General features: G+C 38.7%; 2 protein-coding genes across 3 annotated transcripts in view; one reads left to right on the top strand and one right to left on the bottom strand.

Moving 5' to 3' along the window:
- Window positions 1-1422: 1422 nt before the first annotated feature.
- Window positions 1423-40088, top strand: LOC114654140 (thioredoxin-related transmembrane protein 1-like). 2 transcript variants are annotated; one of them, XM_051929984.1, is made up of 8 exons: window positions 1423-1678; window positions 18361-18476; window positions 30544-30589; window positions 30687-30815; window positions 31687-31732; window positions 32442-32543; window positions 39464-39563; window positions 39706-40088. In XM_051929984.1, the coding sequence occupies exons 1-8, from the start codon at window positions 1626-1628 to the stop codon at window positions 39747-39749; spliced, it is 636 nt and encodes a 211-aa protein (XP_051785944.1). In that variant the 5' UTR covers window positions 1423-1625; the 3' UTR covers window positions 39750-40088. The 2 variants fall into 2 exon arrangements, with proteins under 2 accessions (XP_051785944.1, XP_051785943.1); XM_051929983.1 differs by having other exon boundaries at window positions 1423-1650.
- Window positions 40089-54215: 14127 nt separating this feature from the next.
- The window catches only part of srfbp1 (serum response factor binding protein 1), a 148987-nt gene continuing 131113 nt past the window's right edge, over window positions 54216-72089 (bottom strand). The window contains exons 5-8 of the mRNA XM_028805254.2: window positions 66221-66302; window positions 60999-61737; window positions 60644-60684; window positions 54216-55050 (exon numbers count right to left, since the gene is read on the bottom strand). Coding sequence (XP_028661087.1) covers window positions 54854-55050; window positions 60644-60684; window positions 60999-61737; window positions 66221-66302 — 1059 coding nt within the window. The 3' untranslated portion in view covers window positions 54216-54853. The remainder of the gene's footprint in view (window positions 55051-60643; window positions 60685-60998; window positions 61738-66220; window positions 66303-72089) is intronic.

The following is a 72089-nucleotide window of genomic DNA, read 5'->3' on the forward strand; positions in this document are numbered from 1 at the left end:
CATCTTCTGATGGCTACTTCTTTGGGCATCTTAGTACCAACTAAGCATTATTTAAATGCCACAGCCTACCTGAGTATTGTTGCTGACTATGCCCATCCCTTTATGACTACAATGTACCCATCTTCTGATGGCTACTTCCAGCAGGATAACACGCCATATCGCAAAGCTCAAATCACCTCAAACTGGTTTCTTCAACATGACAATGAGTTCACTGTACTCAAATGGCCTCCAGAGTCACCAAATGTCAATCTAATAGAGCACCTTTGGGATATAGTGGAGATATAGTGAGATTTGCCTCATGGATGTACAACTGACAAATCTGAAGCAACTGCGTGATACTATAATGTCAATATGGACCAAAATCCCCGAGGAATGTTTCCAGCACTTTGTTGAATGTATGCCACAAGGAATTACAGTAGTTGGTTACCAATCCGGTACTAGCAAGGTGTACCTAATATATATGCAATGATTGAGAAATTATAGTAATTATGGATTTGCTTAACAATTGCTATTACATAGTTTAATGAGTTCTATTAATTTAAAAATGTGTTCATCTTGAAATATAAATGTATACAAATCCAATAATCTACAGTAAATAATCCATTCCATCCATCCATTTTCCAACCCGCTGAATCCGAACACAGGGTCACTGGTGTCTGCCGGAGCCAATTCTAGACAACACAGGGCACAAGGCAGGAAACAATCCCGGGCAAGGTGCCAACCCACCGCAGGACACAGAAAATAATCCATCCATCCATCCATCCATTGTCCAACCCGCTGAATCCAAACACAGGGTCACGGGGGTCTGCTGGAGCCAATCCCAGCCAACACAGGGCACAAGGCAGGAACCAATCCCGGGCAGGGTGCCAACCCACCGCAACGGAAAATAATATGGCTTGTAAATGCATTTGATGTGGCTCTTTTATTAAGTTTATTTTATTCATAAAAACGTCGTATTAAAATTAATAAAAATATTCGCCAGGTATTCAATTTCAGTCTGAGTTTTTCTGAAAAATGAAATGAAATGAAATTTATTAATCTGACTCACTCTAAACCCAAGTGAGAGAAAATGTAGTTGTTTGAGTGAACGCAGACAACTAATTAACGTTAATATTTATGCTCTGCTTACCGTTTTATTTCAGATCTTTGTCGCACCTCTCTTTCTCTGTCTGTCTATCCTATCCGTATTTTACACTGCCCGATTATGTTCCATATATATGAATAAATAAAATGGTAAGTAGTTAATGTTGATTGACGAAGTCCTTTTTAGCGTGAGTAGTTTGTGAACTGTCAGCTATGGTTCTTTTTTTACCCTGTGTTGTTTGTAGCTGTATATTTTAATATTTAATTAAGGCTGAAAAGCTTAAACGATGACGTCAATGTCCCGCCCACTAAGGTCACTTTATAATCGTTCGACTTACTGTATTTGCACTACCGTTAGATAGATCTCAGAGTAATGAGTTTTCGAGTAAAGTTAAACGTTCTGTTGTTGTGTTGTAACTTTGTCTACATGCGTTTAGGTTTTTCTTTCATTATTAACATGGACCTGTGGTCTCCGCAGGAGGTGCAACATGAGGATGAAAACTACGTTGAGACGATGACGGAGACAAACTGGAGAGACCTGGATGGCGGAGAGTGGATGGTCGCCTTGTGAGTTCCTGGGTTGGGATGCATCAAGGTGCGCCATATGAATTGAAAGAATTTAAAGCAACGTAAGGGCGCAGAATTCTTTAAGTGGCGTTCCTAAGGTACGCGCGAACATCATTGGGGCAGGCGAACGGACGGATAACGACTTCGTGTTTGTCTCTAGAAAGTGAACCAGCATTGACGTGTACAATGCGTGGTAAGGCGTGTTTAGGTCTATACAGCATCCGTGTATTGATAATAATTCATTTTTAAAGCTAACGTCAATCAATTTTTTTTGTTTTGAATAGCCTTTAGTTCGTTATTTCTTAACTGGAAGAGATGACGTCTAGTCGATGCTGTTTTTTAAACCCTTAATTTGAAATGAATAGCTGGGTTCGCGTGTAACGTAATAACTATTTATTTATATAGCACATTTTCATACAAACAATGTAGCTCAAAGTGCTTTATATGAATTATAATTTTTAAAAAACTTTCAAAAGCCAGGATTTTTTAAATCCCCATTCAAGATTTTCGCATTACCTGATAGACCAGCACCTTGGTCCAGCGCGGGGGCTCGTAGCATTGTCCATATACAAATATAAGTTGTCCTCTGCTTGTCTATATTTTTATTCAAATAGTAATAGCGTATGTATGCATAGATGTGTATTTACAAATATATAGACATTTTTTTTAAATTTGTAAACCTCCATAAGGCTCCGTGTGACTAACATAAAGTAAAATGAAATAAGCAAAAGTGGATTGGCATAAGGGAATACTGTACAACAAAGCTGAGGTTCAGGAATTGGGTCCATGGTCCTTGGGATTAAAAGTCACCAGGCTTTTCAACCTTTACTAGGCTCTTCTACAGTTGACTGTGGTTTTTATTTTTCATAATTTTATGAAATCAGACAATAGTCAAATGCTGAGCATATACCCGACAATGTTCTTTGACCGAATGTTCAGCCATGGGATCAAACTGGGTCAAAATAATGGTGCTTCCAAGTTTAGTGGCGGAGTGGTGGCTCTGAGGCTAGGGATCTGCGCTGGCAATCGGAAGGTTGCCGGTCTGAATCCTGTAAAACACCAAAAGTGACTCTACTCCGTTGGGCCCAAGAGCAAGGCCCTTAACCTGCAATTGCTCCATCTTGGGTATGCCATTATTCTGCATCCAGCCCTGCATGTAGGCCCTCCAACCTACTTGGGGGTTGGTGGCAGAATTGGCACTCCAGCCACCATTAAAAAACCTCACACAGAACTAGTGTGGTGCTGAGGTGCCATCCGTTGCAAGGCTACATTCGGTTCCTAATCTGTGTTTGTCGTGTGATGGGTATGGCAATGTGTTGTATCGTGTGTTCTCCTAACCTCTCTCAGAGAGTACAAAACACTGACAAGTGAAAACTGGACTGGCCAGGAATGTTTGGACTGGATGATTTGTTTCTGCTAACATGAACCACGGTCATACTTAATGCTTTTCAGATTTAGGAGGGAAAAACCAGACACAGACCTGAAGAGAATATGCAGATTTAATCCCAGACTGATGATTTACAGTTGGTCTGGTAAATTTATGGACGTGTTCATGAATGTATCCTGTAATGGACTGGTAGCCCACAGTTAATAAAGTGCATCTGTGCCTTGGTAGAATTCACTAATGTAATCCTAATTCATAAACTATCTTGTTAGAACCGGCCAAACCCAAGATGTGTTTTAGGTCCATATATTCAATAGGTGCAGTATCTGTACTCCTAGAAGAGTTTTTCATACTTTACTTTTTTATGCATTCTATAATTTTGATGCAAACGTCAAAACTATTAAATAACACTTGTGCATAACAAAGCAGCCTCCCTTTTCCTTGATGATTGCTTTGCACAGTGTTGGCATTCTCTCAGCCTTCTTCATGAGGTAGACACCTGGCATACCGAGTACTTATTGGCTGCTTTTGTCTCTTTGAGTAGGACAATTCACCTCAAACTGTCTCTTTTTAGTTTGGGTTGGGTGACTATGGAAAATGGTCACTCTCTCCTTTGCTCAATAGCTCTTACACAGCCTAGAATGAGGGTAAAGTGTTTCTTTAATTCTAAATAAATTAGTGATAGTTTTGCAAGGAAGCCATCCCCTGCATCATCACACTGCCTCCTTCATGCTCCTCAGTGGCAGTCACACTTTCAGACATTATCAGATGCAGAGAAATTGCATGGATAAAGACATTGTATTTGGATCCAAAATTCTCATATTTGTACTTGTTTCTTGGCCCAGGCAAGTCTCTTCTTATATATCTTTCAGTAGTGTGTTCTTTTCAGCAGTTCCACCATAAATGCCTGATTCATGCAGTCTTCTCCGAACAGTTGACATTGAGATGTGTCAGCTACTTGAATTCAAGGCTGTAATCTGAAGTGCAGTAAATTTGCAATTTCTAAAACAAGCGACTCTAACAGTCCTATCCTCTGCAGCAGATAATGACTCTTGGCCCGCCTGTCTTGTGGTGGCCCTTGTGAGAGACGGTTGCATCATAATACTTGATGGTTTTTGCAACTGCGCTAGAAGAAACTCTTAAGGCTTTCTGGGACTGACTGATGTTATTTCTTAAAGTGATGATGGATTGTTTTCCCTTTATTAAGCTGGCTTGTTCTTGACCTGCTATATGCTACTACATACAGAAATAATAGCTTTCTAACAAACAGGACTATTTTTACCCATGCTACCTTGTTACAACACAACTAATTGGCTCAAATGCATTGAGGAAAGAAATTCTACAAATTAAAGTGTATATAGTAATTAAGATTATAAAATGATTGAGGTTTAAGTGTCCAGTTGTAATTTTCACAAAAGTTGTATATGAGTACAGTTTGTTTGTGAATTTCAAAACCTATTTGTGATTGGTGTTTTCTAAACAAATTAATGCATAAGCATCAAATTCACTGTTTTATATTTGTGTTAGCGGGCGGCACGGTAGCGCAGTGGTAGTGATGCTGCCTCGCAGTAAGGAGACCTGGGTTCGCTTCCCGGGTCCTCCCTGCGTGGCGTTTGCATGTTCTCCCTATGTCTGTGTGGGTTTCCTCCCACAGTCCAAAGACATGCAGGTTAGGTGCATTGGCGATCCTAAATTGTCCCTACTGTGTGTGTGTGTGCACCCTGGCGTGGGCTGGCGGGTTTGTTTCCTGCCTTGCGCCCTGTGTTGGCTGGGATTGGTTCCAGAAGACCCCCGTGACCCTGTAGTTAGGATATAGTGGGTTGGATAATGGATGGATATTTGTTTTAGCAGCAAATATTTAAGCATGAGCTTTTTAGATAGCAGTGTCTAAGATTATGAAAATAGGCAGTCAATCATGTGTCATGAGTAACCTTGTCTGTCACAGTATACTTGGCAGGAATGCATCAAAGCAATTTTTTGACAGCCAGTTCCAACCCAAGTACTTAATGAATACTGTATGCCGTTACCAAATACTGAATGAGTAATTTTATTAAAAAAAAAAGAATTGTGCTTCATTTTCAACAACAACTTTAAAAGGACGATACAGTTTTTTTCAAATATATGTCTTGGTGAATAAGAATTTAAAAAATTTTAAGAAAGATAAGCATTATGTTTAAATACTATTATTAAAATTAACTGATCCTTGTAAATATTTTTTAATATTTAGTGAACAGTAGATCCATACTCTTAAACTGAAATTTCATAAAAAAAAGAAAATGCAGCTTAATTATAATTCTTGCCAACTGACATAAATATCAAGCTTCCAAATGCTAAAGGTAATTGTCTTTTTTAACATTTCAGCTCTGTCATGGATCGGGATCTTTCATTTCTTGCATATTACCCACACTAAAAAGTTGTTAACTATCCATAATGGTACATGATGCAGAGAGAAGGTTTTGGCCTAAAGTAACCAAGAAGATAACTGGTTTATTGTATATTACTTAACCAGTAGTGAAGAGCGTCTCTGATCTTGAAAGATTAGGTTAAGAGAGGTTTTTGTAAACTAGAAAGTCAAGTTCTCTTGTGAAATTCTTACTGATGGGCCCCCTCAGAAAGGAACAAGAATACAATACCAACAAAAGACACACACACCAACTTACTGTATGTACCACCTTTTTTTTTTTTTTTGATGGCGTTAAGCATGATGTGTTTATGACTTGATCACTGTTGATTAAAAGATGTGTGTGAAAAACTACAGATTTAATGATACTTGACAACACAGACTTTCGCAAAACATGAATCTCTCTGCCTACTCAATCTGTCATAGTAAAAGAGAAGGTGTTAGACATTGTATCCTACTTTATCCGCTCATCCATCTGTCAGAAACTGTTGGAGTTAACCTAATAGAATTTTTTGTCATAAAATAGCATCAGTTGCTGGTTCAATTAAGAGTAAAATAAAAAAAACCTGTTCCATTAGCAGTAGTATGTGGTTAATAATTTACAATGTTCATGATGTACTTTGCATAGATAATTCTTCTCAAGTGCATAGTTTCATCATTCTTTTCATTGTGTTATGGGGATTCACAGAACAGTATGCCTAGAGTGGAAGTAAGATTTCAAATAATGGATCCCATAGCAGTAGGACTGGGTGCAAGGCTGGTACTGTTGAAACAGATAAGGCAGCACGGACACCCTCAGCCCCAAAGAAGGCACTCAGAGTCTCACGACAGGCAGCAGCATCAAGCTTTATTGTGTGGCACACATACACACTCAATTCAGATGACTTTAAGCCCCTAGTGGTGGGCAAACCTTATATTTATTACAGTTCTTATCAAAATGTTTACCTACTGTAACTCAGTACATTTGACACTCCTACCTGACTCCAATTTCCCGTTACCTTGGTTCTAGTTCTAATTAGTTCTACCAATGTTTCCTAGTTTAATGAACATAGCACTTTATCTTATCCATTATGGCCACCTGGCCGGCCTTCTACTCTCCTTGAACCCATCCAATTCCTACACCATTATCTCTAGTCCTCGGCTGACGCTCGACACCTTGAGAAGAGGGGGGCTTGCTTATTAGTCCCTCTCTTCACACTTGACCTCGACTCATGAAATATTGGTAGTTTTCTAGCTTGTTAAGAAATAATAAAAACAGGCGCAAGCCTTTTTATGATTTAACCCTTGCTATACTAATGTGCATTAAGACATATGTATAATGGTTGTTCTCATACATACTTTATGATTCTCTCTGAGTATATGTAAATCATCAATTTTAAGAATATGCTTTTAATATACTTTTCTATAATACCAATTCTAAATGTGCTAATAGTCCAAAACAATGTATGCTAAAGTATATACCCACATTGGGCTAGTATGCATTTACCAGTTAACATAATGCTTGGGTTTGGGATGTGGGAGAAAACTATGGATACTAACGTGTGAACTTCTTTTTCAACATTTGTGAATATATTTTGTATTTGGTTAGTGTTTTGATAGTTAAATGATTCAAAATGTGATAATTGACTTTAAAACAATAACCATTCATATGAATATTTTTTTTGTAGTTTACCATTCTCCTCAGGTTTGCTTAGGTTACTGTAAGCTGGCATCATAATAGATTGGTGCACAAACCATTTAGTTAAGGCTTCTAGTTCTGTGATACTAGGGCATGTGATGGATGAACATAATTTTAATATTTACAACTTGAAAACCAATACCTGTCTTTCAGTGGCCTTGTGGTTTGTGTGTGTGTATGTTTTGTTTTTGCTTATTTGTTTTTTTCTTTTCTTAATTTTAGGAATGGGTTCTCATTATGACATGGAAATTGATTACATATGACACTTACTCACATTTAAAATGAACACTAATAAAATAATTTTTACTCTGTTGTAGAAAGGTTTATTGATTCAAGTTTTTAAAAAAAGAAAAACTGAACTATTAAAATGACCTTGGTTGAGAATCTGTGCTAAAATTATGTAATTAAAATCCTTGGCAAAACTTTGCTGAACATTTACTTTCATCAGTCCTAATGATGTTTGATGGTCAGGTTTGCAATGTTTCACTTCTACTATAGTAAAGTTGCTTATTGACTCATAATTTACTTAATTCATAGCATTAAAACTGGATTTTTAGTAATACCACCACTAGTGCTGGGCGGTATGACCAAAATTCTATATCACAGTATTTTTCAAAATTATATCAGTTTCACGATATTCAATGGTATTTTTTTCCCATGCATGAGTGGATATTAACCACATTTTCCACTGCAATTACTGTGGTAGACTGGCTAAGAATAACCTATTCCACTGTCATGAGAATTGTACATTGTACAAAAAAACATTTTAATGTGTGCACAAGTATTAATACAGGTTTACATGGCCCCATAAAGTGATAGTTTTCAAGGGGGTGACACTAATGAAGAGAAGGATTCACATTGGATGACAGTTGCAGTCAAAATATAGAACCTTTTAATTGAACAAATTTTGCAAACAACCTAAACTATAATTTTGACAACATATTTTCAACCATCCAAAGAGGCATTTAGACTTAGTAATATATCCAGAGGTGCTTGTCAAAAGTTGTATTGTACTGAACATGTCTTGGAAAAGGAATAAATGGTGAATATTTTTTGTAAACCAACTACACTTTCTGTTAATGTTAACAATCTCTGTCCACTGACACGTTAGCTATATGGATTGTAATGGCGTTGGTTATCTCAATCCACTGCTTGCTTTTTTTGCCGTAGGCAGAACCTCTAGCATATGGGTCTACAAGTGACGTCTGACTCGAGTGTCCCTCTAGCTTTTTCAGTTTTACCTCCAGGGCGTGGAGGGTGCCAATCTTAGTTCCATACATTCATGGTACTCCAAAGCATGTTAGTGGCTAAGGTGGTGCAGCAAATTGCTTGTTTTGCCGCCTCCGGCAACAACTTTAGCTCAACAGCATTTGCAATAAATAGTTGTTTGGTCCACATCCGACCTTTTAAAACCAAAGTGTCTCCAGACAACAGACACGGCTCCTTTATTCAGCAAAAGTTCTTCTGTGTCATCATGTTCAACTTTATCGTCTGCTACAGCTTCAGTTTCGGAATATTCTCTGTCCATTTTCACCGCTCAATACCTCCACTAACATGTGTACTCCGTTGCATGCGTGTTTACTGGTGTAGCAGTGAAAAAGGTCCCCCCTTAAACAGTTTTCCATTGCGCCACATTCCAAACATTGTTTAGGCTATTTAAACTGGTGTTGCGGTATAAGAAAAATCCATATTATAACAAAAATAAAAAACGGTTTTCGGTATGAACTGGTATACCTCCCAGCACTAACCACTACTAGCCGTTTAAATAAACTGCATTTGAACCCCGGCCTGGTTGCTACCTATGTGGACTTTATACATTCTCTCTCTGTCCATAAGGGTTTTTCTCTGATTACTATGGCTTTTTACCACATTCTAAAGGTGTGGGTGCTGGATTACTTGGTAACTTTAATTTGGACTAGTATTTGCAAGTGTGTCCTGCATCCTGCTCAGAACTGGGTCCTGCCTTTCATCCATTTATGTTGGAATAGGTTCTTGCTACCCTGACTCTGAATGTGGATGACTTTTTGTATAGTCTTTTATTTTCTGATCTCCAGTGACAACCGTGTATTTTATTAGCTGTTAGTCTAGAAATCACTAACCTTTCAAATGTGCTGCCATGTCTAGTTAGTACTTCCATTTTTTCTGTTTGATCAGATCTCTAAAGTGGCTTTTGGTGCTGCTTAGGTGGAGCTTTATCTGGTGATGGGACTGTTGCTTTAGTCCTCCTATTAAGCATGCAACATATGGTAGTTTCAGTGCATGCTGAGACTTGATGTAGAAAACCTGCCAACTACGTAGCAATGCTCATGTTTGAAAAATTGTCTGGGCCTATGGCCAGATATTCTGTTCAGTGGCTTTATTCTTCAATAAGTTGGCAATTTTATTCCCCATTTGGTATTTGTACATGGTTTTTGTTGAAAATCATGTTTCCATTCATTTGAAATGTCATTGTTAATGTTTGAAGTTACAGTCTTTGAGGTAAGGGTTTTGCCTGCAGCTGTATTTGAGCATTGCCCTTTTAGACTGATGTGGGAGTCTTGGTGTCTGAAATCTCTTAGCTTCAACAATGCATGCTGAGCAAAAATCATAAAATCAATGTATTTCAAGCTCCTAATATACCTCCACAGAGGTGTGAAAGCTTCTTTTCTGTTCCAGCAGTCATTCTGACCAGTACACTTAAAGTGGTGAATCTGTTGCTGTACCTGTCACCATTCATAACTATATGACTTGAGCTTCAATTTTTTGAAAGTCAAGAAGGACATCTGTCTCTGTCTTTGTGAGTTTTTTTTTATATAACCTAGAGTCCCTTTGCTGATATGCTTTTGACAGTGACATGTGGATGACTTTCACATTCGTATCCAATGACTTAGATGGGTTATTACATCTATATTAATAGTGTTTGCCATCCTGGTGGCAAAAAGCTAAAGAAATAAATTTGTAGAAACCAAAGCAACAGTAAACACTTGGTGAACACTTGATACTACTGTCAGGCTTGGGTATCATGTAGGGAACAATAATGCAATACCAACAAATACTTACATACAAACTTTTTTTGGTATGAATAGCATTTAAATTTTTTTTTTGCTTTCAGAAAGTTCACAATATGATACAGTACTGTCAAATTTCGATATGTTTTCAATATAGTAATGTTGGGCCAACTTGCTAAAGTAAGAATCTATAGTACATGCAATGCATTGACATCTAAGGGGATGTAGTCCACTGCTATGTATGAGGTAGGGCTCAGCGATATTGACCCCGAATGCTATATTTGACATCTCTTAATATGTTCCCAAACACATTAAAGTGAAATGATAATGTAATATATTATGTAATATAATATGTATTATAGGGGGGCGGCATGGTGGCACAGTGGGTAGTGCTGCTACCTTGCAGTTAGGAGACCTGGGTTCACTTCCCAGGTCCTCCCTGCGTGGAGTTTGCATGTTCCTCCCGTGTCTGTGTGGGTTTCCTCTGGGTACTCCAGTTTCCTCCCACAGTCCAAAGACATGCAGGTTAGATGCATTGGCAATTCTAAATTGTCCCTAATGTGTGCTTGGTGAGTCTGTGTGTGTGCGTGCCCTGTGGTGGGCTGGCGCCCTGCCCAGGGTTTGTTTCCTGCCTTGCGCCCTGTGTTAGCTGGGATTGGCTCCAGCAGACCCCCCGTGGATATAGGATATAGAGGTTAGATAATGAATGGATGGATGTATTATAGGTACATTTTTTTTAAATTAACATTCAAATTAAAATTGTGATTGTCATTTTTTTATAGTTGAATTTTATTAAGCTTAAAATCATATTACAATAAGGACAACATAATTCAATCAAGATGCATAAATGCAGTCAGTATAGCATTCCAGAAAATAAAAATGATCACTTAATACCCCATTACTTGTCAGAGAGCTATGTGTATTAAAAATAGGAAAACAAATATTTTGAGATTGTTGCTCAAGACTATAAACAGAAAATGGGGAAAAGCATAAAATTACAAAATTTAAATTGCAAAAGTTCAAGCATTTTTTCTAAATATGACATTGAAATAAACATGTCATAAAAAAGTGTAAATAGATGATGAGTTTTGCCACCGATGCAAACTTAATGGAATGCTGTTACCAAACCTCCATACTCCATGGCTATTTTTTGTGATTTTTTGAAGACATCCTCTGCATTGTAAAGAGCCTTGCAATGAGTTTTAAATGCAGGAAGTCTCAAATATTTGAACAAAGTATAGGTAAAATAATGCCTCCCATAAGGGAAAAGAAAAGACCAACCCTTGCCTTTATACTCACACAAACTTCATAGATCCATTACTTGGCTAATGGTTTGTTCTGTTTTGTAAGATTAATTAGTTTGATCAAGGGAAAAGTGTAAAATTGCCAAGTATAAATTGATTAAATGTTGTCACACGTGTGCCAGGGGACAACATTTCGTGCTCAGAGAAGGTAAGCGATGCCACTTTAGAACAAATGAGGGCACTGCCGCTAACAGTTTGTTCTCTGTCCACTGCAGTTATAAGAAGACCTCCTAGGACATCACCTAGAGCCACCCACATTGCCAGAAGAAGGCTATGCTCCTTCCGCCCAGGATGATATTTAAACGGGCAGTTCCTGAAAGTGGTCTTTCATTTTGGACCTGGATCTCATCAGCGACAGAGCTTCCACTGAAGTGCCATACCCATGGGCTAATTGAAGCCAATATAACCTGAGTGTAGAGGGCTCTGTTTTTGTTTGTTTTATTTGTTTCTGATTAAACGGAGTTGCCCGATTGGCACCCCAACATTTCACTGGAATCCTTGGTCTGTTTCCACCCACTGAAAGAGAATATATTTTTTCAAGGGAGAGCAAAATAGATTTTTCAGAGTACACCTTTATTTTCTTTTTTATATTTAATACATCCTTCCATTATCCAACCCGCTGAATCCGAACACAGGGTCACGGGGGTCAGCTGGAGCCAATCCCAGCCAACACAGGGCACAAGGCAGGAACCAATCCCGGGCAGGGTGCCAACCCACCGCAGAACACACACAAACACACCCACACACCAAGCACACACTAGGGCCAATGTAGAATCGCCAACCCACCTAACCTGCATGTCTTTGGACTGTGGGAGGAAACCGGAACGCCCGGAGGAAACCCACGCAGACACAGGGAGAACATGCAAACTCCACGCAGGGAGGACCGGGGAAGCAAACCCAGGTCTCCCAACTGTGAGGCAGCAGCGCTACCCACTGCACCACCGTGCCGCCATATTTAATACATGTAACTGCTAATTCACTTCATTGAAGTAGTTTTTGAACTTACCACCCCCATCTCCTTGTGACCAACTACCTTTTGGTGTCATGCAAAAGAGGTGTCTCATTACCACTTTTAAGACAGAAGTAGGTATATCTTTATCTTTGGCTTATAGAGATTTTGCTTTCTTAGAAACAAATATTTACTTAACAGTTTTATATAAAAATGCAACAAAACAAAGTTTCATTTCTTCTGTATTTCAATCATGATGCTCATTGTCTTTTTATAAGTGTAGAGAGAGAGATTAATGATAGGAAAAGTAGGAAGCTCTTGAAAGATTCTGTCTTTGATGGCAGGTGACGAGAGACTGGAAGACATGCAGCAGGGATGCAAACAAAGAACAACAGAGTAAGGCAGTGGAGAGTGATACTTGTGATGGCATCAAATTCTGAGTGTTCTGGGCAGGGAATTGTAGATGTGCAGAGCTCAGATAAGGAGAAGGAAACTGAAAGAAAAAGTAGCAGACCACTGTAACAGCTGTACAGATTGAAACTGCACAAGTCACGTCACCAGAAACAGTTTCTTATACAGTACTGTATACACAAAAAGTGGATAAAAAACACAGAAGGTGACCACATATGTTCATATCGCTAGACTGAGAAAGACTTGATCACTGCAGAATGTCCTATAAATATTAAAAGTAAAAAGTAGTATTAAAAATAGGGTTTAAAGGATTCAGGGAAGATGTTTCAATATAAATTTGGACAGTTACAATTATTTATGGTTCGATTTATATATAAATATATGCTGAGTCTCTAAAGATCCTTGGAATGTGATAGTGTTTGTTGAATGTCCCATGTATACAAGGGTTAATGAATGGAGTATACTTTTAGCTTAAGAATGGAAGAGTACTTTAAAACGTGGATTAACATGGGCATTTGCATCTTGCTCGTTCCCTTTTGAAAAGAGATTTCTAATGACTCAAAGTTTAATATTGTCTGCTGGGTGTGATTTATTACCACACTTCATAATCAAGAACACTATGGTAGTTGTCTGTGCTTTAGGGAAGGAATAGCTAATTACTTTAGGTTTTCTGCTGCTTTGTTGTTTTATATGCTTAGCAAAGGGTCTTTTTTTTCTTCTTCAAATAGTTTTGATATCTTTGCATTTGGATATTACATTTATTTGAATATTGCAATTAAAGTGTACATGAAGCAATAATACAAGGAAAATTTAAGCTCTTGTTTGTTCCTAAATTCAAACAGACCTCCACATATAGTATATTCAAACACTGATTGCCAAGGAATGTGGTCAGCGTATATTTGTCTACTTGCAACTTTCAAAGGGTATGGAGTGTAGAAGTGGTGATGCCAAGGAGCTTAATTTTATGCTTATAGTAGCTTTCTGATAAGTCATTTATAATGGTGTATGCAGTTTTTCAAGTCACTGAAACAGAGTGACACCAGTGTGGTCATATGCAATATTAATTGGAGCAGAAGTCATGTGGTTTAGGACTTGGAACATCATTCAGTTTTGTATTCATGTTGTGTGTCTATTGAAGTAAACTCAACGTTTTGAGCTCCTTATTCTCATTCTGCATTGATATTCATGTGAAATCATAAATAAGTCTTTTTACAGAAAGAGTATATTGTAAGCATATTCAAATTGTACAGTATGTATTGTTTAAAATTTTTTAGCTCATTTAAGGAGTTAAGCATAACCCATGATTGGGTGAGAATTTGCATTTTCAATTGATTTAGTCACCAAGGCAAAATCTGTGAAGCCCTCTGTCATGAATAGTTAAAAACCATGTTTCATTTATCCATGAACAGTTTAGTGTAATTTCAACAGTCTGTCCCAAGATGAATAATAAGCTATTAAGGAGAAGTGAAGTTAGTGATGTGGTGATACAGTATGAATGTAATTCACATTTTTTTTTAATTTTACTGATTTTATTGTAGTCATTCCATACAAATAGATCAATTTTTACAAAAAATAGGATTGAAAACAAATCAACCCCCACCCCTGAGAAAGAGAGCATGGCCAATGGAGTAAAACTTAAAGCTAGTAAAAATAAATAAATTGATGAGTTTAATAGACGAATAAAAATAAATGGAGAAGAAAAAGAAATAAGAAGAGAATCTGCTTCCTCAGTGCTTTAAGAGCTTAATCTAAAATATTATTGATTAAATCCTGCCAGATTTTGAAAAAGTTCTGCACAGATCCTCTAAGTGAGAATTAGATTTTTTCCAATTTCAAATAATATAAAACATCAGTTACCCACTGACTTAAAAGAGGACAGTTAGGATTCTTCCAGTTCAGCAAAATAAGTCTGCATGCCAATAGTGTAGTAAAGGCAATTACAGTTTGTTTGTCCTTCTCCACTTCAAGCCCATTTGGAAGAACACCAAACACAGCTGTTAAAGGGTTAGAAGGGATTGTGACACCAAGGCTGTCTGAAAGGCACTTAAAAATTTTTGTCCAGAATAATGTTAATTTGGTGCAGGCCCAAAATATCTGACCCAGTAAGGCTGGAACTTGATTGCAGCGTTCGCAGGTTGGATCTTGCCCTGGAAACATTTTGGACAGTTTTAAGCAAGACAGATGAATAATTGTATGCTTTGCGCATATGGAGCTCGGATGAATTCTCTGCATTGCTCCCTTCCACTCCTTTTCTGATATGTTGAGTGAGAGATCCTTTTCCCATTGTCCTCTTGGATCTTTGAAAGGGAGGGACTGTAAAATAATTTTATATATTGCAGAGATGGTGTCTGAGTCGTCGAAACTGAGCAATATTTTTTCCAGCATAGAGGAAGGTGGGAGATGAGGAAAACTGGGCAGGTTCTGTTTAACAAAGTTTCTAATTTGAAGATAGTGAAAGAAATGTGTTGCTGGAAAGTTACATTTGGAATGTAATTGTTCATAGGATGCAAAGATGTTGTCTATATAAAGATCTCTAAGTAATTTAATCTCAAATGTTTTCTAGATATTAAAAACTGCATATGTTTGCAAGGGTTGAAAAAGGTGGTTCTCATGCAGAGATGCCACAGATAAAAGATTCTCCATCTTAAAATGCTTTCTACATTGGTTCCATATTCTGAGTGAGTGAAGCACAATTAGGTTATTAGTATATAGGCGATAACTTGCATTAATAGGGGCACAAAGCAGGGAATATAAAGAAGTACTGCAGGATTTTATTTCTATTCCGCACCAAGCCTGTGTATGTTAATCTATTTGTGTCCAGATTTTTATAGATTGTATGTTTGCTGCCCAGTAATACAATTGAAAGTTGGGTAGAGCCATGCCACCTTCTGCCTTAGGTCTGTGTAGGGTCGCTCTTTGAATACGTGGATGTTTCAAGTTCCAAATAAATGAGGTTATGGTTGAATCTAATTGCTTAAAAAATTATTTATTGATTTATATTGGAATGTTTTGAAATAAAAACAGAAGCTTAGGAAGGATATTCATCTTAACAATATTAATTCTTCCAGCTAGAGTGAGATGAATGGTTGACCATCTATGTAAGTCTTGCTTAATTTTTTCCATACAGACGGCGAAATTTTGTTGATAAAGAGCTTTATGTTTACTTGTGATGTTTACCCCTAGGTATTTAAACTGATCTGCAATGATAAAAGGGAAGGTGTCCAATCTAATATTGTATGCTTGTGAATTCACTGGAAAGAGAACGTTTTTATTCAAATTAATTCTGAGACCAGAGATCACACATTTAAAGTGATCCTGTTGAGCAACAAGAAAACTTGTGTAGAATGCCCAAACAAACAACAAATACCACACCAAAATTTGCCACAGATAGTTCTTGCAGCTGATATCCATGTTTATATCTTTAACCATAAGAATTAGGTAGTACTGATATTCCCATCTTATATTTACAAAAGACCACCAGGATGCCTACCTGGATTTTGTGGAAAAACACAGAGTGTTTCATTTTGAACACAAAAAAAATATCAAATGCACTGACAATCTAAAATTATCTCAATAATAACTGAACATCCACACACAGTAGTTAAGCATAGGAGCATCCTGGTTGGGAACCGCTTTTCTGATTACAGACCTGGATAAATCTGAAGGAGATTGTTGGCTCTGTGAGTTGAAGTTGAGTTGAAAATATCTGTCAGCATAGCTGTGTGTGACAATCCGGGTTGTCTCCAGCCACCAAAACGTCCTTGAGCCCAGAACTGTTGATATTATAACGGAGATGAACCATGGCAAATGAGGACACAGACAGTTACAGCAAGAGTATATATAGTGCAAAAGTGCTAGAGCTTTTATTTACACACAGTCCAAGTGCTTTTCTAAAAATGTATTAAGTAATCCATAAAAACAGTGGGGCGGCACGGTGGCGCAGTGGGTAGTGCTGCTACCTTGCAGTTAGGAGACCCAGGTTCACTTCCCTGGTCCTCCCTGCGTGGAGTTTGCATGTTCTCCCCGTGTCTGCGTGGGTTTTCTCCGGGTACTCTGGTTTCCTCCCACAGTCCAAAGACATGCAGGTTAGGTGTATTGGCAATCCTGAATTGTCCCTAGTGTGTGGGTGTGTGTGTGTGCGTGCCCTGCAGTGGGCTGGCACCCTGCCTGCGGTTTGTTTCCTGCCTTGTGCCCTGTGTTGGCTGGGATTGGCTCCAGCAGACCCCCGTGACCCTGTAGTTAGGATATAGTGGGTTGGATAATGGATGGATGGATAAAAACAGTGTAATTAGTGGAGGTTAAAATTTAAGAAATAATGCAATAAATACTTACTTAAACAAGGTTAAAACACAAAGGATCAGTTCAGTAAAGGCCAAAGCTTACCTTGGTGTTTCCTTTCTAAACTTAATGGTGAGTTGAGGAGACGTCTTCCATCAGGTGCAGCCAATCATTTCACGGGCTTGCACCCCAGCCACTTCATTCAGTCACTGTTTGGGAGCCCCAAGCCTGACTTGTGTCACTAACTGCCTTCCTTTGGCACCTGCAGGGACCCCACGAGTCCTGCTCTGTCCCCTGTCCGCCACCATTGCACAGTCGTAAGGCAGGAGCCCTCTCACAGCGATGCATAATCTCTCCTACTCTATAATTGCTCAGTTTGAGCGACCCTGCTCCTCGTTCCTCTCCAATGTGCTCCTCTTGTGGCCTTACTTATAAGCAGACCAACCAGAGAATTTAATATTTTCGAATGATCAAGTAAAAGTCCAGGTCTTAAACCAGTAGATTTGTGCTGTTCATGCAGTACAGCAAAGAAGTTTAGAGTCTAGCAGAGAGAAATTCCTCCCTGAAGCAGAGGGAACAAAATAATTATTAAAGATGGCTACTGAGTATATGGGTACTTTGCAAGAAGACTTGGTTTAAGGTCACTCAACATGGTCAAGGATAACTCTCTGTCTGTTCAGTAAGTATACTAGAAATGGTGCTTGAGGTGTATTTTAAATTTAAATATCTACTTGATCCAAAATTAATACAAATAGGTTACATTTTGTCTTTTTGCATGTGTGTCCTTGTTTTTGAACAGAAATTCTAATATGTGGGGTATAGCTGTACTTTACTAAATTTGTTACATTGTTAGATGCTAAGTTTTTAAAAAAGATCCACTGGAATGACCAATTTTCTTTCTATTTTCATACTTGTCAGATATTGCCTGTTATACCAGTTTGTAATGCAGAAACTGAGCAGTTAATGTGGCTTTGCTTGTGACTGTTCTAAAGACCATCCTCCTTCCCGATCTGAATGAGTGCTTTAGGAACACAGTAGTGAAGTAATGACATGAAATTTTAATGTTTTATTGAATGTGTTTTATAGAGTAGTAAAATTTTGTAATGAATTTAGACTGAATGGATTTTGTTAGTGTAATATAAAACATGCAAAAGACTAGTGCATTTTGAGAAGCCTAAATAACTTAATTTTTGTGGTACCTAACAGCATAAAACACTTTAAAAATCTTTTATTTTCTTCTAATTTGTTAGGATATCACATTTCAAGGCAAGGTAGTCTGTAAGTTTATGTAATTTGATCTTTTTCTATTCTCTTTTAGCTGTGAGCCAGACTGCCTCCGTTGCCAGTATTTAAAGAAAGAATGGGAACAGTTTGCCAAGAATGTAAAGCCTGTGAATATAAATGTTGCGCAGGTGCATGTATTGGAACAGCCAGGTATAAGTGCAAGTGTGGACAAATGTCCTATGACTCTTTGTTTGAGAATATTAAAGTTGTATGCAATTTTAATGATGGCACATATTCCAGTTTTCTACCCGCATTTAAAAGATATGTCTGTTAGTGTATTTGGCAGTATAAAATTTGGCTACTCATAAGCGCAAGTGTAAGTGCAAATGAATGCATGAGGGAGCCCAGGGGTGGTCCTTGCCTAGTGCCTTATGTTTGCAGAATTGTTTGTGCCCCTAACAACCCTAAGTATGATTAAGAGAGTATGAGATGAAATGAGTCTGTGACTACAATTTATAGTTTGAAAGTCATGGATGATGCAAATGCCAACTTCAGTGAATTTCAAAATGTTGAAAGGCTATCAGAAATTCAACAGTTCCCCCCACTTCACCTTTTGGGAGCTTAAACAATTTTACAAAAGGGAATGAGAGAAGATGTATTGTACAATTGTGAAAACGTGTTGAGATGCAAAGGTTCATGGGAAAAACTTATGACTGAAGTTTTGGCCAAATGTCTATTTACCAGATATTGAATTGTAAAAGACCTGAATTCTAAAGGGACCAGGAAACCAGTAGTAATTTGAATTTTATTTGAACTGAAGAAAATCTGTAATATTCTATTTTTCTTCTTGTTGATCTTTGGTAAGAAATTGTTCCTAAATGCACATACATAAATTATTTTTTATATCTGCACATCTTTATTATAACTCTGAAATTTATACCTTTGAATACCCTATTAACATAAAAGCATAACACACGACTTAAACGCCAAAAAATATGCATGATCTGTAGTCGGCAGTGTATTGCTATTTTTGCCAAGTATTTCAAAGGTAGCTTTGGGTAGTTTTGGAGGATAGGGTTGTCTATTTTTCCTTTATTAACCTCCTATACTGTTAACATCATCTGATTTCTAGCTTCAAACCAAACCTCTCAGCCATTTTTTCTTTGACCATGCTTTTTCCCCTGGCCAACAAACTGTGTGTGTGTGATGTCTGTGGTATGTCCAGGGGCAGGTACTTCAATTCAATGCTGTTAAATAACATATAAAGAAAGCAGGCCACAAAGATCACCCAGAGCTTCATAATTATTTTGCCGTTTCCCCACACATAATTTGTGTGTGTGTGCATATATGTGTATATATACAGTATATATTGTGAAATGAATAGCCTCGACACACGAAAAAGGTTCGGGGCAGCCACCCATATGCTTGACCCTGGCTGTAAAAGGCAAAGTTTTAAGCACAAGTGAATACAGTGTTGAGTCCAAAACAGAACTGATCAATGGAGGGAAGAAGTCAGGTTTTAAAGGCAGGACAGGGGAAGTGACGTCATTGGGGCGGAGCCGGAAGTGATGTCATGCTTGGAGCCGGGCCGGAAGTGATATCTTCAGAGTGGAACTGGAAGTGACATCTTTGGACTCCGGCAGAATTTCCTGTGTCTGGTCTGGGGGGATGAAATGAGAAGGTGTAGTGCACCCCGCCACCCCCCAGCCTGGCGTGGAATTTCCTTCTTTTAGTCCATGTAACATGCTCCCATGCGCTTGTGTGTGACTATATATATATATATATATATATATATATATATATATATATTACAATATATATATTGTAAGGTTCATAAACTCTTTTGGGGCTCCCCCCAACAGGATGACACGCCGAAGAATGTCCCGAAGCGTGATTGCCGCTTCTGTGGACGACAGCATATCGGTCACCGGGGCAACCCCAGGCTCCCAGCACTGTAGCAGCTTGCTGCGAAAATAAATCCTAAAAGAGTTGCAAAACAGTTGCAAAATGTTGATGGGTGATGCAAGGAATATTGTAAATGCAGGGAACAGTATTACTTGGCCATTAACCATATCACGACCCTCCATGATTGATGTGTTTTTGTATAGGAGAGTGGTAGATCCCACTACAATAAATAACCACGCTTTTCCTGCTTCAAGTTGAATAAAAGCTGGTTTTGCTCATGTCGTGGGGTGCAAGACAGGGACTCACACATCACAATAAATATTAACGCTACCAATGCTTCCATTACCCATGTTTGAAAATGGGAGAAAATATAATGCTAGATTATTATAAATATTCAGTATATGACATCTTGCTGACATTTTTGACCTTTTTAGATGTAGCCGAGTGTATGCTTTTTTCAATATGGAGAGCTATAAGAAGAAACCCTTTCCACTTTAAAAACTACCAAGGAAGAGTCAATATTAAGTTTTCCTTCTAGAAATAGACACAAGTAAAGGAATTTTACTTCAGCCACTCATCAATTAGTTAGAGATGATGACTGTTGCTTTTTTCTTAACCAGATTAAGTGCAAGGTGTTTGTAGAATGAGACAGCAAATGCGGAATTCAAATAACAGAATAAATCATAAGAATCTAATTTAAATTTCAAAGAATTGATATAGAAGAAGAAGCTGCACAACCTAAAATGATAATTGGATAGGTGATGCATTGATTGTTTATATAAAATGCATTAGGATTATCAAAGGATATAGAGACAACAATAAAGTTGAAGTTCTATAGTACTATGCCTGCATCTTCAGTATACATAATCCATTTATAAACTATTTGCATTAAAGAAGCAATGCTTTGAAGATCTTCCTAATATGTAGGAAATAAACCTGAAATCTTTCATTTATGGTAGGTTACCTAGCAGGATGTAAAAGGATTAAGAAAACCTGGACTTAACCTTTGTTCTATGCAGAAAGAATGGTATTCCACAAATCTGTTACCATCTAGCCATGGTTATTTACTGTATATATACTGTATTGTACTGGAGCATGTTACAGATATAAATAAATAAAGGTTCTTTCTGGAACCTTCATGTGGGAAGGGTTCCTTGGGAACCAAAAATCGTTCCTCATTGACATTGCTCTATAGAACCACTCTGACACCATTATTTTTAGGAGTGTAACAATAACAATACTTATTTATATAGCACATTTTCATACAAATGATGTAGCTCAAAGTGCTTTACAGGATAAAGAAAGAGAAAAAAGACAATATATAAAAATAAAATTAGGCAATACTAATTAACGTAGAATAAAAGTAAGGTCCGATGGCCAGGGAGGATAGAAAAAACAAACAAAAAAAAAATTCCAGACGACTGGAGAAAAAAACCCCAAAATCTACAGGGGTTCCAGGCTACGAGACCACCCAGCCCCCTCTAGGCATTCTACCTAACATACCTGTAAATGATCTCAATCAGTCCTCATGGTTTTCAGGCTTCACATGGAAGAACTTGATGATGATGGTCATATGAATCTCTGGCCTTCAATCCATCAATGTAGGGACTGCATGGTGCTTTGATCAGGTGGTGGTGGCGCATATTACCACCACAGAAAACCGGAAAAAGAACAGCAGAGAAAGTAGGGGTTAGTATGGTTTTTGGAGCCACCATGAATGATAATGATAATCAAATGCAAATACCGAATATCAGGATTAAACTAAAATGAAGCTATGAGAAAACCATGTTAAAATCATGAGTTTTTAGCAGTTTTTTTAAAATGCTCTACTGTATTAGCCTGGCGAATTTCTATTGGTAAGCTATTCCAGATTTTAGGTGCATAACAGTAGAAGGCTGCCTCACCACTTCTTTCAAGTTTAGTTCTTGGAATTATAAGCAGACACTCATTTGAAGATCGATTGGAGAGTTCTTTTATGATTTGGAGTGTAAGGTGAAAGACATTTTGAAATATAGGATGCAGCGAGATTATTTAAGGCTTTGTAAACCATAAGTAGTATTTTAAAGTCAATTCTAAATGGCACAGGTAACCAGTGTAGTGACATCAGAATTGGAGAGATTTTATTTTTTTATTTTTGGGTCAGGCAGAAGGCATATTGCTTTTGAATTCACTATTGTGTTTAAGTCTGAATCTTTATTCACATTTTTATGTTGCAGTGGGACAGCTGTTAACATTGCTTCGTTAGAGCTTTTAAGTTCTTGGCTCAATTCCCAGCTGGGAACTTCATATGTAGAGTTTGTACATATTTCCCCTGGCATGAAAGTGTTTGTTTTTGTCTCCTCTGGACCCAGAAGTGTATATTAGGTAAAGTTCCAGTTCTCAAGTTATTATATTTATGCCTTGGGATGGACTGTCCCTCATTGGTTCCCAAGTTGAGTCCATTGCTTCTGGGACAGGCACCAGTTCTATGTTACCATGAATTTGATACAGGGGTTAAAAAATGATGAATGGATGGATTTAAATGTGATACATTTTTTTATCACAAGTATTTTTTTTTTATATCGGTGGCACCTACTTTTCCTGAAATGTGTATGAAGCGGTGTCAAATCTCACCAAAGTCAGTCAGTCATTGTCCAACCCACTATATCCTAACACGGGTCTGCTGGATCCCAGCCAGCACAGGGCGCAAGGCAGCAACAAATCCCTGGGCAGGGCACACACACCTATACACCAAGCACACACTAGGGACAATTTAGGATCGCCAATGCACCTAACCTGCATGTCTTTGGACAGTGGGAGGAAACCAGAGCACCTGGAAGAAACTCACGCAGATATGGGGAGAATATGCAAACTCCACACAGGGAGGACCCAGGAAATGAACCCAGGTCTCCTTACTGCAAGGCAGCAGCACTACCACTGCACCACCGTGCCGCCCATCTCACCAAAGTAACTCTTGAAATAAATGTTTGCAAGTTTACTGTATATTACCTGTAGGTTTTGCCGTTCAGTACTTTATTTTTAATCTGAGCTTCGTTCGCCAACCCCTCAGCCTGCGCTATGCGCCAGCCACTTTGCATCTCTGGATTTTTCACTTTCACCAAACAACAAATCTTTTAATTCTCGCGGATATGCCTCTTCATTGGGAAGAAACACTACTTTTCCCTGATGGCAACACGAATTAGATGATCTACAAGTCTCTGACTTAAAGTTTAAATCCAAGCAATATTTTCGATCTCTTTTCTCTGTTCCGTTATTTCATGAGTAATCATTTCCATTTGTTTGCACTAATGCGATCTTTACTATCTTTTTTTTGAGAGTTTCGAATTTTAGTACTTTCAATATCTCTAACCTGCTCTGTAGGCGTATCGTGCCAACGTTTTTGAACCTCTTTACGATCTACTTTGTTATTTACTCTTTGTCTTTTATTTCTGGCCCCAGGCGTGGTTAAATCTCTTGGCACAAAGTCTCATCTTGCGGGACTTAAAAGTATTTCTCTAAAAGTCACATCTCGTCCCAGGCTAAAAAGTCTCGTCTCGTCCCAGGATTTTTTTATAAAAACAGAGACATAAAAGGAACTCTTTCTCAAAGGAAACAGTTGTCTGTTTGAAAGAAGCAACATATCATACTTTTGTAATCCTCCCTGCAGTTTTGGAGTCTGCTTGAATGTAGCCTACTTGTTGTTGAACCACAACATAAGAGAACTTCTATAAAATCTTTCTTCTTGCACTAAACTAATGAGTAAATTAACTATATCATTTCTTATTTACAGTATCTTAAATTATTTACATGAGAACTGTGTCATACATAGCAGACATTTTGGGTACCATAGTGCTGTGTGTCCCGTAACTTAGGTTCTCACTTGGGGTGTGAAGGATTGATGGACCTTATGTGAATTTATTCCAGATGAAAGCACTAATCGTTTTGAGAAGTAATTTCTTAAAGAAACTCATTCATTGCATTTTATGCTTCTCTGATATGTTCCAGACATCATTCCAAAAAGGATGCAACTGAATCATTTGGTTTCCCAGTTTGAATTGTATAATTGACATCTTTTTCATTTATTTGTTGAGTGGATTTTTTTACATTCAGTACAGTAGAGTTATCTTATCAGACTGCCTTTGTCTTTGGATTTCTTGCATTTTCATTGAAACTGATACAGAATTCTAATTGCCAATGTGCAGGACAGATGGGATGAGAGAAAAGAAATATGTCAACACCCTTTGATTACTTTACAAAAGAGTTAGTAAACTGGTTTAGAATCAAAGGCGGCTACATTGTTATGTGCTTACAACCTCACCATATGTACAGGTTAAACAAATATTTGCTTATTTGAAAAGTTAATCACTGTACACTTCTTTTGGGCTTGTGGGATTTGTGTGAACAACATAGCATGTATAACAGAACAGGTCACAACCTTATTTCAAAAATTTTTCAGTATGACTGTGCTGTCATTTAGTCAAAATAATTCAACACTCTCAAAATGTGTTACTTGATAACAATGTAGTATATGAACATGTAGTCTGCACCAATTTGTAGAGCCTCCTTTTAATTTTTTTCCAGATTTTCACATATCAGAAAATTGAGGAACACATCATGGTTGGCATGTCAGCCATAGTTGGTTATATACTGCAAAGGGAGGAATTAGTCTATATGTCAACTGGACAAAGTTCAGCAGTTAATTAATGGACAGATATTGTTGGTTTCTGTTTACAGTATATTAAGATTAGACAAAAATGGTGAGTTTACAAATTGCTTTAGACTGCATTATACTTTGCTAATGAGTAATACATTACATTTTTTTATGTTCAGTTCTTCTTTGAATCAACCAGTACTTGATGCTTCATGTAAAATTCCTTTACTGGAATAGTGCTTAAATAGCTAAGCAGTGGAGTATGTTTGGTGCTCAGTGAAATATAGTTTGGCAATATTTCTTTCACAGCTGACACAATGAGTTTTCACTTTGACTGAAAAAAGAAAAAGCATGAAATTAGAGCCATCTTTTATTCTTTTATCTCTCTCTCTCTGTGCCTCATATAGCCTGATTATCCAGGTCAGGGTCAGGGTGAACTGGGGCCCGTTCAACAGCAGGGGTGCAAGGTAAAAAATAGCCTTGGCTGGATTGCATATCTATCACAAGGTGTATTTTCACACATCAACCACTTGCATGGGACCGCCAAGTCACTGAAGCTGTATGTCTTTGGTATGTGGGAGGGAAACCGCCATACAGACTTGGAAGGGCTCCACACAGGTGGTGACCTTATCAGGATTCGTACCCAGGGCTTTGAAGTTTTGAGGCAGCAGGACTAACCACTACATCATGAAATAACAAATACGAATACATATTATCTAAATTTTCTGTAATACACTCTCTGCAAAACAGTAGACTATTCATTTGTATCTTACAAATCGGAGTTTCAAGTTGTACATTCTTAGACGTTAATAATCCATTATAATTAAATCCCAACAGGATATTAGGGGGCATGGGGGCAGTATGGTGATGTTCTGTTTAGTGCTACTGCCTTGCATGTCCAAAAGTCCTTGGATTGAATCCCGTCTATATGTGTTTCTGTAAATACTTCAGTTTTTTTTTTTTTACCATCACAAAGATGTTGTGTGTTGCAGTAGGTTAATTTGTGACCCAAAGCCATATTCATATTTGTGTGTGGGTGTGTATGGGTGGACTTTGAACTGCACTGGTTGGTTTCTGCCGTCTTCATAGTTTGTCACCTGTGACACTGAACTGGATTAAGCAGGTTTGACAATGGATGAATGTAATTATTAGATCTGGACACCAATATTAAGGTAAATCTATTTTTTTCTGTGTATTATGAGGTCACTCCACTTGAGTCTTGGGGGCTACACTGACATCTATTGGAATTTCAGTTTTAGAGAAAGTTGCCTGTCACAATGTTTGCAAAATTACAAACTTCTTTATTGCATTGTGTTTGAGACATTTCTGTATAAGCTATGTGGAAATTGTCAGAGTGGCTAATTAGCATTGCAGCTAATGTCTCTGTATTATTACAGACCCACTTGAAGTGATAAATGCATGTGATGTAACCGGCAATATAATAATAATTCATTACATTTATATAGCGCTTTTCTCAGTACTCAAAGCGATATCCACACAGGGAGGAACCGGGAAGCGAACCCACAATCTTCCACAGTCTCCTTACTGCGGAAGATTGTGAGTTCGCTTCCCAGTTCCTCCCTGTGTGGATAGCACTTTGAGTACTGAGAAAAACGCTATATAAATGTAATTAATTATTATTACTATTAATAGAGGGCCACCTCTTAATTGCCCTTCAGGGGATGGGTGATGATTGTACGGTGAAATCCATCTCAGTTGACACTGTTGCTTGATCAATACAATGCAGCCAGTTATTCTAACACATACATCTGCAGTACATGGAAAGGGGGAGAAAACCCATATGGATATGAAGAGAACATGCAAACTCTACACAGTTTTTGACCTGGTATTTGTACCCAGGTCCACAGAGTACTGAGGCAGTAGAGCTAATTATATTGTTAAGCAGACAGTTAAACTGTTGGTAATGTTCAGAATAATGTTAATTCTGTCAGAATTTCGCATTATTGCAAACAAGTAACTGACGGGGCTTTCAAGGAATGACCAGAATGAGCAAGATTATTTTTGCTAGTTTTATTTTTAATTTAATCTGCTTCTAGTAATCATTGAAAAATGCAAAGTCAACATTACACATTCTCATAAGCCTTCCCAACTGTCTGTCGTGCGCTTATGCAATTTCCTGAGGCTGTCAAAGCATTGTTTTCTCACACTTCTCTGTTAAAACAAGGAATGTATAGGTCAGTGCGCTTTTGAGATGTAAAGCAGGCCAGCATACAGTCCTGCTAGTATCAGTCTGAGATTTAATGGACATTCTTCAAATTCAGGCATACCAAATGAGGGAAGTGAACATAAAAAAATAACATTTACTTCAGCCAACCTTGGAATTCAGATTGCAGCTTGTGGAGAGAGACGTTTTTAGTATGTGTCTGAAAGTTAATTTTAAAAACAGCATGATTGCAGATAGTACCATTTTTTTTATTTTTGAGCAGTTGGAGATGTGTGTGGCCTGCCCAACCATCTGTCCATCCATGCTTGCTTTAGTCTGTTGTTTAGTTGGCGTGTTAAACTTCTGGAGCTGGCATACAGCAAGACCCATCACTGGCTGTGGTGGCTGAACCCCTTCAGAACATACTCATTGTCAGGATCAGAATAAAATCAGATGTTGTCTTTGATTTTTGTAAAGATATGTCAAACCTAATGTTCCTTATTTTTGATTGCATGTTTGTCAGTTAAATGTGCATTATTGAGACAGTCATTGCTAGGGGGCTTCATTTTCTCTGGGTGTTTGTACTGGAGTGTGGCATCATTGTGGCCATCTTGCATACAAATGAGTTATTATGAGAAGCTTGCCACTGCTAATTTTTATTATAAAAGAAAGACTTGAATTGATCTATAAAATATTAGAGAATCTCCGGTATTTTCACCTTGGAGAAGTTTACCGGCTATGAGTTTGCTTGATTCCAAAAAAAAAAATCTTGCATTAGTGTCTAAAGGCTTTGTATACACGAAACACCTTTAAAAAGCTACCTCTGCTTCTCACTAAATCCCTTCTTTGAAAATCTTACACATAGTAGAGCTGTGGTGCTAAACATTATGTCATTGTGGCACCTTTGCTGGTTCATGAAATAACCATGTGTAGAAATGCCTGGTAGACTTAGTTAAGTGTAATGAAGAGTGGTGTAACCTTGCAATTGCTAGATTTGGAAGGGAGATGAATCTTAATCCCACATATGTCAGGAAGGAGATGGAGAATAAAGCTGTGCTTTATGTAATAAAACAAGCAGATGATACATGGAAGGTGTGTTTTTACTTCAATGGTATTCATGGTGTGACACACAAGTGGACATTACAAGTGTTTAATTGTAATCTGTTAATTCTGGAAAAGGCAATGCTTGGTGTTGCTGCTTGAAATCTGCAGTCCTGGATTCAGATCTTTCCCAGGGTCCCATCTGTATGGTGTTTCCACTGTTAACAGCACATGTCAAAAGATATACTGTGTAGGCCAAACAAATTACCATGGTGTTAATGTACCCTGCAAATGTACAGTACTGGCTCTCAGTCCAGAACAGTTGTATGCCACATGTTGCCAGGACAGCTCTGTCCTCCCCATAAGCCTATGTAGCAATAAGTGAGATTGGAGGATGAATGAATGGAATGAATGAATTAGCCCATAAAGGTTAATTATAGCATAATTAGTTGTGGGCTATGCTTGAGCTTCCCTGCAACCCTACTCAGGATATAGTGGGTTTGGAGGATGGACAAATATATAGTGCTTTGCAAAAGAATCAAGTGTTCACCAGTTCCCCAATTTTACTGAATTACAGCTCATTCATTCAAATTTTGTTTAGTGCTGTACTTTTATTTGGAAGCAAAAATAATTAAAATAAACTCTCTTTAAGTTTTATTAGGTAGAGGTTTGTTGTGAGTACTCAGTCTCCATAGTGGAAGCTCAGCTTTTACCAGTATAAATTTAATTGCTTATTGAGGACACAGTTGCGATAAATTTAGCCTCCACATTTGATTGCTTAAAACGTCCACTTTTTTAAGTAAAAAGTCCACAGTTAATGAATCATTATGAATCTGAAGGACAGTTGTGAAGTTGAAGACTGAAGAGCATTTTATACTAGTTAGAAATAAAATAATACAAATGCATAAATAAGGAAAAGTGCCAAAAAGGGTAACCCTTTAGGTAATGTAAAAATGCATTTATTACTCGTTTATTCTTATGTAACAAGACTTAGGCTTCTTTTGACCTTCATAACACTTATAAAACATCAATAAATGGCTTATTCATCTCTGTGCAGTGTGGCATATTGACATTATGGTGAAATTACTTGGTAATATGAAGGATTCACATATTCACAATCCATGTAATATCAAGAGAAATGTGTCTCAGTTAATCCACCTCAGACCTCTCCAAAGTGAAGTTGTGTTAGTAGTCACATTGCAGAGATGTTTGTTAAGGACTTGTTGCAGAATAGTAAATAACTAATAGATGCATTTTTGCAGTACCAAAACTATAGTGTTACCAAAAGAAAAAAAAATCCTAGCATGGTATGTCACAGTGGACTCTGCTGCTGCAGTTATCAGCAAGTAAGAAGCTATGTCAGACTACTCACATGCTGCCTAGAAAAGGTCATCCATGAAAACCCTGTGTGCAAACAAGGAGACTTGTGAGAGAGGCCAACCATCACTTTGAAAGAGACACAGCATTCAGGAGCTGTGACGCACCATAGAAGGTCCGCCATATTAAGAAGTCAGCATAATACTGTCTTGTATTGGAGGATGGCACAAAAAATCCATTATTTAGAAACAACTTTCTGAAAACATATCTTGTGTTTGCCACAATACATGAAAAGTGACTCTGGTGCGATGTGGAAAAAGGTTTTAGATGGAACTTTCTGTCCAACTTTTAAAGACTGTGGTGAAAATGCAACACTACCCACACCTCAAAATGTACAATGCCTACAGTGAGGTGTAGTGTTTGTAGCATTATGATGTTGGGATCTTTGCCCTGCAACTAGAATAGGTTTTCTTGGGGTGTTTTTCTTACATTTACAACTAACCATTTACTCCTATTGTAACCATATGCACAATACCTGCTGATGAAACGCAGCCCAAGTAAACTTGGAGTGGCTCAAGGGCAAAAAAGTGAGGTCATCCACCTAGCCTGAACAATGTGGAGCAAATCAGTCGGGGGAAAAAAGGGCCAGAATCGCTCTATGAAGAGTGTGCAAAGCAGAAACATACTTATCCATACATGTGGGGGATTGAAGGCTTATGCAAACAGCGTGTTTCCATTTTTTTTAACAATAGATGTCATTAAATTGCCTTATGTTTATTTCTGAGTGTTATTCAAACTCAAATAACAAACTTTGTTATTCTGGAAAATTGGATAACTGGTCAAGGGACTGAATACTTTTTGTTAAGCACTATGTGTATGTGTATAATTTTCTTTTTCCCCCTACTGTATGTGAATTCAGGCAAATAACAGCTTGGCAAAAAGAGCAAAAAAGAAAAAAACTTGCCTTTTAGAAGAATTACATCATGCATCCTGAATTTAAACATGTTTACTCATAGCTCAATTCAGTTTATTTTTATTAAGCACATTTCCACTTATGAAACCAGTGTGCTATGCAATAATTACAAATCTTTGGGAAATAAATGCACCGAATACAAAGCATAATGTTAAAACATAGAGAAACCAAGTTTACATAATGTTAAAACATAGAGAAACCAAGTTTATACTGTTGATATGTATACTTTTTTGTTTCATCTTTTTAGTATTATGCTTCAGGTTCCTGATTTCAGAATATCCAACAATATTCCAGTGAGTAATGCTTCCCTACACACTGAATATCCCGTCATTACCCAAAGCACTCGTAAAAACTGATTTTTTAAAAATGAACTGTGACTCTTGTTTGTAGCTGTAAAGATGGAGTGTACAGGATATACTCAGGAAGAATGGCTTTGCAAGACTTTCTGGAGTTTGTTCGTAACAAAAAATGGAAAGAGGCTGAGACTGTGCCAACATGGAGAAGTCCTTCCTCTGTACTGTGAGTATTAAAATATGTATGCTGTATATTTATATGACATTGCAATAAAACCAACTAATCTACATATTTAATACAGTGGGTTTATCATACGGAGAGGAAAAAGATAAATTCACAAGCACAAGCAAGACCCTGGTTTCACTCTGGACTTGTATATGGTTGTCTTGAGTTTGAGGTGGTGTGGCTCACTTGCATGCATGTCTCTCACCTAATACACTAAAGCATTACCATCTCACTTTGTGTGTGCTATTCCTCACAGTAATCTTGATCTGTCTTCATCCCAACAGTTATCCTTTGTTCCAGTTCCTCTCATTCTAGACTCTGGAATGTCACATGCTCAAATTCTTTCTGGGATTTGGAATAATCTCTGACAACAGGGATGTCAGACTAGAAATACACACAACCTACAATAGTCCAAAAATGATGGCCGTCCACTAAATATTAGTTCACAAGAAACCACTAATCTTTATCCAGGACCTCGTATTGTTGTCTTGTGGCCTTTTGCCAGTCCCCAAATTGGTACGCAGATCCTGGTATGTCGGAATGAGTGATCTGTCAGTACAGTACAAGATGTACTACCTGTGCTTCCTGTAAATCCAGATTAAGTCTATGCTTTTCACAATAAATTTAGGGAGAATTTAAATGGAAGACTAGCTCACTACAAGGTGGACCTGATGACATTGCAACTGGGGAAACACATGGATTCATTAAAGTGTGGCCTTCAGAAACTTGCAGTTTAAAATAGATCTTAATTATCAGATGTTTTTGCTAGAACCCATTTGACTGAATAGCTTTAAATTATTGTTGAATAATATTTACAAAGTATTGCAAAGTTAAATTGTTCAATTACTAAATCTTACTGGTCATCTTGCAGGATGGACTATCTGTCGCTCCTTGTCAGGTTCTCAAAGTCTGTTAGGGTAAGCCTTGTATTCTTCATTTTTTCATAGTTGGCAGTTTGTTCAGAAGTGACATTTTAATAGCTGACCTAACAAAGTTCATTATTGTTGACAATAAGAGTTTTAGACCCTAATATGTTGTGGGCAGCACTGTTAACTCATAGAGCCAGCATCTTGGGGTCAAATTCTGTGGCTGAATTGTCTATGTAGATTTTAGATGTTCTCCTGGTGGGTTTTCTTTCCAGCACCCCAAAGATGTGTAAGTTGATTGGCTATTTCAAATTTGCGCCTGCAGTGGTCTAACACCGTGGGTTTCCTGCTTTGTGCCTAGTGCTGCCAGGATAGGGTTTGGTCCCACCATAACCCTGAATTGGATTAATTAGACCTGAGAATTAGGATGTTAAAGAAAAAGGAATTTTTACAGTCCCAAAGATACACACTCAACGTTTCTTGACCAAGAAAAGAATTGGGTGTATGATCTGAACATTAGATGTTTATCTTCACCATTTCTAGAAAATCCACAGATCATAGATACAATAATTGTATATTTTCAAACTCTGAGTTCAAGGATGAATAAACCTTGGTCCTCCAATGCCTATACACTTAGGTTATGTGATTTAGAAAATGGAGGGAGGAAGTAGTTGTAGGAAACATTAAAACTTTTTTTTCTTTTTTTGAATGAATTTGGTATTTAAACTGAGGCTCATTTCTGATTGCTTTCTTTTCATAGGAATTGCGAAATTACTTGGATGTAGAATACAAGATACCAGTTTGGATGTTCTTTTGCTTCCAGATGGTGGTCTTAAGCTTTATAGGAATGGTGCTTGGATTGGTGAGTTTGTGGGTGGGTAGAATTCTCTAATGAAAGTTGTCAAGAAGCAAGACCGTTTCATGTCATTTGAACCCATACCTCCTGTATGTTTCTTTGACACTGGATATGGAAACACTTGAACATTTCAATTTAACCACCTCTAGATCAGTTCCCTGTACCTAACTGAGACCTTGTCTGTTCTGCCTTTAGTTTTTCAATCAATCCCCCTTCCACAAAATTGGGTGTATTGGTTGTGTTCACACTGCTGCACTGATTTCAAATCGGAAATGGGCTAAAAATCTGAATCAATGTATATCTATCTATCTATACTGTATTCTATAATACAGTACTGTGTTGTACTCTACACAGTACAAATTGATTTTGCAGGTGATCCAGATCTAAGTGTGTACAGATACACATTCAGAAAATGCCTCAGATATGGAAAATAGGTTAAAAGAAATGTTAGACACCTGAAACCTAATAGACCACCATGAACACCATCAATATGCTGGGTGGTGTGCTATTTAACATAATTTTCATCAGCTTGTGATAGTAAAGAAAAGAGATAGAAAATGAAAAGTAGACTGTTCTATTGAGCACAATTTTTGCTGCCTTCTCTGAACAAAAAACAGTGGTGACGGGACTGGTGAGGGTAAGATTTGGAGACGTTTTCAAAACAGTGAACGTACATAAGACCAAAAGAAATTTGTGAAATGATAGAACACCATTCATAATGTCTCTTGATTTATATTCAACAGTTTTTACAATATAACCTTTTATTTGTATTTTTAATTGCTTCTGTGCATACCTTAGATGATGAAAACATTGTGTCAACATGAACACCTTAATCTTTTTCAGAGGTTGCTTCCTGTAGGACAGGGCCTTCCATCTTGTATTTACTACTGATGTTCCTGTTGCCTACATGTAGCACTTTGGTTTGAAGCTTTTACATTGTTGTGGTGGATGTTCCATTAATTATGTCAATGCTTGTCCACAAGATTCTCAAGCAAGTTAAACAATTTATGCATGGTGTGTCATTCAGGTGCATTCAGTGACTTACTGATATACAAGTTGGAGCATTTCACATTTTCTATTTTATTTAAGAGGCAGGTATTATATTTTTGTTTTCTGAATAACTTTGTAAAAATGAGTCATTTAAAAATAATAGTGTTGATAGATCACAATTGATAAATCACAATTTCTGGGGACTTTAACCATTCTTCACTTTCGTCCACCCTCAACAATTTTTATCAGTTTGTGGATTGTAAACCAAGAGAAAACCAGACCCTGCACTTAGTTATATGCCTTTTTAACAATGGTATATAATATGCTGCTTTGTCACCTTTAGGCCAGTCGGACCATAATTTGGTACAGCACATACTTGCATATAAACCCATTGCCCAGAGGTTGCCAGCCACCAGCAGGACTGTGCAGGAATAGAAAACTGCGGCTCTGAAGGATGCCTTTGAGAACAATGATTGGGATATGCTTTGTGAATCACATGGCCTGGACATTGAGGAACTGAGATGCCATATCACAGATTACATCTGGTTTTGTGTAGATAACACAGTCCCCACAAAGCCAGTGTGGTGTTTTCCCAACAACAAGCCATGGAATACAAAAGACTTGAAAACCCTACTGAATTTGAAGAAGAGAGCTATCACCTGCAATAACATCACTCCTGTGGTCTCCAGCCAAACTTCACTGCCTGAATGAACTGCGCTTCTCTGCTGAGGCGAGGAGGGAACTGAGCACTGCATAAACGCTTCAAGACCCAATGGAATCAGCCCCAAGGTGCTGAAAACATCAGCCAGCCAGCTCTGTGGGGTCCTTCAGCACCTTTCCCTGAATTTGATGAAGGTTTTCCAGCTGTGGAAAACATCCTGTGTGGTCCCAGTGCCAAAGAAAGGGCATTGCAGTGATCCCAAGGACTTCAGTACAAATTCTGTTACTTCATACATCATGAAGACCTTTGAGAGGCTGGTTCTAAAACAGCTTTGACCCCTGGTTTCAGAATATCTGAATCTTCTGCAGTTTAGCCTATCAGGCACATATAGGTGTGGCATGTACAACAGACAGTAGTTTGTGAATCTGAGGAACTCTGTGTCAGAAATGGTGGTGTGTAATACTGGAGCACCTCAGGAAACTGTCCAGGTTCCCTTCTTGTTCACCCTCTACGCAATAGACTTGCAGTACAATACCGGCACTTGCTATCTACAGACATTTTCAGATGACTCATCCATCAGGAAAGTTGTGGAGTACTTTGTCGTGTGGTGCAGAAACGGCATCCTGCAACTGAACATCAGCAAGACAAAAGAGCTGGTGGTAGACTTTCATCATGCCAAGAAGCTTTAGAGACTAGTCACTATTCAGGGGCAAGATGTGGAACTACAACTACCTGGGGTTTTATATGTGCAATAATCTAGACTGGTCTGACAACACAGTGGCACTGTACAAGAAGGGCCAGAGCAGACTGTACTTCCTGCTTCTCCTGGGGAAGCAGCTTGAGTTCAGAAGACACACAATGCCTGAACAAGCTAATCAGGAAAGACTGTTCCATCACAGGATGAACCCTAAACACACTAGAAGTTTTTGTGAAAAGAGGATGACTACAAAATTGGATACTATCATGAAACATTTTAGCCACAGGCTCATTCCACCATGGTGTGCTAAGAAGTGTCTCTGGGGGTCTTTTCTGCCCAATGCTATCAGGCAATTCGATGCTTCCACCCAATGTACTCATTAAGTTTATTTTTATTTATTTATTATGTATATCGATCGATTGGCTGTATTATTTGTCCTGTGAATCTATATCCCTGTTTATTTTTCTGTTGCTGTATACATCAGAATTTCCCCATGGGATTAATAAATCTAATCTAATGTACATGTGTTAGTAGACTACATTATATACATACATTTTAACAACACTTTTACTTTAGAGCTGAAATAGAGTGTAAATAGGCTTATAGTAGCTCAATAGCTTTCATCTACAGCAGACAGCAATTCATGTGATGTGAAAATGGCATTGATGGCTGTATATATGTTATAAGTGATGGTTCTGTGACAAACTTGTTCAGTTTTCTTAAACATAACATTTTGGAAAGTATACAGTTTTGTCTTGGCAGAGCTCTGTATTACTTTCCCATTTTGTATTCTTTAATTTATAGCCTTTGTCAGAATGCCTCAAATCCCATAGACTTATCACTGTTCATAAGGTATTGTACTTTATAACTTCTCCCCACCTTCCCTTCTACATCTGTAACCACAGGCAATTACATGGAGTAAAAGACAAGCAGAAATTAAGTTACAACTTTAAATAATGTATTATCGATAATATTCATAAAATGATAACAATAAGCAAAGTACATTTGAATATTGGCAAACATACAACCTGATAAATGCTGATGTGTAATTTCAGGCAGCACACAGACTTGCAGTTACTTTAAATGTCTCTAGTTAAGTCATCATTTTATGGCTTTCTTCAGGACAGGCTGTATGTCTGTCTCAATATGGTTGCTGAGCTATGCTTCATTTCAGTTCATGGTGTGTGAGATGCTCCATCATGATGGTGAGAGGGGGGGGGGGGGGGGGGGTGTAAAGCAACCAAATTGTTAAATTTTTTGTCTAAATCCTTACACCAATAGTGAGTCACGCTACAGAATGGCCTCTGATTCAAACCAATCCCAAACAGCCTTACTTCAGACCACTAGGAGGCACACAATACCTTTCACACCTGCCTCCAAAACCATTTGTTGAGCTGATGCCTGCCAAGTATTTGGCTTTCCTGTGGGGGTTGATTGAGAGAGTCCTGTAGAGAATCTTTTGCCAACCTGGCTTTAGGCACTTCCCCAGACCCTGTAATGAAATTATAAAGACTCAGTCGTAAAGGTTGGGGTTTGTGTTCTTAAACATCAAACCATTGCTGTTCTTATCAATGATATAACACTAATGTCTAAGTTACAAATAAAGACATACAAAATATTTATCAACATAGGAAACTTTCACACCACAACATATACCTAATAAGAGTAGTATCCAATTATTAGCAACTGAAAAATGTCTATTGCTATAAAATGATCAATAACTGCATGAAGTATGTATCAATATTACCCTATCAAAGGATAAAAGGAAGTGAAAGAAGTTTCCCATCTAACCATTAATATAAGTTTAAAAAATTACACACATAATTAAGAACCTGGAAACAAGCTGATTGTTTTGTATAACAGGAGTATAATGGTACACAATGGATAAGAATTAGAAGATCAGGGGCTTGCTGCAATTGTTTGTGTATATGTGGGACTGAAAGACCAGGGGCTTAGGCCACTGAAGCCTACGACCTCCCAATGTAATTTTAAACCCAACCTATGCTTATATCGGCTATAGTTGCTGAACCTTTCCTATGTAATTAATGTGTTCAAACACCATTTAACTGCAAGTTGATAGCATTGGTTCTTTATAATAATAATCTGCAGATAATATTTTACAGTCAATTCAGTCTTCTATATGTTTACATGATTGCTTTCCCCTTCAATGTATTTCCACAGAAGTGACTTTTTTTGTACTCTAATGGCTAACTTACCTAAAGCAGCAGGAGAAGGGCACTTGCTGTGTGAGCTGTTTGTGCTTGAAGTCTTCCTGGTCTCTGACTTACTTGCATTGGGCGTTTGAGCGGCTGTCAAATGAGTAAAAGAGGAAAAATTTACAAAATGTTGAAGTTCATGCTATCACTCTCAGGGTAAAATTGAAACAGTAAACTAATTCGTATTTGAAGTTGTACAGAATATTTCTCCTATTTTAAGATGGGCAAGTTCACAAATTCGCCTATGCTTTTTCAAGGGAAACTGAAATTTTAAAACTTCCTATCTCGCAGTCTGTTAGAGATCTATGAACAAAAATTAAAACAGTCTCGACAAAGCCCCGAGTTGTTTCAGACAGACAGATGGGGGCTTTCACAATAGGTGCCTTGTGCGTTATATGCGATCACACCTAAAACATGCCAATTTGAGGTGGTCATTTCCATCAGAAAGCACATAAGCAGTTGGGCTGCATTGGATGGCTACAGTCGTTGTAAATGTTCAATAATTCTTAACCTTGCTATCTTTCCCTTGCTATGCAAAGTTGGTACTGTAATCTTGATTTTCAATAAAGATATGACAAAGATCACACAAGTACAGAAGTAAAATTAAAAGGGGAGTGTAAATGTCCAGGCAGTTCCATTTCAAATGCAGGTAACATTAAATTGTGTATGTCTGTTCCATCTTTAGCACAGTGTTTCAGAATGTGGTTTAATCCAATCGGAAAAGTTGGTTCCATTTTTATTTTTTACTTCAAATGTGGTTTAGCAACGTGTACAGAAGTGAGAGAGGGAGAGAGAGAGAGAGCTGTTGTGCTGGAAAAGCCACATAACCGGCTATGTGGCTATATTTGTTGCTGCCTGAGGGAGATTTCCTTTAGTGCAGCGGTAGAACTGACAGCTGGTAATCCCACTGTCATGATTTATATCCCATTTCAGGGTGGATGGCTTGAAAGAGAAAGTATGAGCATTAATGCTGTGTGATTCCTAACTGACGACATCACACGTATTTAAAAAAAATCTGTCACATATCAGTGAAAAAATCTGGAATTTAGCTGCAGTGTGAACATAGCCATTATCTGCTCCCCAGACCCTACTTTAGTAAATCACCCGTGACTTTTCACAGATTTACCCCCACTTGTGAAAGATTACTGGGATTTTTTTGTTAACCTTGACAACTTTATATTTATTTTTATCCAGTGAGTTTATAACATTTCTGTGAGCTTCAGGTGGTGTGGCAGTACATTTTAATCCCCCGGCTCTGCTTCTAGTTGGACTCTAGGTAGCATGTGTACCCCTTCATTGTTTTGAGGCCCTTTTTATTTTGACAGATTCAACTCTGTCCTAATGGGATAAGCTGCTCACTCATTTGATTCAACAAGAGTACCTATTGCATATTCGCTGCTAAACACTTTTCTACGGATAGCCCACAAAAGATGTGACACCTATGTGGAGATTTTGTACTATTGTAGGAGTGTCAGTCCACTGTTTAGATATCACAGTGGCCTCTCTGGTGGCACCACTACATTTTGTCAAGTCTCCACAGAATAGTAGGTCATTAACATTTGAAATGACTGGCTCACAACAATCATATTGTCTAACTTCACCCTGAGCTACTCTCATTCATTGCCTAGTGCCACGTGACTGTTTAGATGGGTGTTGGTGCAGTTCCTGAGAAGTTGGCGATGTTGGCTCTGCCCCAGGAAGGTACAGGGATGCTGCAAGCTTTAATACACCCATGAAAACTGCCATACTGCTGAGATCTTTTTTTTTTTTTTTTTTTTTTACAAATGTATGGTTCTTGTTTTCTGTTGTTACCATGTGACATCAGTTAGTTGAAAGAGTGATGGATGGGCTGACATTTAAGTAATGAACGTTTTTTAGATTTTACTGAAAATGTAAAAGCTCAGTCATCCGAGAGGGGCTCAGAGTAGAGCCGCTGCTCCTCCGCATCGAGAGGAGTCAGATGAAGTGGCTCGGGCATCTGATCAGGATGCCTCCGGGATGCCTCCCTGGTGAGGTGTTACGGGCACGTCTAACCAGGAGGAGGCCCCAGGGAAGACCCAGGACACGCCGGAGGGACTATGTCTCTCGGCTGACCTGGGAACACCTTGGGATTCTCCCGGAAGAGCTAGAAGTGGCCGGGGAGAGGGAAGTCTGGGCATCTCTGCTCAAGCTGCTGCCCCCGCGACCCGATCTCGGATAAGCGGAAGAGGATGGATGGATGGATGGATGGATGAAAATGTAAAAATGCACATGAAAGTAAATCTCAGAAATTTCAGAATCACTTGCTGTATGTAACAATAACAACAGTGTGAAATGTACTGCATGTAGTCACACTCAGAAGTGTACTTGGATTTTCACTCAGGTTACAATGATTGTTGTGGACTGTGGATTCTACATAACTGCATACATCATAGAAAAGAACTTGACTTCCTATACAGTAATGCCTCCAAGATACTGTGACGGTAAGACCTTTTTCTTTTCTCAAAGTCAGAGCCTGTGTCAAATATCCCAAGTACTGTACATGAATGGCCAGGGGAGCTAAGCACTTTTCTGTTTTTTGAGGTTGTGACTGATAATCACCAGTTCTCCTTTATGTTTTTACAGATGCTGAGCCTTCAGTAGATGTCACAAGAAGTATCAAGGACTAGAAAGTGCTGGAGCAGAAAAAGATGATGGAAGGCTTCTAAGGGGAAACATCACTGACAAATACAAAGTATTCTGGAGATCAGAATTTCACAAGCCATCAGAATGTGTGTTACTCATTGAAGGTTTACAACAAATACGGGATTTTTGATTTTCTTTACCATTCTGCTAATGTAAAAACAAAACTTCTGGGCAGAGATTCAAGTTGTCTTGTTCAGTTCCTGCTGCTGCCTACTGGAAGCAACCACAACTCTTAAGTTGCTTGTAAGAGTTAATTTTTTTAAATTGAGAGAACAAGAACTTCGAGCCTGTAAGTGAAATCTGTAATGAATTCTCAAATCACATTTCCTTGCTAGTGTAACTCCTTTAAAATCTGAGGTCATAGTCCTTTCTTGAAAATGTGTGGCCTGTTTCCTACAACTAAAATGTTTGGAGCAGCCACAAGTCAGGGTATAGATGATCGTAGGACGAACCAAAAAATTGGCAGCAGTTTTTGCAAAATTTTATATAGGAGCGAAATCCTTGAATTAAGCTTTTGGATTGCCATCCCTGCGGTTGGCTGGCACCCTGCCCTGGATTGGTTCCTGCCTTGCACCTTGTGTTGGCTGGGATTGGCTCCAACAGAACCCAGTGACCCTGTAGTTAGGATATAGCGGGTTGGATAATGGATGGATGGATTGCCATCCTTGCCTATGGTCACAAGCTCCTGGTTGTTCCAAAAGAATATAATGCCAAATACAATAGACTGAAGTGAAGTTACAAGCCTTAGTTTGGATGGTGGGGGGGGGGGGGGGGGCAATGGGGGTAAGCAGTTCAATATGGGATCACCCCCAAGCTACTTCCCCTGATTAACAGCATTGAGAGCAGCCATTTAAGATGATTTGATGTGAAGCTTGGTGGCTTCCCAATTGCTATAGCCACAGGTCACTCTGACATCTTGGGTCTGGCCTTTGGTGGCATACTCTATAGTAGTTATGTCTCTCTGATGGCCTGGCAACTTCTGGGAATTTCCGAAGAGAAGCTGGAAAAATTTCAGGACTTGGTGGTCTGGATTGTCCAGCTCTGCATGTTGTCCTCACTACCCTGGCAATGAATAGCAAGTTGAAACTGAAAGTGGCAATTACAGTAAGTCACTCATACCAAAAATAGGAATATTTCACCTGTTACCTTGTTGGTAATTTCACACATAGTAAACAAAAACAACTAATAATAAAGACTTTTGCTAATGAGCAGTCTAAAGTAAGTCAAATACAGTATAAAAGAGAGATGCACAATTCTATCGACATTTGCAGATAAAGCTCCAGTTATTGCTAGAATATCATCAGCACAGCCACCTGGTAGCTTGAATATGGCTTCTGAACACAACTCTGAATTGCAAAAAGAATTGCCTTAGTTTCGCCATTGGTTGCCCCATTGAGCCAACTCTAGGTCCTGCCAACCTAACTCCTTGTTCTCTCCTTGGACTCGTGTTGGCTTTTGTGTGGTTCTGACCATGTCGCCATTAGTAGATGTCATCTGTGTGCTCATTACATTCTGCTCTATTTACTAATAAAACCAAATGTCATACTTCAATAATCTTCTTACGTGTCTGAGTGAAGTGAACCAGTGGTTGAATGAAAATGACTTGGTCTCTGCATCTGGAAATTATTGTCGTATAATTGGGTGGAAATGCTGCTAGTGACAAAGCAGTGCTGATGACCTCTTCAGTTAGGCAGTGTCGATTTTGTGTTTAATACTGGTGGAGCAGTCCTCTGCCGCATTTCAACAGAAGCTGTAAAGAGACAGTATGGTGGTAGTTTTTATTTTTTTTGCCAAGTTTACTATTGTAAAATTAAAAACACAGATCATACACAGGGCTTAGGGTCTCAGTTGGTAAATAACTATTTCTAGCTGGGTAGAGTTCAGTTAGGCTGGTCCTTTGCAAGCTGAAGTATTGCACAGGCTGTGGTCTAGGACAGTGGTCCCCAACCTTTTTGACAGCAAGGACCACTTTATTAGATGCAAATTTTTCCACGGACCGGTCGGGGTGGTGGGCGGTGTTCGCAGTTTTATACACAATTTACATAACATTTCTATTATTATTAAGCAGTTCGCATACGTTTGCAACCTGAGATTTTTCTTCTTTTTTTGCATATAACAAAGACATATGCTTTGCATTTGCCATTCCAACAGATTGCACATCACAAACATTAACACTGTTATCGTTTTTTTCGTGTCTGCCGTTTCTATAGAAGGGTGACAATGAGTTAAATTCCAATGGATGTTTTTCAAATGTTGACAAGCAATAAGCAAAAGGTATCACTGAAAAGCACAGAAAACAAAAACAGCAACAAAAAAAAAAACAGTACGAGGAAAGTTCGAAGAAAGAAATTTTTTTTACAATGTTTCTGTTTGGGGATCGTTGTGCAAACGTGCACATCTGAACTGCGACCACAGATCTAAATGCTCTGTGGATGATTCATTCAGGCATTTCAAGGTCACTTCGTTGTAATGAAAGCATCTGCTGAATGTACTTCGTAGTAACGCGATTTCTGTAGACTCGTGTCATATTGGGAAACTATCGGGACCGTAACAATACTTTGTTGTAATACTCTCTCCTCTCTCTGTGCCGCTGCAAAGCCCCGCCCGCCAAGCGTTCTGAAAAGTCTGAGTGAGTCTCCGTTGCCGGCAGTTCTCTCGCGGCCCGGCTGTCAGACGGCTGCGGCCCAGTAGTGGGTCGCGGACCGGCGGGTGGGGATCCCTGGTCTAGGAAACAGATTTGAATGAGTTTAATGCCTAAAACAAAAGTAGCTCTGAGAACAGATAGAAACAGGCGCTCGTGTGCACTACAACAGGAAAAAAATCACTTGCTTTGAAATTGACCTGAATTACCATATATGCTCACGTATAAGTCGGGTCTTGAAACCCGAAAAATCGATCCTAAAATCAGACCCCAACTTATACGCCCATTCAAAAATGTGACACTTAAATTATTTTTTTTTACATCTTCCTGCCTCTCGCATCAGTTTCTCAGGTGCATCAAATTTTGTTGCAGCAGCGCAGTTACCAATTTCTTTTACTATTTCAACGATGTTTAATTTAAAACCAGCTTCATATTTTCTTCTGATCGAACGTTCCATCGTAGATAAGGGATGCTCTTACGATAAAGGTGTATGAGGGTGTGAGGTACAAAAAATACAAACCAGTGTAAAAGTTGCTTCGTAATAGTTTGGTTGTTACCGTGTGGTCACTCATGTAGGCTCAATAGTGAGACAGATAGAGAGGTTAGGAGCACGTGCTGATAGAGTGCATTGCTGTACCCACATAGAAAAAAAAGGGCAGTGTGCTCCGTGGTTACTCTCTCAGGTGGACGTTAGTATACCACATTCGACTTATACAACCGACATTATAAAATACCAGGAATTATACTGGAAAATCAAGTCCTGACTTATCCGTGAGAGAACTTATCCTTGAGTATATACGGTAAGCACTTTTAAAGGTTTGGTCAGGCTTTGAGATGCATGGATCGTTGCTGTGATCCAAAAAGTGATGCCACCTACCGGAGATGTCCACTTCAATGCTTACAGGGCTGGCAGGAGCCGGGCTTCTGTCTCAGTTGCCCTCACCGGGCAGCACCTTGGCACTCTGAAGGAAACAAAAGGAGACAAGACCATTAGTGACAGTGCCCCCTCTTCCCAGTGGGGTATTGCGTACAGCAGTTGAGAACTGAAGGTGGTCCACTGATACACGTGTGACACAGCCTAAGCCCCTTCGATTGTTACTTGCCGCCATTATTCAACAGGACGCCTTTGACAATGCGGACCTAATGGACAGAGTCAGGTCGAGGTCATTCCTCGGTTTTTGGACGGAGGATGAAATAAAAGGGGACATGTGACATCTCTGGCCTCCCTTCCAATGCCCTTTGTTTTTGTTTTCTGCAAACTTGGGCCAGAAGGGTTAAGAAGTAAATGTAGGACAGCATGTTAGCACAGTGGTTAGGGCTGACACCTCCTAGGTCTGAGGGTCTAAATTCTACACCCACTGGTCCAAGTGGAGTCCCAGAGCAATGCTGGTAAGGAGTACTGGGGACTCTTAAGAGGGCTACTGTTCATCTCTCCGGCATAATCCTATTCAAGAGAATAAAATGGAGTTATTTTTTTGTGCTCCGTGGTTCCTCTCTCAGGTGGGCGTTAGCATAAGAAGGTAAGTAATTATGTTTTATACTGTATATCTTTTTTTTTCTCTAAATGGGCTTCTTTTAACTTGCCTTTACAGTTAAATCCAGCCAAGTGCAATTGTTCATTTTGGTTGCATAGTTGTTTTAGTTTTCCTCCTACAGTCCAAACTGCAGCTTAGGTAAATTTGCATTGGTAAATTGGTGTTTAGGGAGGTTTGCGTGTTCACCTTGTGATGGATTGGCATCCCGTCCAGGGATTGTTCCTGCCTTGCACCTAATGCTTGCATACAGTACTGGAGAGCTTTCACAGGTACATGATGGCTCATGCAGTTGTCTGCTGAATTACAGTCTGAACTCCTACATCTTACTATATGTACAGTAATTAAATTAACGCTGTGAGCGTGTGCCCAGTGATGGACCGGCAGCCCATCTAGCTTGGCTGTGGCCCTGCACCCAGTGTTTACTGGGATGCACTCCAAGTCCCCTAAACCTGAACTGCTAACAAAAAGCCCATCAGAACGGGCCAGGAGTCTTGTCCAGTTTTTTTGGCTTGAAATGTTTTACCCTTGTGTAGTTCACGTCTGAGTGCTTTGCACATCCTTGAAGTAGAAACAGAAAAGCACAAACTCGCACGGCACTTTCATACACATAAGCACTTTTTATTATTTTTTTTTAAGCGCAATACTAAAGAACTAGACCTTTATACTTGTCTCTGAATTTCCTTGAAAGGCAGAATTTAGGAAACAGTCTGACTGCTGTAAATGGAAAGAAACAATTGTGACTTTCCATTTTAAGATGGTTACATATGTGTAGCAGGGGCCCATTCCCCCCCAATCCATAGGCACATGTAAAAAGGCTTTCAAGTCGTCCTTAATAAAAGGGAAGCAGTCTTCAGTGTATCGTGTGCTTTCTGGCATAAGAAGCAGAGCGCAGCTATCCAAACAGCGCAGGAGGAAACCAGGACGCGGTGGCAGGAAATTGGCCAATTAACGTACAGTGTGGTTAAAAATGAAGAAACAAAAACTTTCACCATACTTTAATTGTGCAGAATAGCAAAAGCTCACTTAGAAAATATGATGAAAATGGACATTTAGTGCCGACCCTTATGTGTAAAAGTGGACACTTGAGTCACAACATAATCTTACTTAAGAAGTGAGTGCACTGAACATGTGCAAATGATTAGCTGATCATCGGGAAGCAGCTCAACATGTGTAAGAAATCAGACGAGTTCCTCAGTACTTCAGGGTGACGTGCTGCAGCCAGATCAAAAGAAACCGGTGACAATCTTAAGCAGCCTTTTCTTGTTATCAGTAATGGCGCGACTTACGGTGCCATTTCCCAACACGTCCATCATTTCAGAGCAAGAAAATGTGTAAATGGAGATGACCCGACAAAAGCCAGTGTACTGAAGAGTGTCCATCCAAGCAAATTTTTTTCAGGATTAGATCTTCTAATATCTGCTAACATCTGTCTAAAATAAACCCAGAGATATTCAGGGCTCCCTTGCCTTAGCACTCAAGTTCATGCGTTACCTTGCCGCCAAGCACTGAGGTGCAGGTTAACTGCAGTCTGCATCACACTTTGCTCCAGGATTTTCCTGTATTTTGCTGTGTTTGAAGTACAAATGTTAGGTCTGATGGTCAAAAAGCTCAAACCATAGGAAGATCAGAGTCTCCAATGTGCCTTCTCTTAATGCAGAGATCTCGTGTACATGGTTTTCTTAACAGTTTTGCCTTTTCTTTGCCACCGACGCATAAAAACACCCGGGTAAAAATGGCTGTATGCCCAGTCTCTGCAATCTTTACCACTGTAGCTCATTTCTCGTTCACAGTTATGAGATCTCTTGGTGGCCATCCACCATGCTGACATGATCACCCAGTTTTTTTGAGAATGGCCTGCTCTAGGGAGATTTCCAGCTGTGCTAAACTCTTTCCGTCTTTTAATGAATGATTTAACTGGATTTCAAAGGATATTCAGTGACTTATTTACCAGAGGGTGCTTGACGATTGAACTTTGCAATGTGACAACGACCCTGAACATACCAGTAAACCCACCAAGGAATGGCTGGAAAAGAATGGAGGGCTCTGGAATGCCAGTCAAAGCACAAACCCAAATCCCACTGAGATTCTGTGGGGGGCTAATTTGAAATGCATGGCACCCTCAAGCATTACACAGCTGAAAGAATTCCACATGGAGAAGTGGAAAAAAATCCCATTAGATGCCAGAGACTACTAGAAAAAAACCTCAAGTAGATGTTTCTCATAACTGTCTTTGTCAATACCAGCTATTAGAGTTATGGGTGCACTTACTTCTATAGACAATGGCATACAGTGCATCCAGAAAGTATTCACAGCGCATCTCTTTTTCCACATTTTATGTTACAGTCTTATTCCAAAATGGATTAAATTCATTTGTTTCCTCAGAATTGTACACACAACACCCCATAATGACAATGTGAAAAAAGTTTACTTGAGGTTTTTGCAAATTTATTAAAAATAAAAAAACTGAAAAATCACATGTACATAAGTATTCACAGCCTTTGCTCAGTACTTTGTCGATGCACCTTTGGCAGCAATTACAGCCTCAAGTCTTGTTGAATATGATGCCACAAGCTTGGCACACCTATCCTTGGCCAGTTTCGCCCATTCCTCTTTACAGCACCTCTCAAGCTCCATCAGGTTGGATGGGAAGCATCAGTGCACAGCCATTTTAAGATCTCTCCAGAGATGTTCAATCAGATTCAAGTGTGGGCTCTGGCTGGGCCACTCAAGGACATTCACAGAGTTGTCCTGAAGCCACTCCTTTGATATCTTGGCTGCGTGCTTAGGGTCGTTGTCCTGCTGAAAGATGAATCGTCGCCCCAGTCTGAGGTCAAGAGCGTTCTGGAGCAGGTTTTCATCCAAGATGTCTCTGTACATTTCTGCAGTCATCTTTCCCTTTATCCTGACTAGTCTCCCAGTCCCTGCCACTGAAAAACATCCCCACAGCATGATGCTGCCACCACCATGCTTCACTGTAGGGATGGTGCCAGGTTTCCTCCAAACGTGACGCCTGGCATTCACACCAAAGAGTTCAATCTTTGTCTCATCAGACCAGAGAATTTTCTTTCTTATGGTCTGAGAGTCCTTCAGGTGCCTTTTGGCAAACTCCAGGCAGGCTGCCATGTGCCTTTTACTAAGGAGTGGCTTCCGTCTGGCCACTCTACCATACAGGCCTGATTGATGGATTGCTGCAGAGACGGTTGGCCTTCTGGAAGGTTCTCCTCTCTCCACAGAGGATCTCTGCAGCACTGACAGAGTGACCATCGGGTTCTTGGTCACCTCCCTGACTAAGGCCCTTCTCCCCTGATCGCTCAGTTTAGATGGCCAGCCAGCTCTAGGAAGAGTCCTGGTGGTTTCGAACTTCTTCCACTTACGGATGATGGTGGCCACTGTGCTCATTGGGACCTTCAAAACAGCAGAAATTTTTCTGTAACCTTCCCCAGATTTGTGGCTCGAGACAATCCTGTTTCGGAGGTCTACAGACAATTTCTTTGACTTCATGCTTGGTTTGTGCTCTGACATGAACTGTCAACTGTGGGACCTTATATAGACAGGTGTGTGCCTTTCTAAATCATGTCCAATCAACTGAATTTACCACAGGTGGACTCCAATTAAGCTGCAGAAACATCTTAAGGATGATCAGGGGAAACAGGATGCACCTGAGCTCAATTTCGAGCTTCATGGCAAAGGCTGTGAATACTTACTTATGTACATGTGCTTTATCAATTTTTTTATTTTTAATAAATTTGCAAAAACCTTAAGTAAACTTTTTTCACGTTGTCATTATGGGGTGTTGTGTGTAGAATTCTGAGGAAAAATATGAATTTCATCCGTTTTGGAATAAGGCTATAACATAACAAAATGTGGAAAAAGTGATGCGCTGTGAATACTTTCTGGATGCACTGTACCTGCTCATTTTTGTTTAATAAATTATTAGTCATTTATTTTTTTCAGGTTCATCATTTTTATCTAAAGATACTGTTTAAATGAAAATCACATCTTTATATGTCCACAAATATTACAAAAGAATGGGGTGCACGAGCTTTAATCTCATGAGTAAATCCTAAGAGGTCAAAGAACGGAACCATTGGTCACATCTGTATGAAAATGTCATTACATCTGATGCAAATGCACGGTAGTCCCTCTGGAGCTGTGAGCACAGTGTCCATCAGGTAATGGAGAGTCCATACTTTTGAGCCACGCTGTGTTTATCACAGGCAATGTTCAACACAATTCAGCTGTAAATTAAGTACAGATAAGCAACTGGAAATTAACAACAACATGAGAGGCACTGTGAGACTTCTGAACTCTTTTGAGACTCTCCCCTATGAGATGACACAAAGAAGTGCGACTGCCGTGTCTGTTGAGGGTTGTTTGTCCATTGCCGATGCAACTGCAGATTCGCAGTACCACAGAAATGACTACAAGCTGACCACTACCATGCACATAGGGCCAGTTGCCCGATGGGTGATGCAGGGAACATTATAACTGGGTACAAGTCAACTCACGCATCACATGGTACCAGAAGTGGGGTCTTGCACTAACGGAACCCCAAGAGGCATGTAACATCCTGATACCAGTGGAGCAAAATGAGGCTCCTGTGGGCGCACCGGTCTTTGCGTTCCCCAGGGATGTGCTGGTGAAGATGTCTCCCTCTGATGACCCAGAGTGCTTCCTATTCTGCTTTGAACGTACGGCAACATTGATGCTCTGGAGCAGGAGAGCCTGGGCAGTAATTGTGGCCCCGTTTTTAACCAGGAAAGCCCTACAAGTTATGCAAAACCTCCCTCCAGAAGATCCCGCTACAATAAATAACCTTGCTGTTCCTGTTTCGAGTTGAATAAAGCTGGTTTTGCTAAAGTACGTAGACTCAGCCTCGTCTTTAAGGTGAATTTGCACAGAAGACAGGCAACTCCTTTTGTTCATGGTAGTTTCTATTTCAAAATGGGCAATCCAGCAACTGAAGTGGAGAACGATGCTGTTATTGTTCTGCCAGAATTTAACCATTCTGATGTTCACTTGTTCTAAAAACTTAACCTTTAATGCTGTACTAATTGAACTTTAAATCTGTGAATATGATTTGCCCAGCTCTTGCACGTGGCACTAAAATTCTAGTAATAAATCTTTTATTAAAAGAAAAAAAATCATATCCATATACATTGGTGTCCACCTACCTGGCATGGCAGCCAGCTGCTTCCATCCTTACAAGTCAAAAACTGGTGAAGGTGACACAAAATCTGCACCAGTTTTGCGGTGGTTGAGAGGCCAGGATGTTTCACTGTTCTCTTGGTTGTGTAGGTTTATGACCCCAGCAGAGCCAGTTGGGTCAGATTTATAAAACTTGTGTATGCACAAAAAGAGGTCTGAAATATGCATATGCAACTTTTCATGCAAATGACAAGATTTATGAAGGAAGACTTGATGGGAGAACATATGTATCGCAACATTTCAGAGAAAGTGGGACATGATGACACACAGCCAAACCAGCTAAATAACTATTCATATCACTGAGTCGTTATTATAGCATACAATGACATAGCAAACATTAAACCTCAAAAGTGATGATGTACAAACTCTAGCGTAGTTGCCCTTTAAAAGGGCCAATGCTGCGTATTTTCACTGAAGAACTTAATGGGGTTTTCCGCCAGTTTGTATCGGCTACTTGTTTCGTTTCAGGATTAGAGTCCAAAGCAATCGCTTTTTTGTCTGTAATTGCGTTACGTAAAAACACAGACCTGATTCACTCCCTATGTACAGAAAGCTCTAAATCTCAATCATTCCAGCCTAATCAAAGCCTAATGGTTTGACACGAAATGACTTATCTGGAACTGCTTAAAGTCTAAGCAAATAGCTTTGTGACTTTTTGTCAGTTGTGGCCAAAAGTTTTGAGAATCACACAAGTATTAGTTTTCACAACTTTGCTGCTTCAGTGTTTTTAGATCTTTTATCAGAGGTTTCTATGGTATACTGAAGTATAATTACAAGCATTTCATAAGTTTCAAAGGCTTTTATTGACAATTACATTAAGTTTATGCAAAAGGCCCTTCTTTCATTTTCAAGGCCTCAGCAATTCACCCTGGCATGCTGTCAATCAGCTTCTGGGCCAAATCCTGACTGATAGCAGCCCATTCTTGTATAATCAATTTTTGGAGTTTGTCAGAATTTATCGGTTTTTGTTTGTCCACCTGCCTCTTGAGGGTGGACCACAAGTTCTCAATGAGATTAAGGTCTGGGGAGTTTCCTGGCCATGGACCCAAAATGTTGATGTTTTGTTCCCCAAGCCAGTTAGTTATCACTTGTGCCTTATGACATGGTGCTCCATCATGCTGTCCGTCACCAAACTGTTGGATGGCTCGGAGAAGTTGCTGTTGGAGGATGTGTTGGTACCAATTTTTATTCATGGCCGTGTTCTTGGGCAAAATTGTGAGTGAGCCCACTCCCTTGGCTGAGAAGCAACCCCACACATGAATGGTCTCAGGATGCATTACTGTTGGCATGACACAGGGCTGATGGTAGCGCTCACTTTTTCTTCTTTTTTCCGGAATCCCCAAACAATCAGAAAAGGGATTCATCAGAGTAAATGACTTTACCCCAGCAGTCCAAACCCTGTACCTTTTGCAGAATATCAGTCTGTCTCTGATGTTTTTCTTGGAGAGAAGTGGCTTCTTTGCTGCCCTTCTTGACCCCAGACCATCCTCCAAAAGTCTTCGCCTCACTGTGCGTGCAGATGCACTCAAACCTGCCTGCTGCCATTCCTGAGCAAGCTCTGCATTGGTGGTGCCCCGATCCTGCAGCTGAATCAACTTTAGGAGACGGTCCTGGCACTTGCTGGACTTTCTTGGGCGCCCTGAATCCTTCTTCACAACAACAGTGGAAATGGGTTTTTGGGGATTAAGTTCATTTTCATGGCAAAGAGGGACATTGCAATTCATCTGATCACTCTTCATAACATTCTGGAGTATCTGCAAATTGCCATCATAAAAACTGAGGCAGCAAACTTTGTGAAAATTAATATTTGTGTCATTCTCAAAACTTTTGGCCAAGGCTATATAAATACATTTTTACCTACTTTTCTATCTATCTACTTACAAATGGTCATAAAAAAGGGGAACAAGGTTTTAGAGACAGGGATTTTTTAAAAAATGTATCTATGATAATGACCGGCTTATGAGCGGATTTATAGAACTAGTGCTGAGTAAGAAAGAGAGGCTGCCCAAAATCAGATTTACCTGTTCATATCCAGATGTTAACAATGGCTGGCTCTCTGACAATAAGTAAAGTGGATATAAAAAGTCTACACACCCTGGCCTAAATCACAGATTTTGTGTATTAAAAAAATGAAACAGATAAATCTTGTCGGAGTTTATTCCACCTTTATTGCAAAATTGCAATCTATATAAAGAAGATGATAACAAATCAGAAACTGTTTAGTGAAAAAAGGACAAAAAAATCATAGAAAACCTGGTTGCATTAGTGTGCTTACCCTTTAATAAGGGATGTGGCTGCGTTCAGAATCAACCAATCACAATAAGTCTTCTGAAATAGTAGTTAGTACACACCTGACATCAATGAGAGTCTCTGATTTAGCTCAGATAAAGTTTGGAGGTCCCTGTAGGATTATTCTGATATCCTCTTGGTTGCAACATACTCCAAAAGCCATGGTCCGCAAAGAGCTTTTAAAACATGAACGGGATCTCTTCACTGAAAGGTATTAAAATGGGGGGGTGGGGGGTGGGGCCGGTGAGGATGAAAAAAAATATCCAAAGCATTAAACACCCCATGGAGCACAGTGAAGACAGTCATCAACAAGTTTGGAAAATATGGCTTAACAGTGATTCTAGCAAGATCAGGACGTCCCTCCAAGCTTGATGAGAAGACACGGGGAAAACTGGTCAGGGAGGCCACCAAGAAGCCTACAGCAACATTAAAGGAGCTGCAGGATTTCCTGGCAAGTACTGGTTGTTCTCTGCCTGTGACAATAGTCAGTCAAGTTCTTCATATGTCTGGGTTGTTGGGTAGGGGTGAAAGACAAAAGCCTTTTCTCACAATGAAATACATCCAAGCCCAGCTAAACTTTGCAAAAAGGTATACCCAGTCTCCCATAATTATGTGGAAAACTGTATTATATTCTAATGAGACCAAGGTTGAACTATTTGGCCACAATTCCAAAAGGTTTGTCTAGCACAAAAGGTACGTGGCACATCATCAAAAGAACACCATACTCACAGTAAAGCATGATGGAGGCAGCATCATGCTTTGGGGCTGCTCTTCTTCAGCTGGAAATTGAGCTTTAGTGAAGGTGGACGGAGTCATGAATAGCTCCAAGTATCAGTCTATTTTAGTGCAAAACCTTCAAACATCTGGTAGGAAGCTGAAGATAAACGTCACCTTTCAGCATTACAACACAGATCGCTATGCACAGGAGATGCCCTCGTAATTTGACAGATCTGGATTTTTTTTTGCAAGGAAGAGTTGGCAAAAATTGCCAAGTCCAGATGTACCAAACTGATAGACTCTTACTCAAAAAACATTAAGTGCTGTAATGAAATCAAAAGGTCCTTCAGCTAAAGATTATTTTAGGGGTTGTACACACTCATGCAACTCAGTTTTTTCCCCCTTTTTGCACTGAAGTTTCTGATTTGTTTTCACTTTCTTTGTAAAGGTTGTAATTTTGTAGTAAAGGTGGAACACATTCTGACAAGATTTATCTTGGACTCATTTTTTATTACACAAAATCTGTGATTTAGGTCAGGGTGTGTAGACATTTTATATCCACTGTACCTACCAGAGGGGACTGACTGATGGGTCAGGAATATCTCATCCAAGCTTCAGCTCCTTCATGTCTATCAGTTGCTGCATTCAGTTTCCTTATGATATGCGATTACAGGTCAACATAAACATGCAATTTGCACCTGTGTCAGGTTTTCCTAATGTAATATTACATATTGCACTAAGGGAACATAGCAATTTTGTTAATCGTACACAGTTTCAATCCATTAACATACAAGTCATCAGTGATGTCAGGATGAAACTAACAAACGTCAGGACTACTCTGGCATGTCGCATAATAAGGCATCCATTAGTGAAGCAGCATTACTTGAATGAACTGCAAATTCCATCAGCCCCAGAAGTACTTCTATATTGGTCAACTTAAGGCACTGCTGCAAATGTTACTGGGGAAAAACGAGGTATGTTGCGGACTTTAGAGGTGCACCATATGAAGCTGGAAACAGCTCAATTGTCTGTCTTTCGTGTCTCATCCCTTTACCTCAATACCGGATTACTACAGCTTTTGGATTTGCGTTTGTACCCTGTACCTGATGTTTGTAGTGTCTGACCAAAGCTGGTAAACACCATTGTGTGTGTAGTGTTCCCAACATCTGCAATTCTTCTCTTACAACCCCCATCATGACAGGATAAAACTTTACAGAAAATTGTTCAATTGACTTCCATTCATTTAACATTTTCAATCTGCATCTGGACTCTGTATTGTCATGCTTATTGCTGACCTTTCTGTAGTTAGTACTTTTGTCGAGTTTTGTTCTGTGCTATTTAATTAACTATCACCATTGGAATTATTGGGGAGGGTTTTTGTGTACGCATTGGTTGTATAACAATTGTTGTTTTTTTCCCTTTGTTTAATATATTCTTTATTGTCGATTAATTTTTTCCTCTTTATATGTCTGTGTGCAAGCCAGGTCAAGGCTGGTTGTGTTCCTAGAGTCCCCCTAATAAAATAAACAAAACATCATTTTCGGACAGTGTGAATCTTGGAGTCTGCAACATGGCAAATGGTAAATTTCCCTGCAGTCACACAGCAGCAGTCACATGTTGGCACTCAATATACGGTATTTGTGCTTGTTGATGACACCTCTACTTAGACCACCAAAATAAAGGTTCTCGGCATGCCACTGATTTAAAGATGACAACTTCTACCTCGTACTACTTAATGTGTCAGGCTTCTCCACCAGTCAGTGAAGATGTGCAGCACTCATGTATGGTTGTTTCAGGGTAGAACCTGGCCACGGTTCAAGGCATATCCACGTACGCACCACAATCACAAATGATTGTAATTTGTAAAGGTAAAATGCATACAAAAGTATGAACGCAAGGTTTTATAAATCAGATATTTTTTTGGTGGACACATACTTTCACACTTGAATATGAATAACGTTTTAGGAATGACAACTCAGGTGTGTGTGGATCTTTCCAAATGCACACATCAAGCCTATTTATTCAAAGGTCGGAACTATACACAATTAGGTATGCCTCACTTGTTCCAAATGCAAGAATAGATTTTTAATTTGTATTTAAAACAATTAAATTTAAAAACAATTCCAAATAAAGACATGCCTCACTGCTAGGTAATGGAGTCCAAAACATTACCATACTTGGATGAAAATTCTTAACATTTGTGTGAAGTTTACTGTTACAACAGCTTCGGGTTAGTTCTTCCATGTCCTCGAGCATTTGGTCCCTCGGTTACGGTTCTTTCAACAGTCAGTTTAATGAGCTCTCCATCCAGGTGTATAATAGCAAATTAAGTCATTTGGACTTTTTTCCTCATTTGTCATAAAATCACATACAAGATTACATGAAAGGAGCACAGAGATCACAAAGCACTGTACCTCATTACACATTTAGGTCTATCAAGATGTTAACCTTACTTTCCTGCATACTGCATGTTTTTAACATTAATTGATAAAGCACAACAAAAACTATATTCTATACATGTATTTTTTTGTACTACAAAAGGTCACATTCATGACTGAATAACAGAAATAAACACTTGGATACAATAAAATATATTAACATTTCCAGAAAATCTTTATCATTGTGTATGGTGATGATTTAAATGCCTCTTATAAGACCCAACTCACAATTTCTTAGACAATGAACACTTTAAAATAGTTCAGATATCATCATCATCATCAAATTTAATTTTTTTCCCCTGAAATGCTGTTATCTGAGACTCTTGCATCTTTCGTCTTTTACTTGCTTCCCAAGATGGATGAAGAGACTGGTCAGTATGTGAAATTCTGTTTACAGGCTTCTTTTCAGGGACTGGATGATGTGGTAGTTTCTTATTGTGCATGTTTTTAGGAAAAACTGGAATTAAAAAACAAAAAAAGAATTTTAATAAGCTGCTTCATAAATTAAGTAGAATCAAAATACTATACATACAGTAGATTCAGACCCCTTCACTTTCTGCAGCTTCGTTGTATTGTAGATTTAATTTTAAATCTTCCAGTTATCTGCATTAAATGAGATGCATGGTCAAAGAAAACTCATGAACTCTCATAAACCTCACCATTCCATTTCAAAATGCGTTTAAGCTAATTATTTATATAATACATAGTTTTCTTCCTGAGCTTGTCAGCATTATCTGATTTGGGCGTATGATGGCAGTGAGAGGAATAAGGAATAATGTGCCAAAAAACAAAACCAAACCAAACCATCGATAACAACAACAAGATAAGATACCTACCTATATGGCAATGCGTGCCGAGGCCCTGCTCAGAATACTCCTACAAAACACTTAATATGTACTACCAATTGTAGGCCATTCATTCACATGATTTTGAAATGATTTGTACGATTAATGCAACAAGTCAAAGAAAACTACCAGGGGTCCAAGATAAGAACTTGTTCTTCATAAAACTCCAAGAAATTTGTTAAAAAATATAAATAAAATCAACATAAACATAGGTATATAGACATATGTACATTAAGTCTGTGAAATTTAATGCATTGATTTAATATGCCTTTTGTGTTTTTTTGTTTTTTTAACTCTTCTTAATGGCACCCATCTGAGTTTTTATTAAATGTATGCTCTTAAAATAAATGTTAGCCTTGTTATGTTAACCAGCCCTAACTCAGAGGTAGACTGAAGCACTTCTCTGGGTTAGAACTGTGTATCGAATAGAACAAACTGCAATGGCAGCAGCTATGTAATTATAAAACATGCTCATTCTCGGCACACACAAACATTACTTGAATAACTAGCTGTCCTGAAAGGCACTTAAGAAACATTATCAGATACAGGACATAATCCTAAGTGATAAGTGTGTGCATGGGAGAAAGGGAAACAACAATTCAGACTGGCAGATACAATAGCTTCAAGGAACACACGTTCTGAATCCAGGATTTCAGTAGGTCAACCAGTTTAAAACGTGAAGAGCTTGACTTTTTAAACATGAGCTCTGATGAAGCATTATGAAGACATACTGTATGACAAACAGATTTCATTTTCACACTTTCCAGAGGATCTGCGGCAAGATTATCCATACCCACTGTAGTAGTAAATTCAGCTATCATTTTTACTTAATTGTGTGTAGGGAATCCAAGTTCCCGGGAATGGAACTGCTGTAATTCCCAGGAAAACGGGAACGGCCAAGCTCGCATATACAGCGTGTAAAAATCGATCAAGAAATAACAGAGTTATAGTTGAAAATAATTAAGGTGGAGCCATTGCTGCAGCTTGCACTTCATCAGACAATAGCTTTGAACAGCAACTTGAAATTGCAATGTGTCAGTCTGTTACATCCGCATTATCTGTGCCAAGAAACTTGCCATCACAGAGTGATGACAAGAAACTGGATGCATCAGTAAAAGCTGAAATGGCGGTGTTTCAGCGCAACGGCAAGCACAGGCATGGTTTAGAACAAGTGTATCAATATCTGATGATTGTGCCGCCTAAGTCAGTGGAGGCAGAGCGTGCTTTCTCAGCGGCTGGCGTACTTCTGCATGAAGGTGCGGTCTCGCATGGAAGACCACATACCCGACATGTTAATAATAATTCATTACATTTATATAGCGCTTTTCTCAGTACTCAAAGCGCTATCCACACAGGGAGGAACCGAACCCACAATCTTCCACAGTCTCCTTACTGCAAAGCAGCAGCATTATCACTGCGCCACCTGTGAGGACGTTGTGCTTTCTATGCTTTTATTACTGCAACTAAAGATACATGTACTTCTATGACAGCATGACAAAAGGTTAGTCTTTTATTTGTGTCAATATATTGCAGTAGTTTTATTAAAAATAAGTGTCGGTCGTTCTAAAACCGTTCACATGTGAGATGCCCAGGATTCCCGGGAATGAAATGCGGGATTCCTGAATTCCCGGGAATGGATAAACCCATCCGGGAATGGATTCCATAATTGTGTGTCTTTAATGCCTCATAAAACAGGGAGGGGCAGTGACTTGTGACCATGCAGCTTGTGCCAATCACAGTTTCCCACTTGAATGGAAGTCAAAGGTGTAATTGAATGAGAAAGAAAGCTAGTCAAAAGAGTTTCTACAGATTTTAGCAAAGCATGTTGTGAGGTGCGACTCCCTGTCTCCCTGTCCCCAAAACACGAGGCTGAGTCTCAGTACTTTAGCAAAACCAACTTTATTCAGCTTGACACAGGAACAGTACGGTTATTTATTGTAGCGGGATCTACCACTCTCCTATACACAGACACAGCAATCAGGCAGGGTCATGGACAGGTTAGTGGCCAAGTAATACTGTTCCCTTAATTTATAACGTTCCTTGCATCACTCATTGACAACAGGCACTTATAGCGTGAATGCGGTCGGCTCGGAATTGCTTTTGCTGCAAGCCGCTACAGTGCTGGGAGCCTGTGGTCGACTGCCCCAGCAACTGACAGGCGGCTGTCATCCACAGGCGCAGCGATCATGCTTCGGGACACTGTTTGGCATGTCGTCCTGTTGGGTGAGTCCCAAAAGAGTTTACAAAGTAACTAAAATTCTCACTGAATTTCACTGTGTACACACAATTACATTCTCATCATTTTATTTACTTCCACTCATCTCAGCAATAGAAGGCAGGAGACCACACATAAATGGAATATACAACACACTGGTAAACTTTATGGACTGCACCAAATAGTTGTCACCAATAAGTCAACAGTATACTTCATGATAGTGCAGCTCACTGGTAAACAAAACTGCAGTATGTGTATGATTTTTAGAGTACATTTAGCCATGGGTTAAATCAGATGAACACAATGGGCACTTCGACCGTCTGAAGTTTTTAGCAATTTGTGCTACGGTAGCACTTGTGTGGAATAGGACCAGACAGGCTATATATATCCTTTGCTCCCCATGTGCATTTATGAGGCTTGGGTGCCCATGAAACTGTTTCCAGGTCATCGGTTGTCCTTCCTTGGTCCACTTTTGGTAGGTGCTAACTACTGCATACTGGGAACATCCCACAACACCTGCTGTTTTGGAGATGTTTTAACCCAGTTGTCTAAACACCACAATTTGGCCCTGGTTAAAGTCACTCTTTATACTTATCCATTTTTCCTGCTGCCAACAAATCATCTTCAAGAAATGATTCTTCACTTGATACTTAATATATCCCACCTTATCACAGTTGTCATTATAACAAGATAATCAGTGTTATTCATGTGACCCGTTAGTGGGTTTAATCTTGTCACTGATTGGTGTATGTATTACTGAAATAATAACATCTGAAAAAACAGGGATAGATAGAACTTTGACTTTGGGGGAAATTTAGCTTTTTACTGAAGCTCTTTAAATAAATAATGTTCTGTATATACTCATGTATGAAACCCGAAAAATCGATCATAAAATCAGACCCGACTTAAACGCCTGTTCAAAAATGCAACACTTATTTTTTTTTTATATCTTCTTGCCTCCTCCAATCTCGCATCTGTTTCTCAGACACATTGAATTTTGTTGCACCAGCGCAGTTACCAATTTCTTTCGCTACTTCAACGACGTTTAATTTAAAACCAGCTTCATATTTTCTCCTGATCGAACACTCCATCGTAGATAAGGGATGCTCTTACATAAAGGTTTATGAGGGTGTGAGATGCAAAAAACACAAAACAGTGCAAACGTTGTTTCGGAATAGTTTGGGTATGACCGTGTGGTCACGTAGGCACAACAGAGAGAGAGAGAGGATAGGAGCATTGCCGCACCCACACAGAGAACAAAGGCAGTGTGCTCGGTGGTTACTCTCTCAGGTGGGCGTTAGCATATCATAATCTCTTGGACTAATAGCGTTAGTTATTAGTTAGTTAGAGTTTTCCGCAATCGACTTATACGATCGACATTATAAAATACCAGAAATTACACAGTAAAATCAAGTCCCAACTTATCCGTGGGAGAACTTATATGCAAGTATATACGGTAAATAAATATTTAAATAAAAATTATTTAGGCACGTAAATAAATATACACATACACACTTTGCTCTGAACACACGGACAAATGACTATAAAGCAAGAAAATTAATAAAAAAGAGGCATAATGCAGACATATTGCTGCAGGTATAAGGGAGATGATGTGCAGCATTGATGATTGAGTTTTGTTTTAACTCTCTCTTTTGCTACGACCTCCAGGAGGTCCAGAGTGTGCCCTATAACTGAACTTGCTCTTTAAATTAGCCAATTGATTCGGTGGGCCTCTCCTGAAGAAAGCAAGGTAAACCACACTATTTATGAACAGAATCACCAACAAAATAATATTAAACAAGTGTCCATCATCTTGTTCTCATAAACTGAAATGGTCTATGACATTCACTAATTAAATCTGTTAATGAAAACAAGACGATAGACAATTTTTTATAATTATTTTGTTGGTGATTATGTTCATTAATGCAATGAAATTTAACTTTCTCCTTTTATTCCTATTTTTTTTTATTTGTTATTTCAAAAATATATCTACCCACCTTCCATATATTCTAGTATATTGTTTGATTTCCATGAGTGTTAAGTGTGCATTCATAGTTTGGTGGATAATGTTTTGTACATGTACTATATTTACTCAATTTTCATTAATATTAGTATTAATGTACAAACAATCTAAGCATTTATCTGTGATCTTTTTTTCTATGATTGCATTTTTTATTCAGTTTCTATTGTCAAATTAAAGCCCACATCCCCATCCACTGGCTGTCTTAAGTTACTATGTGGTAGTAAGAAGGTTGATTAATGTTGATGACAACTAAAACTGGGAGCCTGGTAGGCAAAGGACAGAATCTCGGTCAGAAAGACATGATGACAGGAAAGGCACTCCAAAGATCTGGGGACTGACTAGGAACTGAAGAAGCCCTTTAAATAAGTCAATCTCCATTCAGCAGAAAGCCTGCAATGTTTATTTTATCAAATAGTAGCAGACATACTAAAGGAATGTTTTCTGAAGACAGTAGTACGATAGGACAGAGAGTTTTCCAACATATCTGTATACTTTTTCTGTCAAAGATAAGTGCTATAAATTGGGAATTTAAAATTCATTTTTATGAGGCCATTTTTAAAACCTTTTCCACCACCACCAAAGTTTCTGAATAGTACATAAAATGTACTGTTTTAAATTTAATTGATTTTGAATTCAATATTTTTCAGTTTAAGAAACAATATAAACCAAGAGGTGGAAAGCTTAACACAGAGCTATAAATACACTGACTGCTTCCACTTTGTCATTCAGTGGTATCACTGCATTATCAAAGGGGATAAGTGACTGGAAGAGCGTTCATTTAGATATTTTGTTGTATTCATTTTCTATGCAAAAAAGGAAGAAAAGAAAATTAAGCAGACCTAAGATTATATATTTTTTTACATGTAGTAACAATAAACAATACTTATGTTGTTAAAAAATAAATGTATATTAAATTACTAACAAGACAAACAAAGTAAGTTAAGCACTGTAAAAAAGAATGGCATACCTGAACCTTTTCTTATCTGAGGCTGTGCATGATTTTTTCTGCTGAAAAATGGAATATACAAGTTAACAGCTACTCAGACAAGACAAAATATACAATGGAAATAATCTACGTAAAACATGATGACAGTGCATATTTTTTGAAATATAATTATCAAGCCCCTAAAACCGGTTTTCCTAAATTACACATTAGGATATTTTCATAGTGTAGAGCCACTTATTTTCATGGTAAAGACAGTTTAGCTTCAGACCACTTTTGGCACATTATAAAACTTAAACTGTAATTCATTCCTTCTTTCATTTTAAGATGGCCTAGATAAATTACAACACAGATCAAGTTTTTTATTTTTTCTTCTTACCTTTTTTGTCCCTTTGAATCAGACAAGGAATTACAGAACACTGAATTAAGGTTTCCTTGTTTGAGATTCTGTTTGATCGATTCTTTAGATTCAGCTGACTGCACTTCAGCTTTTGTTGCTTTTAGGTCTTCTATAGCTGTTCTTATATTCATATTTTTCTTCTCTACTCTTGAACCAGAATCATTTTTCCTTTTCTTTATTCTTTTAACCTTTCCAATGAAAAAATCATCATCACTGCCATCATCTTCAGATAACGATGACTGCTTGTAAAAACGCTCTTCTGTGCTGTCATCAAAGTATTCCTTTTTTTCATCTTTTTCTGAATGTTCTACTTTACTTTCTTCACTTTCAGGCGTTACATTTTCTAATTTATTCTGTGCATTTGTATTTTCAAAGTTTTTAGGCTCAACTTTGGTTGATTTTTCCAGATCATCCTTAATAAGCATTTTTTCTGACTTAACTGTCTCTGCAAGCTCACTGACAACAACATTTTGATTTTCCTTTGTTTCTTGTGGTTTCTCAGCAGCAACCACACTTTTATTTACTTCTTCTTTGTTTACTACCATCAACGTGTTATTTGCTTCACAGTCCTCTAGTTTGTTGTCAGTTATCTGTGAACTTTTATCCAGTGAGGTGTAATTTTGTATAGTAAATTCAGTCTTTTCTGAAATGTCTTCTTCAGCCTCGGACAGCTTCTTGTTTTCCAATAGTCTTTCTTCTTTAAATGCTTTTATGGCAGCTAAAAATGGAAATAGAAAAGTAAGAGAAAAACACACAAATAAAGAAAATAAGAACTTAAACAGAAAAGATCTCATCACAAAAGTTTGAGAACTAATATTGTTAGTCATCACAAGTTGAAGAAAAAATGCATTGCTTTAGTTTTGTTGATTATTATTTTCATAAACTTTAAATAATGTAAATAAATATAAAAGGCAAATGGTATTACATTTGGTGCCATCAACATTTCACACAAAATGTCCCAGATTTCTGGTGAATAAAATCTTCCCTGGTGCTAATGGATGACTGGACAAGTGTGGTAGGGTTGTTAATTTTTATTGAGTTTAAAGACCTCATTACCATAACTAAATGCAAATCAATCAAAAACACAATCAGTACGCCACTTCAAAAAATAAGGCTGAATTAAATCATAATCAACACAATCAAAACCCCATTTCTACTCAGCTTGAAGAGCTACAGTGCATCCGGAAAGTATTCACAGCGCATCAGTTTTTCCACATTTTATTATGTTACAGCCTTATTCCAAAATGGATTAAATTAATTTTTTTCCTCAAAATTCTACACACAACACCCCATAATGACAACGTGAAAAAAGTTTACTTGAGGTTTTTACAAATTTATTAAAAATAAAAAAATTGAGAAAGCACAGCCTATTCACAGCCTTTGCCAGGAAGCTCAAAATTGAGCTCAGGTGCATCCTGTTTCCTCTGATCATCCTTGAGATGTTTCTGCAGCTTAATTGGAGTCCACCTGTGGTAAATTCAGTTGATTGGACATGATTTGGAAAGGCACACACCTGTCTATATAAGGTCCCACAGTTGACAGTTCATGTCGGAGCACAAACCAAGCATGAAGTCAAAGAAATTGTCTGTAGACCTCCGAAACAGGATTGTCTCGAGGCACAAATCTGGGGAAGGTTACAGAAAAATTTCTGCTGCTTTGAAGGTCCCAATGAGCACAGTGGCCTCCATCATCCGTAAGTGGAAGAAGTTCGAAACCACCAGGACTCTTCCTAGAGCTGGCCGGCCATCTAAACTGAGCAATCAGGGGAGAAGGGCCTTAGTCAGGGAGGTGACCAAGAGCCCGACAGTCACTCTGTCAGAGCTCCAGAGGTCCTCCGTAGAGAGAGGAGAACCTTCCAGAAGGACAACCATCTCTGCAGCAATCCACCAATCAGGCCTGTATGGTAGAGTGGCCAGACGGAAGCCACTCCTTAGTAAAAGGCACATGGCAGCCCGCCTGGAGTTTGCCAAAAGGCACCTGAAGGACTCTCAGACCATGAGAAAGAAAATTCTCTGGTCTGATGAGACAGATTGATCTCTTTGGTGTGAATACCAGGCGTCACGTTTGGAGGAAACCAGGCACCGCTCATCACCAGGCCAATACCATCCCTACAGTGAAGCATGGTGGTGGCAGCATCATGCTGTGGGGATGTTTTTCAGCGGCAGGGACTGGGAGACTAGTCAGGATAAAGGGAAAGATGACTGCAGAAATGTACAGAGACATCCTGGATGAAAACCTGCTCCAGAGAGCTTTTGACCTCAGACTGGGGTGACGGTTCATCTTTCAGCAGGACAACGACCCTAAGCACACAGCCAAGATATCAAAGGAGTGGCTTCAGGACAACTCTGTGAATGCCCTTGAGTGGCCCAGCCAGAGCCCAGACTTGAATCCGATTGAACATCTCTGGAGAGATCTTAAAATGGCTGTGCACCAACGCTTCCTATCCAACCTAATGGAGCTTGAGAGGTGCTGCAAAGAGGAACGGGCGAAACTGGCCAAGGATAGGTGTTCCAGCTTGTGGCATCACATTCAAAAAAGACTTGAGGCTGTAATTGCTGCCAAAGGTGCATCGACAAAGTATTGAGCGAAGGCTGTGAATACTTTTGTACATGTGATTTCTCAGTTTTTTTATTTTTAATAAATTTACAAAAACCTCAAGTAAACTTTTTTCACGTTGTCATTATGGGGTGTTGTGTGTAGAATTCTGAGGAAAAAAATGAATTTAATCCATTTTGGAATAAGGCTGTTACATAGCAAAATGTGGAAAAAGTGATGCGCTGTGAATACTTTCCGGATGCACTGTATGTGATCAAAAAGCCCATTACAAAATGCATATTATAACATCGACAAAAAAATGAGGCAGAGGTCCAGAGGGCTTATTGTTGAGTGACATTAATTACCTCTTGACAAGTTCTGAAAAAACTTTACACTTTTTCTGTTTCTCACAGGAAAAATTATATATGTTTTTTAGTATATTTAATATTTAGACATTACTTTGCTTTGAGTTATGGAGGATAGATTAAAGCTCTTCTCTAACACTAAGCTGACATGTAAGCAATACAGAAAATATCACTGCAAAATCTTAACCCATCTGGTGTCATTTTAAATAATGATCTTAGAAGATCAGGAATAATTGTGAATCCAATTGTAAATGAAAAATATGAAATAGGTTTCCCCCACAATGGTCTTTCTGTTGGATAACCCCAAAACATAGAGCCTATTAAATCTAAGTGTTTGAAATTAACACCCTGTCTAAAACATATAGTATTTTACATCATTTTAAGCTAAATTTTATTTAAAAAAATAACAATTTTAAGAAGAATTAGAGCATTCTCTGCATCGACTAAAGAAGATTTGGGATTTTAGTAAGTTCTTTTCCCAGTGTCGGGGTGGGCATCATGAAATTATTTGATAATGTCTGGAAATGCTATACAGTTATTCTTTCATCTGAGGCATAGATGATCAAAGGATGCAAACATATTGTCAATATAAAGGTCTCTGAAGTCACCATATGCCCAATGACATCTGTGAATCAAATAATGTGCACTTTAAGTAACAAAAGGCATGAGCAGTGGAGTGCAGCATCTTTGCTCCCCACACTAGTTTTATATTTCAGATGTGTGATACACAACTGGCTTTACTTAACACTTTTAGTAAATTCATCTAGGATAAAGATCAGAATTTAGATATAAAATACACACTGTTACGTATTTTTTCCTCTCAGATAAAAGGTCTATACAACTAAATTCATATAAAATTGTGAATAGTTATTTATATTTTCATCCATCCATCCATCCATCCATCCAGCTACATCCTAACTACAGGGTCACGGGGGTCTGCTGGTGCCAATCCCAGCCAACACAGGGCGCAAGGCAGGAAACAAACCCGGGGAGGGCGCCAGCTCACCGCAGATTTTCAATTCATGAACACAATAAAACAATATGATAAGAATCTCTCCATCATGTCATTTTTACAAAACTGAAAAGAAATTGCATTTAAATTTAACAAATGACATGTATACAATATTGATATATCAATTTAACATGAAAATATTTAGTCAAATATTTTTAAACATATATGTAAAGAAAGCAACAATACACATTCATTGACTCAACGTTTCTAGTTTTTGTCACTTCTTAATACTTTTGATCCAAAACCTACATTTGCTATCCTGTCATTTGTACACTTTTTCTGGTGTGTCCATATGGATCATCCAGCAGTAGTCTGCCACCATACTGACATTACTATTACCTACTTTTCATTCCCTTTGATACCTTGATGGAATCTTTCACCCTATCCTTCATGCACAGCTCCAAGATTTTCAGGAAAAAATTCCAAATACAAATCCAAACTTTCAACTTTGAGACTCATACTGCTATCCAATCCCTTAGACTTAACTAATACATTTTTAAATAGTTTCTTTACAAGTTGGATTTTTATTGTTACTTAAAAACTTCACTGAATGATACTCAAGCATCTAATTCCAGTACATTAATCTCACCATTAAATTCTGGATAAGAAATCACTTTTCTAGTATCAGGCAAGTCCAGCAAAAAAAATTTTAAAAAACTCTCAATTTAGCCACAGACAAGCCTGGAAATTTTCTGTACAAATACATAAAACAGGCTTCACCTGTTAACGGGGCTTTGGCAACCTGCATCATTAAACTAAGCTTAATATGAAGTGATGGATCAGCACTTTTTCTGGATCATCCAAGCTAGCTCTGCTGATGTATTTGGTGTTGAGCTGCAGCTTTTTCCTAGCTGGCCATTCCTTATGAACCAAATGTAAATTCGTGCTTCTGTTTTCCCACTCCCAGAGAAAACATCAGAATTTTGTATGCTCTGACTGCTGACCCAGTAAGATACACAGAACTTTCAAGTCCCCATATACAGTATGAACCAAAATGTGGCTCATCATAGTTAATTTTCTCAAGTACATCTTCAAAGTTCTCATAGGTTTCTTTCAAACGCACACAATGCACAACAGATATTAATGCATATATATTACTGTTATGAAGAAATACTGCTTTTGTAATTTTTTTAATAAAATAAAAGTAATAACATTGACACAATTCAAACACAGATAGTGGTTTTAAGATGCTGAACACACAAAGTTAAATCAAAACAGCTAAAAGTGTAGCTACAATTACTTAGGATTCTACAGAGGTAAATGATTATTAAATGTTAAAAGTATCTTACCTTTGATCTCAATAATTTTTTTACTTATCAGTGGATATGAAACTATTCGTGCTGTTGCTCGGTCCAGAATTGTTGAATTTGGCTATGAAAGAGGAGGCAAAAGAAAATTAAAATTAAAAACACTTTAAATTATAGTTGTTTAAATTCATTTTTCCAGGGTTAGTAGAAATGTGAGTTGGTAGGTGGTATGGTGGTGCAGAGACAGCTGGTTTAAGGCCTTTTCCAAGAAGACATGCAGTTATGCATGGGGTTTTTCTGATAAATTAAACACAAGCTGTTAGACAAACCAAGTTAAACTATTCCTTACGAGCAGAGATAGTGTGTATAGGTATTTAGTGTTCTCAAGATAGTCTGTTTTCCCATCCAATGTTGATCCCAACTTTCAGCCCATTAGAACTCAGTATTCTGAACTGTTTGGTGGTTTTGAACAAAAAATGCTTCTTAGTGAAGTATAAATAATTGCAGTTTTATATTATATATGTTACAGTCAATGTGTAGAATGCCAAAAATAAGACATTGAAGTATGAAATGAATAAAATTTCAAACATTTCCTAGGCATTCTATGCAATACCAAAATGCAAACTGGCAAAGTATAAAATGCTTACGCCTCCTCCAGACCACAAGGGGGTGACCGCCCTGGTGGTTTTGGGGACCACAGGAACAGAGCTTAGAAGCTCAACCCTATAGGGGCCTGTGGTCACCGCCAGGGGGCGCCCCGATGCCTGAAGAGCCCTGGTCCTCAGAGCTTCCGCCACACCCAGAAATGCTGGGGGGCGGGGGGAGACGACCAGGGACACCCGGAGTGCTTCCGGGTTCGCAGCCGGTACTTCCACCACACTTGAGTGCCGGCGGAAGATTATCGGGAGGCACCTGGAGCATGTCCGGGTGGGGATAAAAGGGGCCGCCTCTCTCCATTCGTTGGCTGGAGTCAGGTGGAAGTGGACAGAGTCTTGGAGGAGAGGAGTGGAGGTGGTCACAAGAGAGAGAAAGAGCCATTGTGAAGAGGCCTGGAATTTGAGGTGATTGGTGCTGCGGCACTGGGTTTGTGTGTGCTTTACCTTTGTAAATCTATACTAATTAATAAAAGGCAAAGCCCTCACTGATTCACTGACTGACTGACTGACTGACTCATCACTAATTCTGCAACTTCCCGTGTAGGTGGAAGGCTGAAATTTGGCAGGCTGATTCCTTACAGCTTACTTAAAAAAGTTAGGCAGGTTTCATTTCGAAATTCAACGTGTAATGGTCATAACTGGAACCTCTTTTTTCACAATATACTGTAATGGACGGCAGCGCGATGGCCGTGGGAGGAGGAGTTGAGTGTCACATCATCACGCTTCCCACGTAATCACGTGAAAAGACTGTGAACGTAGTAGGGAGAAATGAAGGAGGAGCCGCAAACAGCGAAGAACAAAAAATTCATTAAACAATTGAGAAGGGAGCGAAACAATAAGAAGCGAGCGAGTAAAGCATACAAGCATCTTCATAAGGGAAACAAAGCACGGTGTAAAACGTAAGTTTAAATTAAGTTTATAGAAACGCTCCCGCTGCGGATTACAATAACATATTCGCGAGATAAAAGAACGCAGTAGGGAGAAATGAAGGATGAGCCGCAAACAGCGAAGAACAAAAAATTCATTAAACAATTGAGAAGGAAGTGAAACAATAAGAAGCGAGCGAGTGAAGCATACAAGCATCTTCATAAGGGAAAAAAGCACGGTGTAAAACGTAAGTTTAAATTAAGTTTATAGAAACGCTCCTGCTGCGGATTGCAATAACATATCCGCGAGATAAAAGTTTAATGAGAAGACACGAGGTATAAACGAACCACATGCCGTAGCGCAACGTTAGGGGCTTCACCTCTTGCGCTGACGTTCGAGATTCGATTCCCGAGAGCGGATGCAGTGAGTGTGTATGCCTGATGAGTCCAGAATTAGGGAGAAACACGTGTAGCATACTCTTTGCATTATTTGAAAGTAAACTATTAAAACCATTCTATGATCTGCTTCTCGCAACTGAAAGACGGCACATGGCGGATGTTAGCCGACTTGCTGACCGCAACGTTAGGGGCTTCAACTCTGGCGCCGCAAACAGCGAAGAACAAAAAATTCATTAAACAACTGAGAAGGGAGCGAAACAATAAGAAGCGAGCGAGTGAAGCATACAAGCATCTTCATAAGGGAAAAAAGCACGGTGTAAAACGTAAGTTTAAATTAAGTTTATAGAAACGCTTCTGGGAACAGAAAGAGGGCACGTGGCGGATGTAAGGCAACTTGCTGACAAACCACAAGCGTGACCTGGCAGGTAACCACCCATACAATCAGATTGTGATTCAGAAAAACGAATGCCATGAATGTAATTACCACGATCTACATACTGTCAAATAAACGAAACACACGCCGTAGCGCGACAGCTGTGAAAAAGGAGCTTCACAAAAAAACAGATCCTTAACAAATTGTTATTGGTATATTTTCGATCCGTTTAAAAAGGTTTTCTTTTCTTCTTAATAAAAAATTAAAAGCAGTACTTCGCCGCAACGAAGCGCGAGAATTTGGCTATATATATATCTGCTTCTCGCAATTAAAAGAGGGCACGTAGCGGATGTTACAATCAGATTGTGATTCAGACTAGGAATGTAATGAATGTAATTACCCCGATCTACATACAAGGCGAAAGTCTTGCAACATTCAAAGATGATGGTTTGGGATAAGTACACCATGGAACATAAAAGAGCTTATGAAGCCTTGAACCGAAAAAAGCAAGATCTCAGAGATCGTAAAAAAAAAAAAAAGGAGGTAATGTTGTTTTACTCGCTGTAGATTTTAGTCAAACGTTACCAGTTATTCCACGAGGATGATGAACTCAACGCGTATTTAAAATTCATGCTTCTCCCACGGTCGGTTATATGTAGCGTGTTCTCGGGTAGGTACACCAAAAACTGTATACATTTAAGCATGTAATGGGCAAAGAAAAAATGAGGTATACCCGAAGGCACTGCAGTAGTACTCAATGTAACTTTACTTCTTAAATGTTAATGTTTTACTGTTTAATAATTTATACACTTCTTATATGTTGTTCAAATTCTTTTATCAAAATACCAGTGACAGCGCAATGCACGATAACATGGAGTGAATACACCATACGCATCCGCCCACGGCCGCCCTGGTGTGCGCAGATAGGAGTTGATTCTACAATAAAATAAAATAAATATAAAAAGAGTAATACAATCATCACCCATAAAGCGGATAGCAGACGTGACGTACTATATGTGTACCAGATTTCAAGTCAATAGGTGAAACGGTTTGCGAGCTACAAGTGATTTAAAATCCTGGACACACAAACGAATAGCCACGGTAGCAAATTATAGAAAAAGATTTTACTGTTTAATAATTTATATTTATATGAAATGTGCTTCTTATATATTACTTCATATTCTCATATGATAATGATGTTAATGTTGTTTATATTGATTTCTATGTTATTGTAAATGCATGTATGTGTGTATATGTATGTATGTATATGTGTGTGTATATATATATATATATATATATATATATATATATATAAAATATATGTGTATATGTATATATAATATATGTATATATATATGATATATCTGTATATGTGTGTACATATATATATATATATATATATATATATATATATATATATATATATATATATAATATATGTGTATATGTGTATATATATATATATATATATAAAATATATGTGTATATGTGTGTGTGTGTGTATCTATATATAAATATATATATATATCTATATGTGTGTGTGGGTGTGTGTGTCTCTCTATATATCTATATCTCTCTCTCTCTCTCTCTGTGTGTGTCTGTGTGTGTCTGTCTATCTATCTATCTCTCTCTATCTCTATATATATATATAAAATATCTGTGTGTGTGTGTGTGTGTAGTGTGTATGCGCGTTTGTGTCTGTGTGTGTGTCTCTCTCTCTCTATCTATATCTCTCGCTCTCTCTCCTCTCTCCTCTCTGTGTGTGTCTCGCTCTCTATCTATCTATCTCTCTATCTATCTATATATATATGTGTCTCTGTCTCGCTCTGCCCGCCCCCCTCCTCCCCTGCCCCCCCCCTACATTGCCAATCATGTTCCGTTATTTTTAAAATGTTTCCTTTCCTTTTCATAACCTCTTTAACACACTACTTCTCCGCTGCGAAGCGCGGGTATTTTGCTAGTATTGTAAATAAACGGGTTGTGGTGCTTAAAACAATGTCTACCTGTCTGTGATAGGGCTGTCCCCCACAATATTTTATTATATATATATATATATATATATATATATATATATATATACATACATACATACATACATACAATGATCCCCCGCCTATCACGGAAGTTACGTTCCAGACCCATCAGCCATAGGTGAAAATCCGCGATATATAAAGACCATATAAATAAACATTTTTTTTTAATAGTTTAAGCCTTAAAATACCCCTCCCACACGCTTTAAACACATGTAAACTTATTAAAACACACTTTGTAAACACATATGTTATGTGGATGTCGGGCTAAGGATATGAGTAACATCTCTCTATTATAAAACATTTTAACATCATGCAAGACAAGGCAGTGAAACAGAACATTGAGAACAGCTGCTGTACAGGCTTTTAAATGATTGACATGCAGAGCGACAAGCAGAACAAGCATCTTGTCAGAAGCAGCACAAAGTCCACTTCTCCTTAGCATGCATTCAGCTCCCCCCTTCACAACGCTAAGTGGCAGGAACATAGCGCGCCTCCGGGGACCGTGGGGGGTTGAGCAAAGTGATCGAGACCAGATCATCTCAGACAGACACTTTGATGACACACCCTGCTTATAAAACAATTTAAAACAAGTTCACTGACATCTAACCTAGCAGATGTTGGGAGTGCTTTTGGCTCCCAGTTCTTAAAACAACGACAAGCAGAAAACGCAGCTTACCAGCAGCAACTGCAGACACCCAGCATATGATCCGAGCACTTCTCCTTAGAGTGCGTTCAGCCCTCACCCACCCCCCCCCCCCCCCCCCATCTCCTCCTCCAGAATGCACAGAGCGACAAGCAGAACAGGCATCTTGGTAGAAGCAGCACAAAGCCAGCAGCTGATCTGTCCACTTCTGCTTAGCGTGCGTTCGGCTCCCCCCCTTCACAAAGCGAGCAGCAGAGACATGAATTGGCAAAAGGACAGCTGCTGTACAGGCTTTTAAATGATTGAAAGCGACAACCTACCAGGTGTCATCATCAGAGGAAAATGATTGGACATTTGGACAAATGATTGATTCTGTGTTTGGACTTGCATCATGACAACGCAACGTATAACTGCCTGTTAATGAATATAGTTTCTTTCTCCCTAAAAAATAAAATGACTTTCTCGAATGTTTGTCCATGCTCTTTCTTCTTTGCTTTGTTGTTGACTTGTCATCTAGAAACGTATAAAATTATTGTCCTGATAAAATTCATAACAGCTGAGAGCGCATGGAGTGTGTCTGACAAAAGCATTCATACGACAGAGGTTAGATGACCGTGGTCTTGTTTGAAAATAGTTGTAAGTAGGGCGTGACTTGAAAGAATCTCATGTTAAAAGTCTCCGTCTCAAGGGACTTCATACTGCACCAATGTTTTTGGAATCTTTTAATTCTCGCTGGCAACACGAATTAGACGATCTACAAGTCTCCGACTTAAAGTTTAAATCCGAACAATATATTTAATCTCTTTTCGCTGTTCTGTTATTTCACCGAGTAATAATTTCCGTTTGTTTGTGCTAATGCAATTTTTCCTATCCTTTTTTGAGACTTTTGAATTTTTGTACTTCTACTATCTCTAACCTGCTGTGCATGTGTTCCGCACCAA

Source organism: Erpetoichthys calabaricus, chromosome 7 (assembly GCF_900747795.2).
Source record: "Erpetoichthys calabaricus chromosome 7, fErpCal1.3, whole genome shotgun sequence".
NCBI classification, from domain to species: domain Eukaryota; kingdom Metazoa; phylum Chordata; class Cladistia; order Polypteriformes; family Polypteridae; genus Erpetoichthys; species Erpetoichthys calabaricus.

Bases quoted from the DNA above. Each gene is read 5' to 3' on its own strand.
- LOC114654140 (XM_051929983.1), top strand. From the start codon at position 1,457: ATGAGTTTTCGAGTAAAGTTAAACGTTCTGTTGTTGTGTTGTAACTTT. The intron at 32,544-39,463 runs GTGAGTTTGTGG...ATTTTCACTCAG, and splicing joins TAGGAATGGTGCTTGGATTG to GTTACAATGATTGTTGTGGA. The intron at 39,564-39,705 runs GTAAGACCTTTT...ATGTTTTTACAG, and splicing joins GCCTCCAAGATACTGTGACG to ATGCTGAGCCTTCAGTAGAT.